Source organism: Symphodus melops (assembly GCF_947650265.1).
Source record: "Symphodus melops genome assembly, chromosome: 7".
NCBI lineage: Eukaryota > Metazoa > Chordata > Actinopteri > Labriformes > Labridae > Symphodus > Symphodus melops.
The window spans coordinates 4,012,227-4,084,315 of NC_136697.1; the positions used below are offsets into that span (position 1 = coordinate 4,012,227).

Genomic DNA, 72,089 nt, shown 5'->3' on the forward strand with positions numbered 1-72,089 from the left:
CAATTTACAGTGACATTAAAATGAGCTTAAATGTCGTAACTCTAAAAACAAATACTGAAGGTTGAAATAAATGACCTCTCCCTGCTTGCACACAGTGTGAATGTAGTTTTGGTTAGTTGGTTGTTTTCATGCGTCACCTTTTCTTTGCAAGCTGTCATCTTGAAAGCTTCGATGTAACTGAAGAAGATTTAGCTGACGGACAACAACTTGAGTCCCAATGTTTCCACGTGAAAGCACAATTTAACATCACCCTCTTTATGAACAGCTTTTGTGGTGTAAGGCCTTCTTTCAATCCAACAGATGAATTTATCATGTAAGACGTTCTTCTTTCAAATCAAACATAACACTGGTGTCTGTTTTCAGGCTGTGCGTGGATGGACCTGAAGCTTCACTGACTCTGAGCCTGGCTGATTTATTTTAGTGCATGAGCATTTTCCAAAAGAGCCAATAACCCGAACCAGAGTTTGCACAAACAAGATATACTGATAAGCATTAAGATACAAATGTCTATTTACAGCAATATAAACTGCAAAAGTGAATATGTTTAGTTTTTATAAACAGATAGTAGCTCATCTCAACTGATTATAAATCTGTAAAAAAAAAAAAAAAAAAAAATCACAAGAATCCAGTAAGGCAGATTACAGAATCAGTTCACTGTTATATTTTTGAAAATATAATTGTGGATTATACGTTAAATGATGATTAATAGCCTTGTAGTACATTTCATTACAAAGTCACAAGATGTATTGTTTGACAATCAAATGTCTTGATCGTGTTAGAGAAATCGTAAAAATGCTTATTTTCTGTCGTTAGAACTGTTCAAACCCAAAACGCTCGCAAAAAGAACTTCTGCTGTCACATTTATCTCATGTGTCAAAGTTAATAGCTAACTGTCTGACTTCTATCTGGACGCATCTTTGTGCTGAGCTCAGCAAACTGATATCAGATATCAATCTTCTCCATCTGCTCCTTGCCAGATATTACATAAAGATTAATGAACCAAAACGGCCGACTGTCCCTTCAACATATAGAGCAAATCATTCAGCTTATAAGAGTGAAGGTGTGCAGGAGCTAGAGATGCAGATCTGACCAATCGACTGTGAGGCAACAGCGGTGATTCACAGAAAGTCATGAAATAATGAGCAGAAACACAGCTGCTGGTTCCCTGACTGACCTGCAATAGAAATGAACAGTGTCAGCCGTATTTCTGAAGTCGTGGATACAAACCACTGGCTCGTAGTTCAGGTGGGAAACATGGAAGTCGTTTGACAAAGAGATAGAAAAAGATTAAAAAAAAGTCTTTCACTCATCTCAAATATCTAAGTCGATGTCTATCCATCAACTCGATGTTCAGAATCAATTCAGTCACTGAACTTGAAGCTTTATAAAGTCCTTTACCTGAACATGGTGATTACAACATACAGCATGTCCACTAATGGTGGGACATGTGAGGGGATTCAGTCTAATTCTCATGGGGCTCTAACACATATCTTTAACCTGATGTTATCTAAGCTTCACATTATCTTCATTCTGGTGGATGTGGTGCGATCATCTTCTTTCACTCAGGATTCATTATATTGTGTTAGGTTCGTTTTCTTTCTGACAAATTACAGAATCACAGAGAATAGCTTTTTTTTTTTTTTTTTTTTTCATTTTAAAGTAAAAAATATTTCCCTAAAAATCTGAATCTTTTTTTTTTACCTTATTCTGATTTTCTTTTAGGAGGGTAAATCCGCCTGTCTCATTTATTAAAACCTGTTAAAGTGTGTTTAAATGAAGGTATGGATGTATTGAATGTCTTTCAAATGAGCCTGAATATGTTTGGATGAAGATGGTCGAGCAGTTCATGAGGAAGTGTTGAAGAAGGGAGGAAACGTTCAGATTCAACATTCAAAAGACTTCAGCTGATTGAAGGTCATTAATTGTCGTGGGTGAACTTTGCAACACTTTGTGTGTGTGTGTGTGTGTGTGTGTGTGTGTGCTGTACAGAAACATTGAGCAGAGAAAAATAACAGTGTCAGAAATGTAAACAAAGTCAGCAGGACTCCGTGAACGTGTGCCGTGGCGTTGACCCCCAATGAAGCTTGACCACATCGATCTAAGGCCACAGGCTTGGGCACAGAAACCTTTATGAAATCTAAGCGTTTCCAGGTGACCAATCAGAGTTCTTTCTGGTAAGATCTTACTTACACGGGTTCCAGGTAAAAAAAGAGAATCTGCACAAAACACATCAATGCATTTAAAGAAGCACAGACTGGCAATTCAAAACCATCAGTTATAGTCATCCAAATATTTATCAGCTCGTTTAACTAAAATACTGTCTATAATACATGTAAAATGGTTAAAATATCATATTCAAAGTCCTCTACGCTAACCTCTACATTACAAAAACATCAACACATTAACAGCATTATACAATGCCCATAGCAGCAGCATCTTCATCTCCAACATCCGCACTGAAATGTTCACAAAAGCAACAGATCTGACCAGGAGAAAGGATGTTCATCTGTACACAGCTGGAAATACAAACTTTGGCAATTCAATCCAAAAACTGTGATCAATCAGTTTTTTGTGCTTGTTATAATCAAATAAGAGAATCTTTGTGTTGCAAGGCATATTTCTCTGCAGACGCAGGCTTGTGGGAGTCCTGGCACTGACACATGATATCTATGTGACTAGCCCACAGCCACATAACTCCCTTCTGATGGCACTTGGGCACTAAGTTAAAGAATGTAAACACCGGGCGAATAAAATGATACGTGTGGTTGTCACTATATCATATATCTAAAGCATTCACATTTTGATTATACTTTCTGAACATTCATTGAATATACTGGCACAGGAACGAGTCCTAAAACCAGGAAGTGAGTTAACGTTTTAGCTCCATGGGTCCTAAACTATAAAAGTCAAAGTGGATTTTGAATGTGTTTGTGTTTAGACGCCTGAAATAATGTCTGTGGTGAACACAAGCTGAAGAGATGTTGATGTTTTGTTAAACTACGTCACCTAAGACCCCACTTATGAATTTTAAAGTTTTTGCGTGAACTTAAAGCAGTGGTTGCTAACACCTGGCTAAATGAGACTACAGTGGTTGTCATGGAGACCTTAAACATCATGCCGGGAACTCTCTCACTAATCCTCCTTACATACTCTAGTCATGTTTTTCAGAGCTCTTGTAAATATTAGGTTAATAAACAACTTATTAAGCTAACGTTTAGCTAGCTTGTTGAAACCGCTGATTAGATCGATGAAGCACAACGGTCGTGACGTCAAAATCAATCGACCGCGGTGTAGTTAGCTTGTAGCATAACGTTAGCTTTTTACTTCTCTGGGCTGCATTAACTCTTCAAACTTCATATAAATGATGTTCATCTGTAAAGATTATCCCGCTGAACTAAACAGCTACACATCAGAAATGTGTGTTTGACACAGAGATTATTTTCTACAATGATCTAAAATCCAATGAATAAAAATCCCATAAGGAGAATTCCCGTTTAAACCCATGGAGAAGATACTTCTGGATTGGCCTACAAAAATATGTCATCACTTTTTCAGTCTATAGACATTTCTAAATATGTTTTTCTCTTTGATTTCAACCACACTCGCACAATACAAATTAAAATGGGACAGAGAGCCCCAAAATAAAGTTCTGCTATCGTGACGACTATCCTCCAACATTTAGATTCATCGCTTTGTTTTTAACTGTAACAAAGCAGAAGTGAGTGAATGTTAAAAGACATCACATGAAAATCTTAACACAAAGTTGAACTTTTTGTCATTTTTAGCATTAATTATTCAGAGAATTTGAAAAATATATATCTGGAGTGATCATGTATGGTATATATTTCTTTGAATAATTCTTGGTCAGCTCACAGGTGAGAGCAGCCAGACGGTGGGTCAGTTTAAAGGTTTTCATTGTTCCCTCAGCTTCTAGGAATGAAGAGTAGACAAACATGAAACACAAACACTTTGTTGTTTCTTAAATATATATATATAAAAAACCCTTCCATAAAGCACATACTAGATATTTGATATATTTACATTGTTTGTAAATCTCATCGTGGTTCAAACTTGAACGGTGCCACGGCCTTCTTTAAACATTAAAACACACGAAGTGTTCTTTTTGATTGACAATGATAACTCTATGTAATGTTTATTTTATACAAGAACTTTATGCTTAAAATAATTAAAATAAGATTTTTAATATTAGTCTGAAAAGAAACATTATTCTTGACTTTTACTTAACTTTAATAAAGCAATGATTATGATTCTTCTTCTTATATTTAATGTTTTAAGCCTTTCTCAAAATCACAAATTGACTCTGTTTGTTGTAAACTTACTGCAGCATTGTTTCATTTAAAAATATCAACTCTTATTTTCCAGACTTTAATTTTCTGGAAGTCATTATATGTCTGCGACAGCTCACCTCAAGTGAAATGGTTTATTTCATTTATTTAAGAATAAACTTAAACGCTTCTCTTCCTGTTTCTTCTTCGTCTTGGTTTGTTCGGATGATTCTCACGCTGCATGTGTCAGTTCAGCTACTACACAGTAAGCATGATTCATATACTGCACAGTATCAAAAGCAAACATGTTAAATCATTGAATGCAGTTATATTCCCCTTTAGATTGTTCTTTTCTGATACAAACACGACCACTATGAACGAATAGACACTATTATTGTCAATAAAAAATCTTGTAGCCCAGAGACACTAGACTGTGGCCACCAACAAACATATGTACAAACACAGCACTATTATAGGCTTTAAATGCACATTTCCATCTAATGGCAAGTGGTTTAGTTATAAAGTTTATATATATGGATATCGATTTCTTTACATGTGCTTGACAACAGAATGAAAGCATGTTATATACGCTTGTTTGAATGTCGGCATAAAAGCGTTTGCTCATTTACAGCTGAGCCAGCAGACGGGGGGAAGACGGGGCAGACTCGTCAGGCTGACAGGGAGCAGGGAGAAAGAACAAGGAGGCGTGAGCGCCGCGAGATCCAATTGCACTCAACATAGTACATGAAAAGAAGGACTGGTTTTGTCAGCAGTCTGACATAAAAACAAGGACAACAAAAAAAGCACTGAATCAAACTCCCCCCTAACACCTCTTTGTCCTCTCTTTAAGGTCAGCTGGAGACCGGGGGTAGTGCTGATTTTGCTTGTATGGCTTATGATTCAAAGTGAAGAGTGAACCTATTGCTTGCAGGTTTATAATCCTTCAGAGAGACAGACCATCTAAACCAGCTGGGATGCTTTTTGGGGACAGATTGGCCAGGTGAGAGCTTTCAGACTTCCCTTCTTTGCTAACCTTGTGTGGTGGCAAATTTAACCACAACTGGTCAAGTAGCACTTCTCTTCTTCAGGTGTAAATAGTTGATCTTTACCCCTGTGGAGGTTATTCTTTATAAGCCAACCCTAAATTAGGAGGGGGAGTGTGAGCTAGGATGGGGCGGGGTAATGTGGGCGGAGGGGTTGGACTGGGACGGCCGTACATGGATTGAAACTGCCTGTTGTGGTGGTTGGGGTGGTTGAAATGGATCGGGTTCTCTTGAAAATTTCGAAGGTTTTCCTGGAAACGGTTGCAGCTCACATTGTCGATGCGGCTACAGTCGTCGGAGAGGCGGTGGTTGTTGTGGAGGTCGGGAGGGGGACCACGATCTGGGACCTGGATGATGTGGGAGCCGCTCTGCCTCCTCAGTGTGGACTCACGACTGGATGAGGCGACCGACTGGGAATCGGAGCCTCCGTCGCTGCTGGGAGCTGCTCCCTCCACCGGGGTGACCCGGATGGTAGTGATGGCCTGAGGGTGAGGGTGGAAGGGCGGAGCATAGGTCTCAGTCTGGGTGAACGTCATGCTGGAGTTAGACGTGGGGTTGAAGTTTAATTGAGCGTTATTAAAGTTTGGATTATTGGGAGTGTTGGGGTTTAAATTGGGGTGCTGGAAGTTGTTGGGGTTATTTGGATGTAAGGGGTGTAGAGGGTGTACCACATGTGAATAGTTTGTGTAAAGGACTCCTCCACCATCTCCCATGTCACCTCCCCCTCCTGCCCCTCCGTCTCCTCCATATCCACTCTCCATTTCAGGCCCTGTTACACTCCTCCGCCCGTCCACTGACCCTCCATCCCTCAGTGAATCACAGCTGTCTGTGTTTCTGTTCAGGTCATTCAGGTTGAAAGCTGACTGATGAATTGAAGCTCGTTGTTCTGGTGGTTTCCAGCGCCAGGAACCACTCCCATCTCTGCTTGGAGGTCTCACCACTGGTTTGTTAGACCTGGACTCTGGGTGGGCATCAACCCGGACTATACTGCCACTTCTTTCCAAACCTCCTCCTCCTTCAAAAAAAAAAAAAAACAAGACGAATGAATATCTGAATAATTACTCTACACAACGACCGAGAAACATTCATCACATTTAATGCTTCCTACGTGTTTGTCTGACTGCTCACAGTGCTTTCACATCACAGGTAACACCTTCCTGTTCACACACTCACTGCGGAGGCTGTATGTAATGTGTCCATCAGTATAAACTAATCAGTTCATAAACGTTCACCCGTCGATGACGCAGCAGCGGGAGCAGTTTGCATCAAGAGCTGGGGACTGAACCCCCAACCTTCCTCTCGAGAAACGACTGACTCTACCTGCAGCTGTCTTGATACAAAGATTTTCATTGTTTCTGTAACAAAACTGTCTCTTCCAAAAGTCAGAACGGAGAGAGGTAAAACATTATATAACATCCCATTACATGGTAGAAGAAGAGATGATCTCGCCAGAGTTACATATTCCATCTGTGCGGGGGCGGTTGAAGTGAACACCGCCCATGCGCCAGTCTAAAATGCCATGGTGCACAGGAAGTCACTGATTTACATTGATTGGACTGTTTTCCGCCTCGACTGGGAGAGATGGTCTCTTCTCTCAGAGAGCCAATGTTACAATGTAAGCGTACTTTCTCTATCGTATCAATACTACCTCTCCACAGAGTTACATGTTCTGTATGCACGGGACTGCTGATGTATAAGAAGCCTGGTTTCTGCTCCATTGGAGGTCTCACCACTGGAGTTTATTTTTGGCCACTCTGTACTATTTAGTCAGAGACGTTTCCTTCTGTTTTCCCAGTTTTTAGATACATCTACACCTGAAAACAACAAAACTCTCAGGACCAACAATTCAACCTACAGAACAACTTCAGACTCTTTCTCTCAGCTCCAACCAGCCAGTCAGCCGTCTGTCAGCCCTGAAATTAATCTCCTTCAAAACGTGTCTGCTTCTGGCTTCCTGTACAACAACAAGCCTCAACACTCGCAATGCAAATCTGTGCAGTTTAAAAAAATCAAACCCACAGATGGCAAATCTGTTCAATGTGAACTTTAGGCTAATTCTATTTTACATTTCATCATGAATTAAACTATTGACCTCATGTATACTTTACTAAAGTAGCAGCTTAGGAGAACAAGTCATGGCTCTGTTAGCTGTACAGACCTCCTCCTCCGACTGCTCCAGTGGTGGAGGCTGGTGGAGAGGGGTCCTGGTCTGTCAGGGCTCGGTACCGAATGGATCCGGTGCAGCTGACAGTGCTGCCACCATCCTCTGATCGAGGAGAGTGAAGGAGGCCCTGCTGTTTGGATAAGGCTATAACCTGAAAAGGGAAGATGACATGGTGAAATGTGAAAAAGGTCGCTGCTGTAGGAGATCAACTTCTTTTTCTCCAACCTGCTCTTCTTAAAAATGTTGCTTCTTCAGCTAGCTTGTAGCTGTCCAAAGACACACAGCATGCATTTAAATGTTGAAATGTCACTGTGGCTTCAAAAATGGCTGATGACGATATACACAGTACATCTGGGAAATAGGCCCTTCTTGTTACGTCTGCAAAGTAATAACATGGAGAAGCATCCCTTCATCTGTTTCTGGTCAGTTTCATTAAAACACAGAGGCTTCACGCTGGCTAACAACAGGAACAGGCTGGTTTACTTTCAGTTAACGTGTCTTTAGTTAAATTACTACATTGTGATACAGATTGGTAAAAAGCTTTGTCAGGTCCGTCCTCGAGGAGAGAAGAAATCCCCTTTAAAATGCTTGTGAGTCAAACTGAGGTAGGATCAGTTGTTTATGATGCATTCAAAGAAGTTGTGTAATCTTCAGATTTAATGGCCTTTTGCAGCAGAATCATACAATGTCTGCACGTGGTATACACGGAAACACGACTACTCTCTGATCTATCTCAAGGTGTCTTTGGCATACAGGTATCAGCTGCTTCTTCAATCTGAAATGAATCATCAGTTAACAGCCCACTGTCGTCTGCCGCTGCAAACATAGACAAACAAACAGAGTGACGTGTTCTGTTACTGTATGTAACTCAGGTTCGATGAGTATGTGCAACGAACCAAAATGTTATAAAGAAATGTAACAAATGTAATAACTTGTCGATAATGTAACAAAATGCTGAGTCCAAAATGTCAAAACTTTTTGCCCAAAATGTTACAAAGTGTTACCCAAAGTTTTTACATTTTGGGTCAGTTGTACTCATAAATTATGGGGTGGGAAAGACATTTTTCTCCTAATAATGAAACAACTTGTTACATCTGGAGCATTTTGTTACAGTATTGACCAGTTTTTACAGTTTGGGTTTTGTTACTTTATAACACTTCAGGTCATTGCTTCATTTCAGGTCGTTGTTACATTTCGGGACTTTAACATGTTAAAGAGCATATTGCAGGTTAAAAAAAAATGTTAATTAATATTTTATATAGTCTGTTAATGGCTGTAAAATAAGTAGGTTATTTTTTTAATATGTTCTACAACACATAAGTGCTCTAATTTAGAGGAGAAAGTGGCTGTTTTAGCATAGCCGTTTAGAACGTGCTTTTTTTTCAACAACGCGTCATATGACGTAACATGAGGGAGTCCCGTTCTCTGACTCTGCTTTGATCGGCTTTATGCGTCCGTGTATGAATGAATGAATGAAGCCTTTATTGCCCCTGGGGGAACTTGTCTTGCACCGAGAGCATCAAACACTTTACAAACAAACATTTAGAAGGCAGCACAAAAGAATTAAAGCACAAAAAAACAGGCTAAAACATGATTAAAGAGGAGTAATGATACGTGGTAGTGAGTGAGAACAGACAGGATGCCTCCCTGCTATAGTTTGTAACTTGAGCGGCGCACATTCAGGTGCACAGTGTAAGTGGCTTGATTATTCATAGTGTGTTTTGGTGAATTATTCTCACAACCTCAGAAACGATCGAACAGACACGTTGAATATTTCGGTATCAGACACAAAAACGTTTCCTTATTAATGATTTAAATCTCTGGCTGTTTAACATAAAATATTATATACGCAGACAGAAAGCGTTTAATGATTTGATCTGCTGGAATCCTCTGTATATTCTCTAGTGTGAGCGTAATAGACACCGGACAGTCTGTTTTAATATATGTAGTCATACGATTTATTATAAATCCAACTCTGTTACAAGAGAGCGCGTGTGTGTGTGTGTGTGTGTGTGTGTGTGTGTGTGTGCGCAGTGGGGAAAGACGGAACGCGCAGTTTGGAAACGAAACGAAACACAACCTTTACTTCTGTCGGTCCTTTATCCCATTAAAACTTTAAACTTTTTGTAGTAGCCTAATATATGTGCACGCATTAAACTGTGGAGTGTGTGTGTGTGTGTGTGTGTGTGTGTGTGTGTGTTTGTGTGTGCGCAGTGGGAAAAGACGGAACGCGCGGTTTGGAAACAAACAGAAACACAAGCTTTACGTCGGTCCTCTATCCAATTAAAACTTTAAACTTTTTGTAGTAGCCTAATATATGTGCACGCATTAAACTGTGGAGTGTGTGCGCTGTTGTGCATGTTTGTGTGGATTACGTGCGCCGTGATCCTGCACCATACACTGTATTTTCTATAACAACGTGAGCACTGGGCTGCATGAGGAATAAACAATTAAGACATGGTGCTGCATTTGCACAGGCCGTGTAATCGGGTTCTATGTCTGTCTGTCTGTCTCTCTCTCTCGCTCTCTCTCTCGCGCGCGCACAGCGCGGCACCGTAATACGTTGTACAGATTTGCCGTTTTTACAAGCAGCTCCCATACAATGTAAAGGTGAATGATCGTCACTTGCACCTTCTACAAATAGTTTTTTAATTGATTGAATGTGATTACAAACTTTACATATGCTGATGTGAACACAGCACTCGCCCATATATGGCGAGCTGACACCTGTCACTCAGCAGGACGCCTGCTCCGGGTCTCTCCTCACACCACAGCTTCACTTCTCTCCTGAGGCCGTTATTCCTTTAATCCTGCCTGTTTCTGCTCTCTATCACATTTAACAGGTTCAGAATAATAAGCCAGTGGACCATTATATGTAAAGGAATACATGTCTTCTTCCTCTTTATTGACGGGAGTGACACTCGGATCCATGATTTTCTATGTTAAACAGATGGGGATCCAGCGGGACTCCCTTATGTTACGTCACAGCCGAATGCGGAAGTAAAAAGCAAAGACGTGCGAAAACGTACTAAAACGTCTCCAGGAGACCCTGTGGGTTATTAATTTCAGAATTTCTTTAAAAACAGTATTGTTAACGTATTTTCCTATGATTAGTTAAGTTTTGTCTTTAACCTGCAATATGCTCTTTAATTACGATTAATTAATTACAAGAAAATAACGCGTATTTTTTTTTTTAACTGCATTTAATCACAGTTTGCCTCATAAACAGCGCGGAACTGTTTGTTATTGCTATGCGCCAGCTTATTGCTAGCTTCGTGCTAGCTTATCGCTAGTTCCGCCACAAGAACAAATAAGAAGTGTTTGCAGCCTCAACTCGACCAAATGATTGTCTTCAGGACCAACATTAGTAAGTCAACATCTGATAAACTTACAAGTTCACTCACTAAATTGATCGCTCTGGACTGTAGATCACTATCAGTGGTAGAAGATAAGGGGTTAGAAAATGTGCTACAGGTAGCAACGTGTGATCCAACTTTCCAGCTGCTGTGCAGAAAAACTATTTTAAACAAGATCCAACAGCTTTATGAAACTGAGAAGCAAATAACACTGGTTCCATTGTTTTCATCCATCCACTGAAATCCATTTAGACGGAGAAGTGTTGCTGTTTAGGGCAAATATTGTGATGCACTTAAAATGTGATTAACTTCAATTAATTAATTAGAAAGCCCTGAGTTCATTAGTTAACATGTTTTAATCAAGTCCCAGCCCTCGTGAATATAAATAAAGGGCTTTCAAATCAAGATGGTATGATTCTGGTATATTGCTAAAGATTAAACACAGACCTATTTTATAGGCTAACATAGTTAAAGAAAAAGGACTTTTTTATTCAAGTCTGATGCATTATGCAGAGAACAGATGATGTGTGACAAGAAGTGTGATGTTCAACAATGATTCCTTCTTGCTAACAGGAAGCAGTCATGCATGCATCCATCAAAAAAACAAGGATGGTTAACCTGCATGAGCCGGGGCTGTCCTCCTGCACTGAGCGGTCTACACGGGAGGGTGGTTCTCTCAGCCACTCTCAGCCACTTCTCCCTGACTGACCCGCCCCCATCCATAATGCTGTCCTCTGATTCGCTCTCCTGATCCCTGCAGTTGGGGTTTTCTTCCTCAGGAATATGAACCAGCTGTGAGGATCCAGGCCGGGATTGGATTGACACTCTTGTCCCTCCAGCCATACTCGTGCTACCGTTATGAGCCAGGTGATTATGATTGGCGGTGCTTGCAGCTAGTTTCATGTACTGAGCAGGGATGTGGGCTCCAGCACGCATCTCTGTTTCCTGACCAGTGACCATAGGCAAATGTGTCCCGGCTCGGAGCTCTGCCTCCAGGCCCATGGCAGATGGTTCAGAGGAGCAGCGCAGCTCCATGTTCCTCTGAGGGGATGACGAGGACGCTGGTCTTATACCATCCATCACCTGGAGAGATAGCTTCCTGTTGTCATTTTTATTCTTCCACTGGCTGAGCAGCTGTTTGGATCGCGTTGAATCCATCGAGGCGTGGATTGAGGCATGGCGTCGAGGAATGCGACCCTCCTCCAGTGAGGATCCTCCGTGGGAACTGTAATGGGACCAAAAGAAATGATGTGATGAAGAAGAAAGTTGGTGATTGTGATGATTGCTTCTACATTTTATGAGGTGAGTCCGAGCACACATTTTGTTACTAAGCTAGGTAACCAGTTTGGATAATGATAAATGATTCAAGACCTCAGAGGTTTTACCTAACAAAAGACTCATTTACAAGTTAAACTCCTGCACTAAAAACACCACGGATATCAAAGTCATGGGTATGGATTGTGGCTCAATGAGAGAGTCACCTTCTCTACCAGAAGGTTATGGGTTTGATGCTGAGCTCGTACAGATGTGTCCTTCGTGGAGATGACCGAGAACGGTCAAGTCATCGCCGATCCTTGACTGCTAACCTCTCAGTCAAAGACAAGCATCACTCCAGCTATATGAAGGTGCTCAATTTATAAGTTTTACATAGATTCCTTTCTTTTCTCCAAATAAAAGCTGCTCTGTAAATAAACTTTACTTACTTACTTACTAAAACTATTTACCGTGGCAGAGTGCTGCTGCTGAAGGTCATCATGTTATCATGGTTGCCAAGCGGACTGGAGGGAATTAACACCTCGATTTCAGCGCTGGCTCTCTTCATGTTGGACATGGAGGGTTCTCGGTACGAGGCGCTGCGTGTCAGAATGGGTCCAGGGCGGTTAGGGGACAGGGTGTGTGAAGAGGTCCTGGTGATGATGGGCTCTGGTTGACTGGGAACCAACGTTATGTGACCTGAGTGGAGAGTAGGAAGAAGAAATGAGATAAATAAAAAATGTGTTCATTCAGAAGTAACTTTTGCAGCTTTGCTAACGTACTCATGATGCATTAAGCCGAGTGTTTGTGTCATGGTGTTCTTGTAATATTAACAGACAGAGTAACGTCTGTTACCTGCATTTTGAGATAACACTTGTTATGAATTGACGCTACACAAATAAAGATTGGTTGATGTCATGGTGGTGCAGGTGTTGCTGTTGACTGTTTTAACTTTGCGTGAGTTTTGTGGTCCTCTGTGTCTTTTACTTATTTTACTAGTTTACTACATCTTTTATTGATTTTATTGTTTTATTTATGGAATCACCTTGGAAAGTTTTGTTTAATTGTTTTTATTATTATATGTACAGCACTTTGGAGACATTTCTTTGTTGTTTAAATGTGCTATATAAATAAAGTTAGATTAGATTGACGTCTTAGAATAAGTCCCAACTTGCCCGCCGGCTCCACAGACTGTAAATACTGCGGTCGACACAGACCTTTAGTATTTAACCTCCTGATGGAGTCATTCACACCACGTGGAGGCCGTCCGTTGTCTTTAATATTCAGTCAGTAATGGCAGCCTGAACATACTCATGTGTGCTCAGGTTTGAGCACATGTAGTTGTCTTAGTGATCCTGTGTTTGACTTCATAATATCGTAGTCCAGCTTTTGGGTGCCACCCACAGTCCTAAATCCACTATTTGTATTTGTTTCAAAAGGCTGTTGGTAGTTCTCTTTGCATTTTAGTTTTGTCCTATTCAAATATTTTAGAAATTGTTTTAGAAAAGTTTTGACTATTCAGATGAATCCGTCATCTTTCACAGAGAAAAGAAAAAAAGGTGCTTCACAGACCGTTTATACTTACCGAGACAACATCAAAACAGGAGCATAAATCATCATCAACACTAAACTATAGGACTGAACACCATAATACACAACATAATACATCAAATTATTACTGCTCTCCCTGATCATCATCAGCCCTAACACATATCCTTCTGTTAAACCAGCTGACTCTAAGATCTGATCCTCTCAGCATGAAGGCACCCAGAACAATTTGCAAACCTGTGGTTAAGTTGTGTTTTTATGTGAACTCATAGATAGATAGATAGATAGATAGATAGATAGATAGATACTTTATTGATCCCGAGGGAAATTCAGAGAAAAGGGTTTTACCTTGGTGGCTGTTGCTGATAGCTGACTGGCTGACATTAACCAAGGAGGAGAGGGGGGGCTCTCTCAGGCTGGGGGGGGGTGGAGCTCGACTTCTGGATCGATCCTTACTTGGCTGGAAATTTCCCACTGCATACACACCCTGCAATGACCCACACAAACACACACACACACTACGTGAGACAAAGAGCAACATGCAGTAAAGACACAGAAAAAAGTTTCTTCTGATCCTACGGGTGGAAATATTTCAGCTCCTCTGAATAAAACAGACATTAGTAGCAGCATGTGGATGACATGAGAACATTTGTTTTCTCACACACGTCTTCTTCTGATGTTGCTCTTCTTACCTTGTCTGAACATTTAAATAACTTTAAAAAAGAAAAAAGAAATTTAGATAGATAGATAGATAGATAGATAGATAGATAGATAGATAGATAGATAGATAGATAGATAGATAGATAGATAGATAGATAGATAGATAGATAGATAGATAGATAGACAGACAGACAGACAGATAGATAGATAGATAGATAGATAGATAGATAGATAGATAGATAGATAGATACTTTATTGATCCCGAGGGAAATTCATTTTCAATTCTATTTGTCTGGATATGCAAGAAAACAAAAGATTCTGTGTTTTGGATTCTCAATCCATAATAAAAACTAATGAGGAAATGTTTGAATGTGTTGTTTGCACATGTGCGTCCCTAGCTGCAAAACTAATCTGCATACGGAGGAAGAATTACACTTATCATATAGTTACTCTTCTTTGCATAAAAAAATACAACGTTAGGGACTCCTCTGCCCAGTAAGTGTGTTTAATTATCAGTTTGATGAAAACATTTTATAGAGCATTGTTAAACTGTCCCTACTCCTCCACATAGTGTTTGTAAAACATGTCAAATCAAATAAAAAGAGAAAATCAAAAAACAGTGAAAGTCAAAGAAAACTTCACACTGTACCGCTCGTGGGCCTTCACAGCTTTGCATAGTCGCTACTTCACTTTGACTTCACACATCGTTAACAACATTATAAATCATAAGAAAACACATTTGTGGTTCATTACTTTAAAAATGAAATTAAAATGCATGTCTTCCTTATCAACACACCCTCTCTGGAAGAGGGTAGCTGTGGGCGTGTCATCCACCTGTTGGAGGGGTTACGTCCTTTTAAAGTGTATTTTGAATAATATGTGTGGCTTTGAAAAACCACGAGTCCCAGTGACTAGTGAGCATGTTAGACTCTGCATATAGTCATTTAATAATAATAATAACACTTCTTATTTATGGGCGCTCGAGTAAGAACAACACAATCAGCAACATAAAAACCCAAAGAGCAGCAGTAAGGAGGGCGTGGTCAGACTGAATCAAGGTGAGGAGAGAGTTTCAGAGACTCTTCTAGAACTCTCTCAGGATAAAGATGTTTCATAATGTTAGCTCTGAATGAGGCTTCATCAGATCGATGCTTCAGAGCACAACCTCACACGTCTCAGGCCTGTGATTCTTCCTGCAGGAGTGGCAAAGAAACAAAAGTGTAGGCAGCTGAAGAGTAGCTGCTGTGTTGGTGGGATGTGTTAGTGATTTGTTTGAACAAGACCGACGGCTCACAGCTCAAAGAAAATGTTTGAGCTGTGAGCCGTCCAAAATGTCTTTTTTTCTTTGGTTCAGAAATTTCTGAGAAATTATATTTTAACTTTTGTTTTTGACAAAATATGTGAATCCACAGGTTTGAAAAAAATTTATTTATTTCTGCTTGAGTAGGGTTGTGTAGCTACAGCATGAAACAGATATGTTTCAAAAATTATTTTAATATACTATACGTTTATAAAAAGGTCTTAATCAAAGAAGATCAGCTTCAACGAACGAGCCGTAACTGTGAAGCTATGTGTGTGTGTGTGTGTGTTCGGTGTGCGTGCGTGTGTGTGTGTGTGTGTTCGTTGTGTGTGTGTGTGTGTTCGGTGTGTGTGTGTGTGTGTTCGGTGTGTGTGTGTGTGTTCGGTGTGTGTGTGTGTGTTCGGTGTGTGTTCGGTGTGTGTGTGTGTGTGTGTGTGTGTGTGTGTTCGGTGTGTGTGTGTGTGTGTGTGTGTGTGTGTGTGTGTGTGTGTGTGTTCGGTGTGTGTGTGTGTGTGTGTGTTCGGTGTGTGTGTGTGTGTGTGTGTGTGTGTGTGTGTGTTCGGTGTGTGTGTGTGTGTGTGTGTGTGTGTGTGTGTTCGGTGTGTGTGTGTGTGTGTGTGTGTGTGTGTGTGTGTGTGTGTTCGGTGTGTGTGTGTGTGTGTGTGTGTGTGTGTGTGTGTGTGTTCGGTGTGTGTGTGTGTGTGTGTGTGTGTGTGGGTTTCTGCTCACTCGTGTATCTGTGTCAGTGCTCCTCCTGTCTTCATAAGTCTATTCTTGTGTGTGGGCTGGAGGATGACTGTGTGTAGGAGTTATCGCTGCTCTCTTCAGTTCCTCCACAGCGGTCAAGCGTCTCCGTTCAGAACATAAAGCTGAACTCAAAATTACAAAGAACCAAATCCACTGCAATGGAAGTTTAGAGCGTATAACATATTTGTGTTTCTACAACAGGACCTGTAGTAATGTTAATAAATAAACGGTTCATCCTGCTGATCGGAGGTTTTTATGACTCATGGTGCTGTATTGACTTTGTTACCAGGTAAATGGCGATTGCAGCTCCAAGCAGCCATCCACAGTAGACGTCCACGGGATGGTTTCTGAACTGGATGATCCTGGTCAACCCGGCCAGAATGGCCAGCATGATGAAAGAGAACACCAGGACGGGCTTCAGGAGCTTAGCTGAGTCTGTGAGCAACGTGTTGAAGTACATCTGAAACAACAACATGAGCCATCTTTTCATCCAAACACTGAAAGTCCCACATCTGTGGAACGACCTCCAGATTAGCAAACACAATTCAACTGACACAATATGCTTAGCTATGATTATAAACCAGTATTAAAGTATTGAGAAGAGAGACCAAGAAACTCACTGAGATGTAGACAGCAGCAAAGGCAGCCAGAGTTGCATGTTGGGAAGGGAAAGACTTCCTGCAAAGAAAGTAGTGGAGAGTCTGAGCGTTCTTCCTGCTAATTATCATCGTAAGACAGCGAAGGGCATCGCTGAATATTCATCCAGGGAGGTGACTTCTGACGTCTGGAGCCAGGTCACCAGCTGCTCGTAGAGCTGAGGAACTCGTTGAGTTTCGATGAGGATTTTGGCTTCGCACGGTGATGAAAGACGTCGTGCTTGTTTGGCCCACAGGTTTCATCATGTGTCGTAAATGTTTAAAGATCTTTGTTGATATATTTTTGCCACAGGAGTTAATCACCACTACCTCAAAAAAAACTTTATTTAGTATAATTAATATTATCATCATTCACATTTTGTTTTACTGATTTACTTTCATGTTTTGCTTGCTTGTGTTCAGACTGTAAAAGTATTAGGAGTGTTAACGTTTGATGAAATGAGTAATTGAGATGTATGAGATTTTGGACAAATTGAGCAGCTCTGTGGACGACTCAGAGCTGAAAGTTACGTCCATCTTGAATCCTTATGCGTGTGTTGTAACTGAGTGTGACCTTTAACTCCTTAGAAGAAACAGGCGAGGTTTAGAAAGTCAGACTAGTAATAATAATAATAATAATAGATTGGACTTATGTCATCTCAAAGAGGCTTTGACAAGGGGGGGGGGAGACTTAGTGGTTGTAGGTGATTTTAAAGGAGGTGAGTGTCGGGGAGTCTCAAATGTTTTCAGGGTGGGAGCAGAAACGGAGAGGGTCCTGTCCCCCCCCCCCTCCCGAGGACTGGTAGTTTGCAGGGTCCTGATTTAAGAACAGCCTGATATTTAAGACAGCAGAGCAGAGTGGAAGCAAGGCCTTTAAAAACACTGTGGGAAACCTGATTTTTACTGACTCTCCAAACTCCCCTTTGGAGACTCATTCACCTTCCAACAGATGAGCAGGCAGCTAAAACCAAGCAGGACTTCAGATTGATTTAGAATCAAGACTGCCTTGAAGAGTTGAATTGTATTGATGGTCAGGGGATTCAGTTTTACTACTGACACATACACTTCGATGTATTTTGTCTTATCCATGTATTGTCGATGGCTTGACAGGAGAAGTGAGACGTGTGTCACAGCCTCACACGTGTAAGCTCAAGAGTAGAAGTCAGACGTCGCTGAGGCATGAACACTTGAGACTTGTTGTATTCAGCCCCAGCTGAACGAAGCAGCCAGGATAAGTAAACTTTGAGAGTAGTTGTTATGACTTCCTTCTTCAAACGTGACATTCTCTTATTTCACCAGATTTTGTTTTCTGTGTTCGTACTTGTCGAGGGAGGAAATGTGTAACCTCAATAGAAGAGACATAGGCATGCCTGTGTATGAGTGTGTGTGTGTGTGTGTGTGTGTGTGTGAGTGTGTAGCTGTGTGGGCTAAAACCGAACATTAAAAATGACTCCATAAACACCTACACAGATCTGACACTGAGTAGTTCACTCACTTCCTCTCCCACTCTTGCTGAGTAAATCAAATTCCTACCTCCCAGCATTGATGAGCCCGGCGTCCTGTCCAGAGCAGATATCCTCCAGAATAAAAGCTTCATCACATGTGGACATGTTAATGTGAGTCAAGTTCGGTTTACACACATCCAACCAGTAAGGGGTGTGCTGACCAGTTGACAGCTGGAGAATATCGGTTATCAGTGCAGTCACACACAGGCCGAAGATATGGACACCTGTGAAAGTACAATACAGAAGGAAAGCATGGTTCAGTAGAGCACGGCTCTTTGTGCAAAATGTTTTATTTATCTAACTAGAGTCTGCAACATTACCATTCAACCCTTCTTTAAACATCTGTCGTGTTACAGCTGCTGTCTGATGTTAATAATTGTAGTTTCTGCAGTTCACTCTGCTAACTCAAACCACGCGTGAAAAGAGCTGCGAGTATTAAAGACGAGAGAAGAGTGTCCTCCCACCTATGAAGCGTACAGCCCTGCGGATGTAGGAGTTGAAATTACAGCCCGCAGCGTTGATGTTGGCCTCAGTCTGTGCAGCTGACGACCTCCTGGATAGATAGCAGTACAGAATGGCCTCTCCTATCAGAATCTACACACAGAGCGAGACAGAATGTGACTCTGTGTTAGTCAAACCTCCTGGAGCAGGGCTGAGAAAAGCTCTCGCTCGATGATACATTCTGTCTAATGCACACACACACACACACTCTCAGCCAACACAGTGTTGGATTCACAATAGATCTTGTACATAACTATGAGTGCCACTCAAAGTAGAGCCGACAGATATAAATAGACTGTCATTGTCCATTATGCATCCTTTAGAGAATGTAGCCGATGATTGCAGCTGATAAAATAAGCAAACAGAAGTTAAAGGGGAGACATCCTTTAAAAAATCCACTTTGACAGATTTTATTTGAGTAACCTGAGAGTCTACAGACCCACAACATGTGAAATAACCTCATCCTGTCCTTTGTAGAAGTCTTACCACACAGAGAAAAATGCTCTGTTTCAAATGTGCTCTCCTTGTGATGTCACAGTGGGATTCAGGAGAAAACAACATCCCCTCCCCTCCCCTGGTATCTCCACCCATAAGCCCTGTTTCCACCAAGCGGTCCGGTTCGGTACGGCGTGCATTTTGCGGCGTTTCCATAGACTAATCCCGGGAAAGATTCCTAAATAACCGATTCGGACCATCCCACTTTTTAGGACCCTTCTGTAGGGGTGCCAAGAAAAGAATGGCAAGAATGGTGAGTGATGTGACCCCCCCCCCCCCCAACCTATCCTATCCTATTCTTCTTTCTGCATCTTGTCCCATTTTTCAAGCCCAGCACAGTTTAGCAGATGGCTGTTCCGTCATGAGCCCGGGTCTGCTGAAGATTTCTGCCTGTTAAAAGGAAGTTTTTTCTTGCCACGCTATGACGGATTAAGCTGGGCTCTTGTAATATAGCCAACAGTAAGGTCCTTTACCTGCTTTTTGTAAACGTAACAATGAGCATGGTCTTGTTACCTGCTCTTTTGTTAATGTTAACAGACAAACAGTAAGGTCCTTTACCTGCTTTTTGTAAAGTGTCTCGAGATAATGCCTGTTATGAATTGACGCTATATAAATAAAGATTGATTGATTGATTGACAATGTAACCAGTGAAATGCAGTTGGACGCGCTCTAAATAACTTTACAGCACACTTTCAGAGTAGGGCCCATGTAGAGAAAATGTGCTGTCAGAAGAGTCCGTTCACTCTGATCCACTGGTACTTGACTTCCAGCCGACACCTCTGACAGCGGCCTGCAGGTTAGAATATTAAGAGTCCCAGTGTGTATGAAGTCATACTGATGCATCTGCAAAAAAAATCAGACTTGTTTAAATGTTGTACTTTTCATTTCAAACACTGGTCATCTGAACTCTGCAGAGTGTTGATTGGTTCAATTTAATCTAAAAGAAGACGTAAGATTGATGAACAGACCTCAAGAGCAGGCAGGCTGCAGCGAGGAAAACTTTTGATCACATCTCAGTGAATGTGCTGAAATAGTTCAAGCTCTCTGAGACTCATCGTAGAAAATGAAAGATTTTCAAATCAAAGGTAAACACAAATATGTGAGTTAAACGTAAGGTCGTTTACTTACAGTAACAGTGGGAGCGGCAAAGGCCAAGCTGAAGAGCAGAGGCAAGGGGCAGACTTCCTGTCTGGGCAGGATGTAGGGCAGAGACAGGCTGCGGTCATTACAACTGTACCCAGAATGCACTGGCTGGAAAATGTCCGTCAACTCCAGGAAATAAAGACTGACAACAGAGGAGGCCAGGATAGGGAGCTTTAATGAGAAGGAAAAAAGACAACACAGAAGAATGAATACTTCAAGAAACGTGAATGCTTTATGAAGAGGCAGGCTCCTATTTGTGTTATTATGCATCATTTCTAATATGTCTCTTGTCAAAAATTAATAAAAAACACTCATCTAATGGTACACTAAAGGCCAGTTATTGGAACGAGACTTTAAAACAATGACTTTACAGTAATTGTTGAGCTTCAGATCTTTCAGATTCTGTTCAAGCAGGCCCTTCCTCTCTCAGAGGAAGAGTGTCAGAAAAATGCTCATATTCAACATCAACCAGTTCATTCAATACGTTTATTGGTTTTATGTGTCAAATGTTTAAAAATAATGCATGTTTGGGTGTGGAGCACAGCTACAGTCAGTTATTACTTTATTCATTGCAGACGTCTACTGAGGGTTGAAATCCCCCACAGGATCTCTCTCTCTTTCTTTCGTTTTTCGTTTTTTTTGCAGAAGTATAAACACATCCTCAACACAAGCCTAAAAAGTTCAAATTTGGATGTTGGTCACATGATCTTACAAGCATGCGTGCCATTGGACAGTTGCACTTTTTTTTCTTTAAAGCTGGCTGCTGGATGATCGAGCTGGCATGTCTTGTGTGGATCAGGCTTCAGCTCAGTTCATGTTGGGCATCTGGATTAGAGGCCAGCGCTGTATTACAATGCTGTGTGGGTGCATGTCCGAGTGTGTGGGTGTGTGTGTGTGTGTGTGTGTGTGTGTGTGTGTGTGTGTATCTGCTGCTGTTTGTCCTACACTGTTACACAATATGAAATCAAAGACTGGGACACCAATCTTGCGACATCAACTGGCACAGGAACAAGTCCGAACACCAGGAAGTGAGTTAGCATTTTAGCTCCATGGGTTCCTAACTCTAAAAGTCAAAGTGGATTTTGAATGTGTTTGTGTTTAGACGCCTGAAATAAGGTCTGTAGTTAACACAAGCTGAAGAGATGTTGATGTTTTGCTAGACGAGATAAACTACGTTAGCTAAGACCCCACTTGTGAATTTTAAAGTTTTTACACATGCGACGGTTGCCAACAAGTAGCTAACTGAGACTAAAGTGGTTGTCATGGAGACATTAAACGTCATCACGCCGGGAACTCTCTCCCTAATCCTCCTTACAGCCTCTAGTCATGTTTTTCAGAGCTCTTGTAAATATCAGTTTAATAAACAACTTATTAAGCTAATGTTTGGCTAGCTTGTTGAAACCGCTGATTAGATCGATGAAGCATAACGGTCGTAACATCAAAATCAACCGACCGCGGTGGAGTTAGCTTGTAGCATAACGTTAGCTTTTTACTTCTCTGGGCTGCATTAACTCTTCAAACTTCATATAAATGATGTTCATCTGTAAAGATTATCCTTTACCATGTACCATGATTAAGCTTGTGGAATGTACAGTGCACAGGAGGACCAGACTTTATGACTCTTAGGCTTGCTTCTCCTGTTCGATAATATCTTTTGTCTGCAATGTGTTCTTCTCCTTGGATTTGTCAAATGTTGTGACTTCCTGGACGTCAGGTTTGTCAGACATGACTGCAGAGACTCAGAGTTTGATTCAGAGAAGTTACAGGTTGCACGTCTTGCTGAGACAGGGGCAGAGTGTTTGACACAGATTATTTTCTGCAATCATCCAAAATCCAAAAATCCCACAGGAGAATTCTCTAACCCATGGAGAAGATACTTCGGGTTTGGCCTATAAAGATACGTCATCACTTTTCCAGTCTATTGCAGAGTCAATATTAAATTATAAAGACAAAATTATGGCAGAGAGCTGTACAAGCCTAAGTCTATTAACAATTCAACAAAATTTACACATTTTAAATAGTGAGATTGATAAATTGTATTTAAATTGACAAAATATCAATAATTTCAAACCAAAAGTCATATTTCAAACCCACAGCTGCTGCCTTTTCCAAGAAAGAAGGTTTTTTAAATCCCCTTTGGTGCATCATAGAGATGCACAAGTCCCATAAGCCTCTGCGACAGACTGACAGCAGAAGACAGAGATGACACCCAGATTCTGCGATTTGGATTCAGTCCAAACTTGCCGAGTGTTGGCTGTGAACTCCGTCCCACTGCACAATGACTGACACACAAACGTGTCTAGAACATAAAAAAATACAGAAAAAGGGCAGACACAAACAGCCATACGGTTTTTGAGGCGGGGATCATGATGCCTTTCGTGTTTGAAATAAGTTAGTTGGTATAGGTTTAAAAACTATAGGTGTTTCCTCTTTTCAAATGTCATGGAATCTAAAGATTGCATTTCTTCAAACACTCCCTGACATTAAAATCCTCCTCACACATCGAGGGAAAAATAGGAGAACCAACAAAATGAAATCTGAAGGTTCAAGAAGTCGTCTCTGTCATCGAGCTGAAAAATCACTTTGACGGTATTTGAACCATCGAAGAGTCAGCAGATAGATCCCAAACTGCAAAGAGACTACTGCTAATGTTATTCAAATATCTGTTTTAAACTTACAGACGCTAAATGAAAGGAAATGAGTCAATGTGAAGTTTGAAGTATTCTGAATCACTAGGATAATAACCGATAGAAACAACCAATTACTCTAAACTCTTAAAGAACAGATCTGTTTGATTGCAGAGCAGCCAGAGCCTTCAATGCAAGTTTGGGTAGAAAAGAAAATGTTCACGTATGACTGATAGAGCAGATGATGAAATGGAACAAGGGGACGAACTGAATCAGAGTTATAAAGGATATTAGTACAAATATCCTCCTTAACTTCAGTTTACTCAAAAAAGGTTCACAAGGTCGGTCTGTGACTGAGCTGCAATGTTAAAGGGATCCCCATAAACTGACATCTGCTTCAAGCTTAACCTCCTCACATAAACGGGCTCATTCTCAGAGTCCCGAGTCCTGGTCCTGGTCTGTCATCAAAACCTAATTTCCACTGACCTGATAACTGTCCCAACTTTGATTGAATTTCTGTTTAAAAGTTTTGAATGTCTTTACTTCAGGAATTGGACGTCATTTTTTTTTTTTCATCCAGACAGAAATATTTGTCTCTTAACCTAACCAGTGATTGCATAGTGTGGTATGAACATTGATTTTTTTCAATTCAGAAATGAAACTAAAAACATGCTGAGTCCCCCCTGATCCTTCGTCAGAGAGGGTTTCATACAGTATGATCTGACTCAGTGTTTGTCTGAAGCAACTCAGGAGTAAAAGGACAATTAACACCTGAATGAATGAAACCTCTAGAGACTGGGAAAGTGCTGACGTATCTTTATAGGCCAACCCGGAAATATCTTCTCCATGGGTTCAAACGAGAATTCTCTTATGGGATTATTTCTTGGATTTTGGATGATTGCAGAAAATAATCTGATGTGTAGCTGTTTAGTTCAGCTGGATAATCTTTACAGATGAACATCATTTATATGAAGTTTGAAGAGTTAATGCAGCCCAGAGAAGTAAAAAGCTAACGTTATGCTACAAGCTAACTACACCGCGGTCGGTTGATTTTGACGTCGATCGATCGATTTAATCAGCGGTTTCAACAAGCTAGCTAAACGTTAGCTTAATAAGTTGTTTATGAACCTAATATTTACAAGAGCTCTGAAAAACATGACTAGAGGCTGTAAGGAGGATTAGGGAGAGAGTTCTCGATGTGATGACGTTTAATGACGTCTCCATGACAACCACTGTCGTCTCATTTAGCTACTTGTTAGCAACCGCTGTTTTAAGTACGTGGGGGTCACAAATGGGGGTCTTAGCTAACGTAGTTTATCTCGTCTAACAAAACATCAACATCTCTTCAGCTTGTGTTAACCACAGATCTTATTTCAGGCTTCTAAACACAAACACATTCAAAATCCACTTTGACTTTTAGAGTTTAGAACCCATGGAGCTAAAATGCTAACTCACTTCCTGGTTTACAACTCGTTCCTGTGTCAGTGTATTGCCTGTAGGGGAATTTGTCTTGCACAGAGAGCATTAAACACTTTACAAACATTTACAAGACAGCAGAAAAGAATAAAACACCCTAAAGCATAATAGACTGAATGAAGGATTTCAGCAGCAAATTAAATAAAATGCAGAGTGCCAAGTACATATGTATAATCAGTATGATGTATAATCAGAGCTTGTTAAGCAGCTGGATGCTGCGGGGTACAAACAATGTACCGCCTCTGTTAGTCCTCATCCTGGGCAGTCTGTACCTGCACCCTAAAGTCAGGCACTTGACTCTCTTCTTAATCAGTGTCATGATCAACAGAACGAAAGACGACAGTGTCATAGTACTATTCATTATCCTAAAAAGAAGGACAAAACAACAGGGATGTTCATTCTTTATTACATCATGATGGCGTGCATATCTAAAGAAGAATACACGGTGATGATCATTTCAAAGACGTATCAGAAAAAAGCCTCAGTGGTTTCTGTGCACACACGCCGTAAAGCACACTACAGTAGGGATGTTTTTCTCCTCTTAATGTCTCTAGCCCTGAACACAAGGATATAAAAATACACCCCATTCAGAGGGCCATGTTGCCTAGCAGCCAGTTAGTGGGTAGGATGGTGTGACAGTGTGCGAGATAGAAAATGTAAGAGACATAGCTGCACAGCCAGAGAGAGGAAGAACAAAATGTAGATAATAGCTGGTTTTTCAAACTCTTTTTGATATGATGATGATGATGATGATGATGATGATGTTTAACAATGCATCTCTCTAAATGTTACATTCAATAATAACTGAAAATGAGCAAACTGGATTAACTTGATTTCTAAAATTGCACCAGTGCCATCTTTCATTTACTCAATCAGTGTGTATACAGTGTGTTATCGTTGTCGCACAGAAAGCTCATGGTTGAAAGAGAAAAAGAGATGTGAACAAAGTGGATGAAGACAGACAAAATGGCGAGGGGCAAGAGATGAGGCAGGCCAGAGAAAACGTCTCAAACTAAGCACGTTCTTTTGAAATGTAAGCTGCACAGAGAACAGGCTGCACAGTGAGTGTCTTATTAAAGTGAAGGAGTGCACCATAACAATAAGACCTCAGGGCCTCAGCATCTTCCCAGGAATGCATCTAGTGAATACAGCACAGCTGACTTTAGTCATGACTAAAGGAAAGTGTATGATTGCTTAATGAAGTGAAAGCTTCTAAAAAGCTGTCCACAAACCTCTGGATAGGTTTGAAGCCAACCCGGGGGGAGTTCAGATCCTCTCCCACTTCAAACATATTATTTAAATCCAATGTCGATGAAATATGAACAACACATGAAAGAGACACGATGATAGACTTCTGTGTACCTAGTCAGATAATGATAATAAAATAATAAATAATAACAATAAAAACCATTTGAGACATGATCTGTTTCACACATGAATGTCATATGATGTTTGTGTTTGTGATTGACATTAGCCTGCTTCAGCTAGTTCTTATTTAACTGGTACAATAAGCTACACAATGGAAGTGACATTGTGACGTTATACGTCGGTTAAATGTGTGTAGGTTATTATGAAGTGTTACCGTTTAACTTTTAATTTGATAAACATTTGTTTTTGATATCTTCTAATTTAGCTCTAATACATTTATCATGTCTACGTCACAAAAGCCATCACTACTATCTGAAGACAATAGATGATCACAGGCCTGTAGTCATTCAATCAACCAACCAATCAATCAATCAACCAATCAATCAATCAATCATTCAATCAACTCACCAACCAATCAACCAACCAACCAATCAATCAATCAATCAATCAATCAGTCAATTAATCAATCAACCAACCAATTAATCAATAATTCAATCAACCAACTAATAAATCAAGCAATCAACCAACCAATCAATCAATCAATCAACCAACCAGCTAATCAATAATTCAATCAATCAACCAATAAATCAAGCAATCAACCAACCAATCAATCAAACAACCAGCTAATCAATAATTCAATCAATCAACCAATAAACCAATTACTTGATAAATCAACCAACTAACCAATCAATCAATCAGTCGATCAATTGATAAATCAATCAACCTACCCCTCAATTAACCAGCCAATCAATACACCAGTCAATCAATTAATAAATCAACCAATCAATCAGTCTGTATTTGTAAAGCACCAAGTCATAACAAATGTTAACTGAAGACCCTTCACAGAAGAGAAACGACCTCACTCTTTGTTTGTTACTATGACAACATCAGTCCATCATGAGCACAACAGCTTGCCTTTAAGAGGCAGAAAACCAGACTCATGATGAACTGTGTGAGAAGAAGGATCCGGAAAACAAGAGGGTCCACTGTAGAAGGCTGCTCATTAAAAATGCAACAGTCAGGTTGAATCATACAGGTATGTGGGGGCTCACAATGAAACTCTCCAATCTCCAACAGCACTTGTACTGAATCTCCTGTGGAGTGTAACTAAACATCATGTTACTCTTTTACAGAGCTGATACCATGGCCTGGTGTGGCCCCTTGGCAGTGCAGATCAGGACACTGATGTCCCTCCAGTGCGGACTCCCATGAAGTCCACCCATCCCTGCAGATGCTTTATGAGCCGCCTGTTATCACACAGGCGGACCCAGCTTACATTTCTACCACAGGAGTCCCAGAACGATGTTCTGCTGATGACACTTACACTCCTCAATAAACACTAACAGAACCTTCATGTGCTACAGTATGTTGCAGACACACAGCGCTATGAGGGGAACCTGTTCACCATCACCTAAACACTCATCTGTGTGCTTGTGTAAATGTTGTGTGTGGTACAGATTGCCTGCAGTGGCTGATTTGTTTTAGTTCTGAATTGTTCTGTATTACTTGTAAATTGCAGCTGGAAAGAGTCCAGGGAAAATGTCCCCAAGGGGACAATAAAAGAATATCTGATTGAGTTGTTTGGTCATAAACCTGAGCCACACAGCAGGCTGTGGATTCTGGCGAGTCCCGGCTCTGGAAAGTGTTTCATACTGGGGTCGACTGGAATGCCCACGAAGAGGGCTTCTTTTTGATCAAACTTAATACTGTCTGCCAAATGAGACGTGATGTAAATGAAACACATGACTCTGTTTTTGTTTAGCCAGTGCAGTCTACTCTGCATATATTGTGTCTCTACCTCTAACACAAACTTCTGTAGGACGTTTCCTTAACATACGACATTTAGCAGCTGCTCATTGATGGGTTAGAAACTGCGTAGCGAGCCAGATTAAGGCAGCTCGGTAGCTTTCTAAGGATACATTCCTCCACAGGTAAGAGCACATCTAAAGAAGAAGAAAAACAAGAGGATGATAACAAGCAGTGAAAGTGGTGTTTAACTTGCAGGAGAAAGCAGTAAAACCAGTGAGTATTAAAGAAGTGACATGACTGTAAACACCAGTCACACTATGTTTTAGACATCTGGATTTGACTTCTCTTTCATGGGAAGCTAAACAAAGAGGCATTCACAAAGACGGCTACGTGTCCCGTTCATTTCAACAAGTTGAAATCAAAAAAAGCACAAACACGTGCCAGTTAACACAGTCACTCTTTAAATACTAACTACAGCCTGTCTTGTATGTGGGCTAAAGAACCGTGCTAACTGTGTTACGTGGTCGTCGTGGTCATTTTGTGCACGATTGTCTCACACTTATTATAAGTGCCAGAGAACACAACAACATGGTATGGATGGCCCTCAGGTTTTTAGTTTCTCTAAACGATGGACAGCCGTCACATTTGACCGTCATTGGACAGAAGTATTTGGAGTGAATGTATTGATCTAAGATCATGTGCCACAACAGAGACAATCGACTTCCACCAAGCTGCTCTGGTGAAGCTGAACAAAGATTCAAACGGCACCACTTCAGCCGATCTCTCCCAAACTAAGAAGCTTGGTGACGCAGCTGCTGGTTTCCCTTTGTACTCCTGACAACCGTGTGACGTTTTCACATGAAGCACGTTACACAGAGATACCATACTCCACCTGTTAGATACAAACTGAACCATTTCATGGTCATCCACCTCAATATTGACTGATGACATAGAAATCATAAGTCAATGCATACTCTATTCATTCATTGATGTTATTGATTCAGTCAGCACATCGAATTCACAACTTTTGTCCGTGTCTTTCCTGAATGAAGCTGCTTCAGAGTTCACGATTCTGAAGTGAGATTGATCATTAATAAAATGTTATATGCATTACAATTTATTGTCCTCCTTTAACCTGAGGGCTGCCCTTAAAACACGAGGAGTTTATATGAAGTCAAATTCATATCGTAGTAGATTAATGCGCTACATCAATGATAGCATCATTAATTCACAGGTAGAGTTCTGATAAATACTTAGCTGACTAAAGTCCACACACGTTACTCAAAGTGTAGTGCAAGTTAATCCTGCATCAATGAGATGTCTGCTTAGGTATTTTTACATTATTACGATTAGCTGATAAAAAACATTTTCACTTATAAAAGCCACGATTTAGCTGACAGCAGAATGATAGTAAGTCAATCCTGAAATAAAGCAGCCTCTACCACATGAGGATATCATGTGAATTTGTTTTAATAAAAACATGATTTTTGGATCGAATCATGACCCCAAGAATCGAATTAGAAACGGATTTGTGCAGAAACCAATCAGATCAAATCGAACGTGAGTGGATCTAAGATACAGGAAGGTTCCCATCATGTCATATTAGAGCCTCCGATATGATGGGACGCAGACAGCTGCAGCCAGGAGCCAATCAGAGGCTGCGTTACATATTTTCCACCTATCAGATGCTCTGTTACAAACTGGAGTCATGGCTGCACTCAAACAGTATTTTTACAGCTGGATAGTCAAAAACACGTTTTTTTATGCTAAGTTCCTTGAGTAAGAATTTAGCAGAACTTTTGAGTCGCTTGAAATGGAAACATAGAGATGTAATGTTAACTTTCAAGACAGCCGAACATCGGTTCTCATAAGTGACGATTGTGATTCAACTTTCTTAACAGAACAGTATGTCATCTGCCTTTTCATGCTCAATGTTCCCAGCTTGAACATGAAACATACAAAGATTGCAGCAGGCCAAACCTTTTCTGTTCACAGCGTTTTTAAATGCACTCCAGATAATATGGAGAGAACTTCAGGAGGACTGCTCTGGAGACTCTATAGCGGAGAACAACATCCTGACTAACAGAAAACTAAACGCAGCCGTTTAACTGCGTGCACGGAGACAGAATAGACGCGTCACTCCTCCCCCCCATTGGCTCGAGGTGAATTCTCCGGAGAACATCCTGCAGCGTTCTCACATCAGCCCACCCGGACTTGGAAGTGTGAAAGCCCTACATGATGCAGCACCAGCGTTTCCCCACATAGATGAATCTCCACAGTGGCTTTGTAGAGCATTCGAGCAGGTAACAATCTGCTGTAAATAAATGAGGGGAGTCAGAGTCTCTCTAAATATATATGTTCAGAAGCTGCTCACAACACATACATGAGCCGATATATCATGTACAGTACCTGTATGAGTCCTCAGTCTATAGACACACAGATAATAATAAGGAGGAGGAGATAAAGCATGACTCAAATGTAATGCTGAACAGTTTCAGACTCAACCACAAAGGATGACGGGACAGGTTCAGCTTCATATGTACTGTATATTACAAAAGTGTTGAAAGAAATATAAGTAGTACAATCATTATGTCATTATAATAGTTTGTCAACAACAACTATCTGAACCTTCTTACTAAATGTATTTACACTGATGATAAAGACTCATGTGATCATGTGGTTTATCAGTGAAGACGTCTAAAAAGATAGACATCTCCTCTACATGAGTATTCTGTCTCGAACCTGTTCCCACTGTGTGAACTCGATCAAACCCTTTCTTCATACCTGTACAGCCTTTCAATGAGAAGCATCAGAGGTACATCAAGTGTCGTGTCTTGGTATGCGTTTGAAGTGAAGCTGGTTTTCATAACTAACTTGCTCAGACTGCAGACTGTGGGAGTTTCCATGACATGCTCCTCAACAATAGATGCTGTTTGCTTTTATATTTGATCTGTCAGCTCTGTGCTGTCCATACCAAGAACGGAGTGATTCATCAGCTCTGATCAGAGAACATTTGACACTGTCACTCAACCCAGCAGTGAGTCAGTTAGTTTAGTCTGTGGCTGATATCCAGCAAACCCTCCTGCACTTCACACATCCATTCACCATTTCAACTCTGGGCACTTCATGGACTGGTTACACATCCTGTTTACACACATCTTTATTTATTGTGCATTATGTGTTGTCTGTCTTTGTGCATTGAATGTAATTGTGTGGTATATGTGAGCACACCCAGACAAATTCACATCAACTCAACTGTTGAAATGGACAATAATAAACTCCATCAAACAGGCCGAACACTGACAACCCCTTTCATTTCATTTACTCATGCATGGTGCAGACGGACGGACGGAGGGACGGACAGGCAGAGGGACGGACAGACGGAGGGACATACTGTGACTGCTGGACGATGCATCAAGTGTATGCATAAGACCGTTACGTCATTAAACAGCTGTAATTAGTTATGTTGTTGTTGTCTGCTCTTTTGTTGACATTGTGATTCTGCCAAACTACACTTTGATAAAAAGTATTCACCTTAGAGCTTCCTGAAGCGGACTGTGTTGCTTCGTTAGCTATTTTAAGCTTCTTATTTGAGACACAGTCTTTGGTCCATACACTTAAAGTTGTCTTCACTGTCCTCCTCCTACTTCACAGCTCTAGTTTCAGGTCTGTCATCACATTCATGTTTAACTTGCTGCTGTAGTGCTATATTACCTAAAGTGTTCTTTATTAAAGATTCTTTATCTTCAGCCCCCAAAATGGCTCTTGGCTCGTTATTTTAGTATCATTGGGCTTCAATGATATGCTTTAGAAACCAATGGGTGAAGTCACTGAGGCTACGTCCATGTTTTATACAGTCTGTGAGACCGATGGTTTCCCTTGGTAGGGTCCTGACTAATCACAGCTTGGCAGCAGATGACTATAGTCTCAGGTGATTGATAAAATAATGTGTGTGTCTGTGTGTCTGTGTGTGTGTGTGTGTGGGGGGGGGGGATTCATATTTATATAGGGGGTTCACTAACCCAGGAAAGATTGTAAATGGCAGCAGCAGCACAGAAGATTCAACTTAAGAACACTTAAAGTGTTTCATTAAAATAAAAATAAATATTCTGAAGAAACTGGAAACCCACCACCATCACAAGATAGATAGATAGATAGATAGATAGATAGATAGATAGATAGATAGATAGACAGATAGACAGATAGACAGATAGATAGATAGATAGATAGATAGATAGATCATACCTCTACAAAATAAAAGCACGGGAGCAAAGTTACGCTGTCCTTGGTCTCATTCCCGCCTTTCAGACGCTCCTTGGCACGAGACATCACGAGCTGCCGGTGGTCTCTCCCGTTACCGGGAGACAGTGAGTAGTACTTGATTCCCGTCGTAATTTTGGCGAAATTGTGGCCGAGTCCCGTCCCCCCACCCCCCCAAGTCGTTAACGACGGAGCTGAAAAGCCCGAGGAGGAGAGCTGGAACTGGAGATGCCTTCTAATGTGAGTGGTCCGCGGATGATGCCCCTAAAATGCGGTTTTGGGGGCTGAAAAAATGGTACCCCCGTGGAGGACTGGCACTGTCCCCACCAGCTCTGTTTGTACCCTGTACTGACATCAAACATGAAGCAGAAAAATCCTTCTTAAAATATACACTGTGCACAGAGAAGAGGAATACTCCAGTCAGAGGGTGTCTCAGCAATCCTCATCCTCTGCACTCTCCTCCCTCAGCTCTCTCTCTCTCTCTCTCTCTCTCTCTCCCTCAGCTCTCTCTCTCTCTCTCTCTCTCTCTCTCTCTCTCTCTCTCTCTCTCTCTCTCTCTCTCTCTCTCTCTCTCTCTCTCTCTCTCTCTCTCTCCCTCAGCTCTCTCTCTCTGCAGCAGCAGGTACCCCCTGTGAAGTCAACACAAAATCAAACAATACTTCCTGCAATGATCTTCAAAATAAAACGTTTGACACCCTCATATCCTCTTCTATAATTTACACAGGGTAGGCCTATGATTAACCACACTGATTCTAAGATAATGATTTTGAGGTGATGACATTGTCTTATTATTGCTACCTTTGCAACACATTGTCGTCAGAGTTAATCTTACTGGATCGCAGGCTGGCAGTATTTTTGGTGTTGCAATGCAGGCCTATTTCTATTCCCTTACTAGATTAATCAGTATTTTTTTTGTTGATAACTTTATTTGCACTCTTTGATGGCAGAGAGTTGAGTGTGATTGATTTTCAGTTGATCTCTAAAATATCTATCATAGTCGTTGTATTTCAGTGATTATAATATCTTGTAGCTCTATTGGGCTGAGACAAATATTCACGTCTGCTTAGAAGGATGTTTTCAGGGTTGTCTTTGGGTATCGCAGGTGTTGCACACAAATAATAGATTCCTGCAAGTCCCTAAATTCTCTGGTCATAACAAGTTGTATCAGTGGCAGCATGATAAACAGGTGAGAGACTAAGAACAGTGAAGGGACAAAAAATAGTCCCATGTACCGTCGTAACTCGTCGTCTCCATTGTTGTTGTTTGTCTCTTTCTTTCTGCATCTTTTTCCCTCTCTACTCCAACACAGTTTTGGCAGATGACTGTTCAAGATGACGCATCAACATATCCCATTAGCTGATGGTTTTTAGTTGTGCGTGATATTTGGGGTACCACAGCACCCTCAGCATCCCTTTTTTTTGGTGAGCCCAGTAAAGCCCTGTGAACTGAAAGATGATGTCTTGTTGCTTTGCTCATATTTTCCTGGACATATTAGTGTTCCTAGTCAAGAAAAACAATCCTGCTTCTTTTAACCGTCATTATGTCTTTGAGGTTGTTTTCATTTTCCAGTCAAATATGTGATTTTGCAGTTCTGAGGTGGGATAATCTCATGTCCAAAAAAGCGACAGTTAAACAGACTTGATGGATGCAGACCAGTGTGTTGGTATTGTGGACACAGGATGACAACGGACTGTTTTCACAACAGGATATGTGCCAAAGAGTCTGAATATATCTGACTGTGTTCAGTCACATATCAGAAATCCTGTGTTTTGTTGTGACAGCAGCTTTGGGTCTGGACTTCACCTTCATCCTCTTCTCAATGTAAAGCCTGAGGGGGGAAAACCCAAAGCAATTGATGGGTGTGTCATCTGTGTGCTCAAAACCTATTTTCCACACTGGGCTCATGAGATATGTGTGAATGCCCCCTTCTAGCAAAAACAAAGACATACGGTTTGTTATATGGGCCACGCAGCCCTCAGGACACACAGAAATTACACTCTGCACATGTTATCGCCTTCGGCCACGAGCTGCAATATGTTGTCACACAGACGACAAAGTGGATGGTGAAAATTGTGGATTATCATGAAAAAAAATCCCACTGCGATTAAATTGCTAAATAGATTCATTAATTAGTGAGTAAATATGATTAATGTAGCACCTTAAGAACTGATGTTAGAAAGACAACAATAAAACACTCAAAGGTAAATCTGAGAAAAAGGACATTAAATATCTTTTATAAAAGCTGATAAAGACAAATTACACAAAGGCAGGTGTAAATAAATGGGCCCCCAGCTGCTTGTAAACATGTCCCCTGAGTTAAATATGAGAAACCAGCAGCAAACCCTGATCAGACGGGCCAAGAGTCCTGCTGCTGCTGTACAACATGAGCAGCCAGTGTTTGACCTTACAGCGCAGCAAACACAATCAAAAAGGCTTCGGATGGAATCTGCAGGCCGAGCAGAGACATGAGGATCATTTCAGAAGCAGCATGTTTTAAAGATATGTCGCTAAGACAGGTAAAGAGAGAGTCGCACTCATCTAAGAGGAAACACACGAGCGATCATCTCCAGATCAGCTCTTGACACAATCGTTTATTGGTTTTTTATAAATATAAAGTCTGACATTTCAGCTTTGGACCCCCACAATAACTGTGCTAGAGACCGGGGAACCCCACTGTCTCTATTTCAGCAGAGTAATGTAAGAAATGCTGTATAATAATATAAACAGTAGGACTGTGTGGACATTCACAATTTCCTTAACAGACACTCAGTTTATATAGGTGTCAAATGTCATTCATAGGGAGCAGCAGACACCTGCATTGTTTCACTTATGTGAAGCATAAATTACTTTGCCACTGTTAACCATTTTTGAACCATTAGTTAAAATTCAACTAATATGTGAATGGGGTATTTTTCCACCGTAATGGGTGAGATAGGAAATTTTAGATCATTCAACTTTTGTATTTGGTGATGGAAAACATCTTGTGACCCCCTCTCAGTGTCTCATAACCCCCCAGGGGGTCCCAGTGCCCACTTTAAGAACAGTAGAGTGTGAAGAAAACTCAGACCTGGACCCCTAATACATTAAGCAATGTGGTGCAGTATATTTCTTAACTAGTATTCAAGATATTAAAATCAACATATAGAGCTATTGTAAATTTACATGTAAAAGTGGGCGTGGCCATTTGAAAACAAATGTTTGCAATGGATTCAGAATCCTAAAGAACCTCTAGTCTGACCCCTCACAAGCTACCAAAAGCAAAGGTTAACATTTTCAAGTTTTCACCAATAAGTATATCGTACCAGTAAGGTACTATTCCAGGTACCCCGACTTTGAGCCACTCTCACGGATTTTCCTATGGGAGTTGGATTTAAATGTTTCTTTATGTGTTATAAGACACCTTTATGAACACGTTTGTGAAGAAATCTATTGGTATAGAATTTATTCCCAGATTGGCCAAATATCTGATAAAATACCCTTACTATACTGATTTAGTAATCAATAAAAAAAGATTAGAAAGAACAGAAGAAGCAGTAGCTTTAGGGACGAGAATTATAAGAATATTGTCCAAAATAATATGCAGTCGTTGCCATGGTGATAAATTGTGAGTTGTGAGTAAAGGCTGAAAGAATGAAATGGTGTTTGGATGCTGCCAGGAGTTGAGGAAGTTGATGTCTCTCTGGAACAATCTTACAACTCTAACATGTAGAATCGACAGGAGAAGAGAAATGAACATATTTATCCTGCTGTCAGCTACTGTCACCGTCCAGTAGATGGCGCTAATGCAGTGACTTTGGATGCAAACCACAATGAAAGCCAACCGAGGAAGAAGAAGAAGTAGATTTAGTAGAAGAAGAAAACACCTCGGAGTAGTCGAACCTGCAGCAAACAAACCTTCAAACCTCGGACCGAGCATTGAATAGCCCTGAGTGCGTTTGGACATCTGATTGGCTGTCAGCTGTGACGGAAGAGAAACCCGGTGCAGACACGTGACAGGAGCCAGCTGAGAGTTGGTCATGGAGAAAACATTCAGTCAGTGGAAGAAACAGTGTCTGAACAAACTGGATCACAGCAAGAAGTGCAGCGTGGATGAAGAGATTGAAGATGTGGTGATTGTGCTGAACAGCTGTGAGGAGTTCTTCACGAGCAGCTCGTGCTCAGGGAGAATCATCCTCATCGATGCTGTAAGACACTTTTTATTTCCTACATCTCAACATCAACCTTTTCTTTTTCAAACAACACCTTCAATTCTTCACACTGGATACGTTGATATAAATAACTTCAACTAAATTATTTAGTCTGCATGCACGGTTTTCTGACATGAATTATGTTCTTAAATGTTCGTAAATGTTTCCGTGTAACATATTTTTATTTTGAACCATTCTGAAAGATAAACATGTGTCTCATATGGTCTGTGTGCCTTTCAAAGTCAACACATTCATCTGGGGATTCTTCATAAACACTGTAATACCCTGTTTATATACTCTGATCAAACTATTCATTGTTTTTAAAATAGGAACATTAGGTCAGATTTTAATCCTCAGTTTTCATTTCTACTAACTTCTTCCCCTTTTTTTAAATGTATACTTGTTATCAGGAAAACAAGAGTAACACGTCTATATTGTGTTTGGACTGCATTCATGTCCTTGTTTAATTTCTAGTCCTTGTAAACAGGAAGTCATAAAGTATAAGGGGTTTTAACCTTCCAACAGGGAGCTGGTTAAACGTGTCTTTACTGGTGTCATGATTCCACTTCATTAGGAATATACTGTCCATGATTGGATTATATTATATATTATTATTATATTAGAACAGGGCTCTCCAACCTTCCTTCATCTGAGAGCTACTTTAATAATTACAAGTGGCCTAGAGCGACTTGTATTGCATCGATAGCATTTATATGATAGCACACATCAGCTGTGAAATGGCAATAAGCCAATGCTGCTGAATAATCTCAATTCACATCAAGCTTCAAGAAAAAAACCTGAATATTTGACACTTGTTCTTGTGCCACATCGTCTGCTATGTTACCAAAGATTCACATCAAGCTTCAAGTAAAAAACCTGAATATTTGACACAGTTTGTTCTTGTGCCACATCGTCTGCTATGTTACCAAAGATTCACATCAAGGCCCAGGAGAACATGACTACTTTACTTTGTTTTAATGGGCCAAATAACACAATTAACACATTAGGTCAACGTATAGGAGAGCAACTAAAAGGCTCTCCATGTTTGAATTATAGACACAGAACAACACACTGTATGTGAAGGTACGAATCTTAAAGGCTGATTAAAAAGCAACAAGGCAGCATAATGACGGAGGGAGGAAGGCTCCTGTTTTCAACCAAACGTCGGTACGTGTCGGAGTATCTGATCGCTTCGGCCTTCAAAATGCTGGGAGTATTTCATTTGGCATGAAAAACATAGAAAGATGTGAAGTGATTAAAAGATTTTGAGTGTTTCTGTTTGGTCTTCCCAGATGAGTGAGGCAGCAGGGGGACATTTGTGAGAATAAACCCAGGTGACACATGTTGTGCTCTCTTTCTCTGCAGGTGTCAGGGAGCACCGACGTCCACAAGCAGAACTGTGTGTGGTTGTTTGTCTCACACCACAAATGCACATCTGAGGACCTGGTAAGAGTTGATGCCACTTCTGTTCGTGTTCCACTCGTGTCCTTTAACGGTCCACATTGGAATCAAAACGGGGACATTTGTCTTTCAGATGAGTGGCCTGGCGAGGTCCAGTGCAGATGCGGTGTTGAAGTTTGAGCCCTTTGTCCTCCATGTTCATTGTCGGCAGCTCCAGGATGCACAGCTGCTGGTGAGCATGAACCTTTCCGTGTCTCTGAGTAATGTTGGACACGTTATGTGTTGACATCTCTTTTCATCAAAGGGACACACAGCATGTCTCACTACAGCCACAGGCCTTCACTTGGTTGTCCTGGCTCCAGTGTCCTTAATGCACAGAATACATGAGGCCTATTTTCTATTGAAGACGAGCTGGAGAGCATTAATCTGAACCTTTGTGTTGATCTCTGCTCGAGGTGAAGGTTTGAATCTTTCAACACCACGTGACCTCATGCTGATTCTTGAGTCGTGATTTCATCCAAAATCAAAACTCCACTCAACCAAATCTGCTTATTTGTTTCACAAAGAAATAACAGGTTGAAGTGATTCCAAACCAAAGGTACCTCAACAGAGGTGGACATGGTCAGAGTTTGACCAGCTAACGGACTGTTTAAAAGCTGGACACAAATAACACTTAAAGACTCAGAGAGAGGCTTTGAAGCCGTGTGAGGGGATTGATGTTTCACTAACAACATGGAGGATAAAAAAATCAGATGAACAAGCTCTGGACTGAGATATCACCTGTGAGCTGTCACTGTATGGCCAACAGTAAAAACAGCAGGGATGCACAGGGTCCTGTAGGTTGAGGGGAAACTTCTCCCTGACTCTGAAATGAACATCTTTATTTTGGGCTTTGAGGCCTTGAATGATAGTTAAGTGATTTTTAAAATGATTGAACAATCTGTTATTAAAAATCTCAATAGATGGATCAGTAATGAAAGAAAAGGTTAGTTAACCTCTCTGCATTAAATGGTCTCTTTTAAATACAAGGACTTTACTTTAGCATTACTTGAACTTTGCTCTGATTTTATAAGGAGCCATTTGAGCCAAAGCAGCAGATTTTCACTTCAGATGAACTGTAAACAGATTGAATCTGGACCTGTACATGGCTGTCAGCATGTGTAATCAAATATACCAACTGATTTATTATAGGGAAGAGTTGAAGTAAAGCAGCTATTTATCTTCCTGTTTGATTGTGGAAAACATTTCTTACATTCTGAAGCACAAGCAGGAGACGTTTCAAGAAGAGTGGGGTGGATTTATCCGTTCTACTAAAACCAAAGATCTGTCTGTTGAACCAACGTGGAGTAGAATAAGTGCACCCGCTGCTAAACTCGCTTCCCCTCTTCTGAAGTCACTGGATGGTACGCCAAGGAAACTCGTGTGGACTCATGATCTCGTGTCTTTACTGGGTTTCAATCATTGTGTTTCATTGAATGTCTCCGTCCTACAAGGACCTGCGTGTTCACACACTGTCTCATTTCTGTCACTTTGTTGGCCTTTTGTTTTCTACCTTTGAAAAACTCAATAAAGATATTGTTGGAAAAAATAAATATATATATTTATAGCTACTGCTGAATAATGTCAATAAGTTGTCATGTGTCTTTTCCAGCACTCAGTGGCCATTAATTCAGGCTTCAGAAACTCTGGTCTTACTGTCAGCAAGACGGGAAAAATCCTCACGGTATGCTTTGATACTTGCATTGATTGATTTCCAATGATTATGGCAAAACTACTTAGACTCCCATGACTTCACATTGATTTGATGAAATGGTCAGTAAAACAGTGGATGCAGTAAGTTGCTTGTTTGCACTGTTTTACAGCTGTGAATGTGTCCTTGCTGTGCTCCACCCCTCTAGGCAGTCCGTAGCACCCATGGCCTGGAGGTTCCTCTCAGCAAGAAAGGGAAGCTCCTGGTCGACCAGGACTACATCCAGTTCATAACAAACATTGCAAATAACAAGATGGAGGAGAATCTCAGGCGGATACAAAGGTCAGTTTGCTAACTGGCCTCGTCTCTGTTATTAGCTGCTCGCTGTAAAACAAAAAGACCTTTCTCAACTATTCTTTTATGTCTCGTCATCTCAAGGTTTCATCAGAATCTGCAGTCGGCCCTGTCCAGAGATCAAATCAAAAAACTACAAATTCCTAACACTGATGTCTCAGAGGAACTACAAGATGACCCTCACACAGCGGAGGCAGAGGAGGGGCAAGAAAAACAAAAGGACCACAAGGACAAAACAACTGTTTATAAACGGAGGCGGAAGAGGGAACAGCACTGTCAGACTGATTGTTGCCATGGCGATGGGGCGAGCAGTGAACCAGATTTGGAGGACTGTCTTGATCTGTTCACATAAAGCAGCAGCTGTACAAACACTCTTCCTCCATCCTTGGCAGGAGGAAAGTGTTATTCTTTTTAAGACTCTTTTATTGTTTAAGAAAACGGAGGCCTGAGTCACGTATAGAAAGACGAGCTGCTCTGCGGGTTGAAGTCAGTAGGTTTGATTCAAATCAAAAAACGGTCTATGTTGTTCTTCTTCTCAAGGTGACAGGGGTACTGGCCCATTGGACGAAGTTGAATGGAAGCTGTTCAAATGGAAATGTCATAAATGTGCAACATGAACTTTCAAATATCATTAAATGCTACGAGGAAGCAAAGCTGGAGCATGAATCTGTCATGAACTTTATCATTCTTGAAGCAGAAGCTGAAAAGAAGTGGTTTTACTTTAAAATGAAACTGTACAATGACTTTTCACAAACGGTCCAGAACTGACTTCCTGTTGCTGGTCACCCTGACAGCCAATCCGTGTCAGCCCTGAAAGCTGTTGATGTCTTCAGTATAATTGAATGAGAGGAAAGTGGAGCTGCTGGTTGTGTTTTGAATGTGTCACCTCTTCTCTTCTTGTTCTGTCTCAGCAGACTGCAGAGAACTTCTCTCAGCTTCACTCACAGCGTTTATTTATCAGCACACAGTAAACACAAGTTCACCAGACCGTACAGCTAGAGACTGCATCAATGAGCACACTTTACTAAACAACAATATTAAACACAAGTGACAACACAGCAACACTCACAACACTACTTATGTGGCTTTATATACATTTTGATTTGGTTAAAGTTACTTTCATAGCTTATTATTTACAACATGTCACAGAGCTGTTTCAGTAGACACACTGACTATCCCAGATATTACCACCAACGCCACATGGGGGCGCTGTTTGAAAATAAATGAAAGGAGCCTTGCATAGATAAAACTCAAATAGAGTAAACACAGCAGTACATTTAGACAAACTTTAATAATCTACGATCACCCTGTTACACATGCAAAAGTCACGTGTCTCTTCAACGAAAAAGCATTTTATTGAGGAACAAATGAGAAAATAAAAGGAGATGATTGCAGTATGCACTCTTATTTTGAAAAGGCTAAATGCACAAACCACCAGCAATCTAAATCCTACAGCAGCAGCTCTTTTTTACTTACAGATGTAAGTCTGTTTAAAATAAACTATCCTGCACACTGCATGTAAGGATGAACATGTTACAAATACCGGAAGCCAGCTGAGTTCCTGTTAATGGAGGAGGGAGGGGCAACACAGGATGGACACTAAAAGTGAAAGTATTCAGTCAGTTTGACTCCATTTTAAATTGACAGAAAGCAAACAGAGCTAAAGAGTGAAGCAGGGTGAGTGTTTATATATTTTCTCTTCTATAGTCTCAGTTTCCTCCTGTGAACTGAACAGAGTTTATAATGATGTCACAACTTACATTAATATGAGCTGAGTGTGTGTTTTGTTTGTGTGTGTCGTTGGGTCAAACTGGGGCCTGTAGCCTACTACGCAGCAGGATTTGAGTTTAAAGAGTCAGATCAACACATTGAGTTCAGAGCAGAAACAAGTTATTAGAGTCAGTTCGAAGGTGAACTAACGATGGAAGAAATAGAAGCTGCAGTTTTTACTCACAGATTTTCCTTTTTTTGTCCTTCCTGCATTTGTTCCTGCAGCTGAAGTTTGTCTGAACTTATTTATATTGTTACAGTTTTTTTAAATGGCTAACAAGAGCTTACCCATACTTCAGATACTTTTTCTAAACTCTTAACACAGACTCACACCTACAAAACACAACTGGCCAAATGGATATTTTTCTTCTCAAAAGCACATTTTCTTAAATATATACTAACTCTTCATTTCAAAATAGAACACACTAACTAACTCACAACTTACATTAATATGAGCTGCGTGTGTGTGTGTGTGTTTCTCCTGTTTCCTGTGTTTTGATCTCTCAGTGAGTGTTTCTGTTTTTCCTCTCAGACTTCAGATGAGAACATGGATGTGTGTTTAGAGGAAGAGGAGGACGGAGCAGAGTCTCTTGTACCCAGCTGTCTGTCTATGAAGAGTGATCAGTCCAAACAACGTCTCATAGACTTCAGAAATGAACCTTCACACATAAAGTAAGACTCCTGAAAAACCTTCTCATCATCCACAGCTGTAGATCTTTTTGTAAATTAGTGTTTCTAAAATGTATTAAATGGTTGAACATGAACTTGTTTTAGGTGAAACTGCTGTTGCTGTTGTTGAACTGTCAAAAAGTGGAAATGATTTATATTTTCTCAGATATCAGATCAATATCAATATGTATCACTTCTGCACATAAATGATTTATTTAAAAAGAAAACATGTTGCTTTAAACCCTGTTTTGTCAACAACCATACAGCTTCTTTTACAGCTTAGTCATCAGAGAGTTGATCAAACATTCATAGAAATATAAAATGTGTTGTTTTTTTTTTACAGAGATCAGAGGAGCAGACAGAGAGCAGAGTCTCCTGTACCCAGCTGTCTGTCTATGACGAGTGATTGGTCCAAACAAAGTCTCATAGACTTCAGAAATGAACCTTCATACATAAAGTAAGACTCCTGAAAAACCTTCTCATCATCCACAGCTGTAGATCTTTTTGTATTTGGGTAGTTGGCGTGACATGGCCTTTTCATTGTCTCATAGGATAAAAAAGTAATACAATTAGTGTTTCTAAAATGTATGAAATGGTTGAACATGACCTTGTTTTAGGTGAAACTGCTGTTATTAGAGCTGCTGTGTTTTTATCTTTTTTACATTTTAGGCCAAATCTCAAAATGTTCCTCTGGTGTGACATCATGCTTCAATATTTACAACTAATATCATTCAAATAAAAAGGCCATACAACTATTGATAAATCCCCTTGGCATAATTATACAAGAGTGTATTTTAGTAATTGGTTCTATATCGTATCGAGACTATCTCTCCACTACATATTTCATATGTATGGGGCTGACCCACGGGGTCAGGTGACGTTGTGGACAATTAACTTTCAGACAATCCACCTGTGAGGTGGCTAATGACAGTATAAGAGCACCTGTGCACCACACTGTCACTGATCATTTTGATTCCACGAGAGCAGGTTGGCGTTTGTGCGAATTACAAAGGAACAGGAAGAAACTTTATGTGTTAGGAGGAGACAGTCTTTGCCACATACCAAGTGTAAGAGAGAGTTCGCTCTCGGGGTTGCTGTTTACTCCACATATTTTTTGTCCGCTGTTTCAGCATTTTCTCACAGTTCGTTCCTGGCGTATTGCTCTGACAAGGGGCTCACGCGCCATAGGAATAAACTGTCTGTCCAAGCCGCGGTGAGGGGGTGGCGTGTCAGCGTGACAGTGCTAGCCAGTTAGCACTTCCTCATCCACAACCGCGGCGCCAACATCTTGCGAGAATTTGCGAGATTTCCGCCCATCTCGCTGCCTCGCGTGATCTCGCGAAATTTCGCGAGATGGCGAGCCGCGGCCATAACTGTGAGGGTTGTGGGGCGCGGATGCCCATTGAGGATGGACATGAGAGGTGTGTGTTGTGTCTTGGAGTTAACCACGCCACAATGGCGAGAGAGAACCCTTCCTCATGCATGAATTGCTTTATTTTTCCAGTACGGTCGTTGGAGGGGCTGAGCAGGCTTCTCCGCCCACTGGGTCCCGACAGGCTAAGCGTCTCAGAGGGGCGGAGCCTGGCTGTGGCTCCAGGAATCCCCTTCCTGTCCCCCCTCTCAGGAGGATATTGCCCGATATAGCTAGCGAGGTGGAAGGGGATGAGGACGAGGAAGAGGTCGAAATAGATGTGCTAGGGCACTTGGTTGACGACCTTCCTCCGTGGCAAGTGGAGGCTGCCCCGGCACCAGAGGAGATGGACAGGAGCAGTGACCTCTCCCGATTTAGAGACCTGATGGGGCGGGCGGCCCAGGCATTAGGGGTGGACACCACCATGTGCCAGGCCCCTGCGCCGTCACGCTTTGATGAGGGTTTGGAGACACAGCCAGTGCCATTTCGAGTACGTCTCCTCCCGGTTGTGGAGGAGTTGATGCAGGCTGGATTTTCCAAACCCACAGAACCGCTGAAATTCTCTACCTCTAGCAGACGGCTGTCTGCGATGCAGGGTCAAGAGAAGGTTGGCTGTGCAGCTCTGCCGCCATTGGACCAGACCATGGCAGCCCTCATGTTCCCGTCAGGCTCTGTGCTAGGGAAACCTAGCTGCCCGACAAAGGGATGCAGAATTTTGGATCCCTCCTTGGCTAAAATGCACAGGGCTATGGCAGTACAGGCGCAGCTGGCGAATACAGGGTCCATCTTGGCGCCGTATCATAGGCGGCTGTCAAATGAGCTGGGGGCCGGATATGATTGCTGCATTGTATCCGAGCTGCAGCTGGTTTCACCAGTCATGGCGCAGTTGATAAAAGAGCAGGTGGCAGCTGCTGGAAAAGGCATAGCGTCTCTCTGGGTGACGAGACGCCAACTTTGGTTATCACAGTCTGCTTTGCAGCCTGAAGACCAAAGCTGCCTGTTGAAACTGGCTGTGGATCCCTCAGCCATGTATGGACCAGGTGCTACGACTCTGTTACAACAGGCCCGAGAAGCGCGCCGCTGTGCCCACGAGGTTTCTGGTGCGCTGGTAAAGCATCGCAGATGGGGAACTGGACAGTCCAGCAAGCCCCCTGCCCCGATACAGGGGCCCAGATGGGACTCGGAAGATCTGAGGACTACCCTTAACGCTCGCCGTGGCAGGGGACGAGGTAAAGGCAAGCAGAGTGCAGGGACCCAGGTCAAGGGACGACCTCAGCCCCCGCCTCGCTCCTGACGCCAGTCCGGGTCTGGCCCGCCGCTGCCTGACTGGTGTACGTCTCACAGCTTGGAGGGCTTTGGGGACAAACCCCTGGGTACTTTCTACGATGACCCAAGGACCTCGTATTCAGTTTGCCCGCCGTCCTCCGGTCTCACGGAGTCCAACTGTCTTTACAGTAATGAGTCCGAAATACAAAACGGTGCTCCAGGTCAAGATTGCTGCTCTGTTGAGGAAAGCAGCCATCAGGGTAGTTCCACCAGGCAACAAGCAGGCGGAGTTTTATTCCCGGTACTTTCTCATCCCCAAAAAGGACGGGACTCTCCGTCCCATTTTAGATCTGAGGGGACTCAACAAATATCTCAGACATTTACCCTGCAAGATGTTGACTGTCCCAAGGGTTGGCCCTCCGTTGGTGGGAGAACGAGACAAATATTGGCAAGGGGACCTTACTGGGCCCAGTGACGCATCGCCAGCTTTTGGAAACGGATGCTTCTCTGACAGGTTGGGGGGCAGTGCTCAGGGGGAATGGTGTCAGCAGTCGCTGGCACGGTCCCAGCACAGCCCAGCACATCAACATTTTGGAGCTGAAGGCGATCCACCTCGCCCTTCACCACTTTCTTCCGCTGCTTCGAGATCAGCACGTGCTTGTAAGAACAGACAGTGTGACTGCAGCAGCATACGTCAACAAACAGGGCGGCCTGGGTTCCCAGTACCTGTGCAAACTGGCACATCGGTTGTGGCTTTGGGCTTACCCCAGGGTACGGTCCCTGAGGGCGGTGGTTGCAGAGATCTGGCACCACTTTGGACGAGCGGCAGTCGATCTGTTTGCATCACGGGAATCCACCCACTGTCCCCTGTTCTTTTCGCTGGGGAAAGACAGCCCTCCCCTGGGAGGCCCTGGCTCATCCATATGTTATATGCTTTCCCCCCTTTCATGCTCCTTCCACCTCTCCTGCAGAGAGTGCGAATGGAGGAGATGAGGCTGGTCCTAGTGGCCCCCTATTGGGCTCACATGACTTGGTTTGCGGACATCCCTCCACTGCTGGATGGGATGCCGTGGGAACTTCCAGTGCGACAGGATTTACTGTCGCAGGAAAAAGGGACTCTGCTTCATCCCTTTCCCCAGGGACTGAGGCTCTGGGCATGGCCCCTGAAAGGACCGAGCTGTTAGCCATGGGGCTGTCACAGTCGGTTGTCCAGACTCTGCAGGGTGCTCGTGCACCGTCCACAAGGGCACTCTATGGTCACAGATGGAGGGTCTTTATGGCATGGTGCAAGGAACAGCAGGTGGATCCTCTGACATGCTCGGCACCAGAGATTCTGCAGTTTTTGCAAGAGCTCCTAGAGGTGGGGAAGTCCCCCTCCACCCTACGGGGTATGGTGGCGGCTATCAAGGCAGTTCGGGTAGGCCGGTACCAGTTGTCAGAAGAAGTGGGCAACCTTGTGTCCCAATTTCTGAAGGGGGCCAGACGACGTATAGGTCGCCATGGTAGACCTGCTCTCCGACCTTGGGATTTGGAGCTGGTTCTCAAGGCTCTGGAACGGACTCCGTTCGAGCCCCTGGATGCGGTAGACTTGAAGTGACTATCCCTTAAGACGGCCCTATTGATGGCGCTGGCCACCGCCAGGCGGATTGGAGAACTTCAGGCTTTGTCCGTTCATGCGGACCTCTGCAGGTTCCTACCAGAGGGTGCGGGGGTGGTCCTGCAACCGAACCCGGTATTTCTCCCCAAGGTCCTTTTGGAATCTTGGACGAGTCAGAGTGTTGAACTCCGGTCTCTCTACTCCATGCAAGGAGAAAACAAGGAGCGAAGACGCTCACTGGTATGTCCAGTAAGGGCACTTCAGACATATGTGTTCAGGACTCAGACAAACCGGATGACAGACCAGTTATTTGTCTGTTCTACACCGGAGCTTCGCGGTAAACCGATGTCGAAAGCCCACCTCTCCCACTGGATTGTAGAGGCTATTCAGCAGGCATATGTGGGCATAGGGGTCCCTTGTCCCTCGGGGGTGCGGGCGCACTCTACCAGGGGCATGGCAGCTTCCTGGGCATTGTGGCGGGGTGCATCTCTGAGTGAGATCTGCACGGCCGCTACTTGGTCTGGCCCATCTACATTTGCTAGGTTCTACCAAATTAATGTGGCTGCAAGCATGTCATTCGGTGAACGGGTGCTTGGGGTATGCCAGCAACTATTGATAAATCCCCTTGGCATAATTATACAAGAGTGTATTTTAGTAATTGGTTATCAAGTTTTGTTTTCTTTATATTTTTTGACTGTAGGAATTTTGTCACAGAAAACAATGTGTGACAACACTTCCTGATTTTAAATCAACAGCTGAATGGATTTAAAGGAGCCAATTCAAAGGCATGTATGTGAAGTTGTGTGTGGAGCTCATGATGTGCTCATTGTTTAGATCTACCTACAAATCACTGAAATATCTCACTCCTTTCCTCACCCTATAAACTGTGTCCAGTTTTTCTGTCCTCTGGTGTGACAGCCCTAAATCAACATTTAAAGTAAAAAAGTTCATGAACTACAGAATCATGGAGAATTATAGAAATGTGTCCTGCTAACTGGGTTTGACGGGTTAGCTAAGAACAACACGCTCACAAAGTGACACTCAAGGTCAAAGAGTCGTCTGGGGTCAAACCTTTTTTTGTCACACAAGAGGACAAAGTTTCAATAAAACATGATTTTAAATAGTAAATGCAGATTTCTTTAAAATGTTTTAATCTCTTTTCACTCTTTTAGTGAGTTTTGAACAACATGCTAACATCTGTACGAGTATTTCCTGCTGTTTTTATAAATAACTGGAGCGTGTTAAATCATGGTAAAAGTCTATTTAAAATATTATTTTTCACAGTTTGTTTGAATCAGAAACAAATAATGATTATAAATAATTTAGAGAGAGAGGAAACTAAAGCATTGACTATGACAGGGATTAACATACAACAAAGTGAGTGATATATCAGCCTCTAAAAGTCAGAAAGTAAACAGAAAAATAAATAAAATAATGAATGATAAATAGATAATATGATGTTTGTTACTGGATGTTAAATGTTGTATTTTAATGGATCATTGTCCTCTACATCCAACATGTTGATTTTCTATTTTATTTTGTAATGTTAGAAATGTTTGAACTGTTTTCAAGAGCTCATCTTTCTGTATTTCTTCCTGAGTTATAAAACTTCATGAAAAATAACAATTAAATCAATTAATAATGAGAAAACTTAAATGTTGTCCTGCAGTGTGACACAATAAAATATCTAAATATTCTCTTTAACATGAAAACAGCCCAAAAAGCTGAAGAGTTGTATTAAGGGACATTTTAAATTATAGCTACATGAAAACGGGTCTCATTTCAATCTGTTTTGAATGAATAACAGCAAAATGTGACATAAATTATTGAACAAATTCAATCAGGTCCATCAGATCACATGGGGCCACCATGGAACCCACAGACAAAATTAACCGTGACCCAGTTGGTCCGCCCAGATGGGACCCATTCACCAGCCCATATCTGACCCACATGGGTGTGTTGACAGGGATGTGGCTCTTAAAAGGAACACAGTCAAAAATGTGGCTCTTTGTCTCTGACTGGTTGGAAACCCCTGGTATAAAGACCCTCCTGCCAGGGAGCATGTTGTGTTCAAGTGCAGGTTGTGTCAAAGTCCAGGACTGACTTTAAGTCACAATCTGACCCAGGAGAGACAGAAACCATGAAGAGAAGGACAACAAATGAAACTGTAACATCACTAAGGACACACTCACACTGGGTAAACTGTAATGTGTCAAAGCATGTTTGACCCCCAAAGTCCAGTTTGTTTGTTTTTCTGTCCGCCTGCCTTGATCACATAAAGTTATGCATATGTTGTTTTATGACGCTTACGAGAGGTAAACATGATCAGGCCTGGTTAGTCCTGGATCAGTGTGAGAGCAGGCCAGCGGGAGGATGAAGTCAGTCGTTGGGGAAACATGTTCTAGTGTGAGTTCACCCTGATACTGCTGATCCACCACAATGTGATTCACAATGTTTCACCACGTCTAACCTGAATTCAGAGGTGGACTAACCCGAGCTCAGCTGTCTGAAGTGACAGTGAAACAGTCGATGACAAGGATCAGACTCTTTGATTCTCTGACTGTGAAGAAGCTTCACATGGTGTTCAGTCTGACTGAATCAAATGAATCCAAACAGAAGAAAGAAGGTGTTACCTGCTCTCTGTGATCATCTGACTGTTTAGATTGTGTTTGATATATCTTCATATTTTCTATCAGTCAACCATCAGTTTAGTTCTAAAGACATGTCTTCACAGGGAGAAGAAGAGGATTCATGTTAGAGAGGAGCAGATGTCCTGTTCTGTGTGTCAGGACGTCCTGAAGGATCCTGTCTCTACCATCTGTGGACACTGGTTCTGCAGACAGTGCATCACCTCATACTGGGACCAGTCTGGTTCAGCAGGAGACTCGTCCTGTCCTCAGTGTGGAAAAAGATCCAGACCAGGAACTGGACCGCAGACAGTCAGTCAGAGCAGCATTGAACAAAGTAAGACACTTTCTGTGATCTCCTAAAACACGACTTTTATTGGTCAATTTAAAAAGTCTAGAAGTTAAAACTCTTTTTTCTTCTTTTACAAAAACATCTGAAAACAATAATCAGATTGTATCATTCTCTCTTTCAGTAGATAGAGGTCAGCAGGATGTTTTAGATCAACATAAGGTCAGTCTGAGGACGAGATGTGAACGTGTGACTGAAGGAAGTGATGAAACAGGAAGTAGAACCTTCCTCAACAGGATCTTCACTGAGCTCCACATCACAGAGGGGCAGAGTGAAGAGGTGAACACCCAACATGAGGTGAGACAGATTGAGACAGACTCTAAAAAGAAGACCCTCCGTGAAACTCCAATCAAGTGCCAGGACATCTTTAAAGCCTTACCCGACCAACAGGAACCAAAGACAGGAGCTCAACCCGACCAACAGAAACCAAAGACAGGAGCTCAACCCGACCAACAGGAACCAAAGACAGGAGCTCAACCCGACCAACAGGAACCCATCAGAGTGGTTCTGACAAACGGCGTGGCTGGTGTTGGAAAAACCTTCTCAGTGCAGAAGTTCACTCTGGACTGGGCCGAGGGCTCAGAGAACCAAGACATCAGTCTGCTGATCCTGCTTTCATTCAGGGAGCTGAACTTGATCAGAGATCAGCGCTACAGTCTTCTTGAGCTGCTCCGTGTTTTCCATCCAACATTACAGAAGGTGGCACCAGAGACGCTCGCTGTCTGTAAACTGTTGTTCATCTTTGACGGCCTGGATGAAAGCAGACTGTCATTGGACTTCACAAACAGGGAGGTTGTGTCTGATGTCACACAGAAGTCATCGTTAAACACACTGTTCACAAACCTCATCAAGGGGAATCTGCTCCCCTCAGCTCTCATCTGGATCACTTCTCGACCTGCAGCAGCCAATCAGATCCCTCCTTCATGTGTTGACAGGGTAACAGAAGTACGAGGCTTCACTGATGCCCAGAAGGAGGAGTACTTCAGGAGGAGGTTCAGTGATGAAGATCTGTCCAGCAGAATCATCTCACACATCCAGACATCCAGGAGCCTCCACATCATGTGTCTGATCCCGGTCTTCTGCTGGATCACTGCCACAGTTCTGGAGCACATGATGAGCACAGAGCAGAGAGGAGAGCTGCCCAAGACCCTGACTGACATGTACTCACACTTCCTGCTGGTTCAGACAAAGAGGATGAAGAACAAGTATGATGAGGGACATCAGATGAGTCCACATGAGCTGACGGAGGCTGACAGGGAAGTTCTTCTGAAGCTGGGGAGGCTGGCGTTTGAACATCTGGAGGACGGAAACATCATGTTCTACCAAGAAGACCTGGAGCGGTGTGGTCTGGATGTCACAGAGGCCTCGGTGTACTCAGGAGTTTGTACTGAGATCTTCAAATCAGAGAGTGTGATCTTCCAGAAAACAGTCTACTGCTTTGTTCATCTGAGCGTTCAGGAGTTTCTGGCTGCAGTCTACATGTTCCACTGTTTCACCAACAGGAACACAACAGTACTGGAGGCTTTTCTGGGAGGGAAACACAGAGTTTCAACCCTGGAAATGTTCCTAAACAAATCAATAATAAAAACCCTGGAAACTCAAAATGGTCACCTGGACCTGTTTGTTCGCTTCCTTCATGGACTGTCTCTGACATCAAACCAGAGACTCTTAGGAGGCCTGCTGGGTCAGACATACAACAGTTCAAAAATGATCCAGAGAGTCATCAACAACCTGAAGGAGAAACAGACCAATCTATCTCCGGACAGAAGCATCAACATCTTCCACTGTCTGACAGAGATGAAGGACCTCTCAGTCCATCAGGAGATCCAAAAGTTCCTGAAGTCAGAGAACAGATCAGAGAAGGAACTCTCTGAGATCCACTGCTCTGCTCTGGCCTACATGCTGCAGATGTCCGAGGAGGTTCTGGATGAGTTGGACCTGAAGAAGTACAAGACATCAGAGCAGGGAAGACTGAGACTGATTCCAGCTGTGAGGAACTGCAGGAAGGCAAAGTATGTCCAGATGTGATGAGCATTATAAATCAGTGTCATGTACTAATTTACTTATTTTAATATAAACTAAACATAATCCTCTATGTTGACCAAAAAGTGTTCCTCTGTCAGGAGAAAGAGTCAGTCATAGTTTTTTAGCTTTTTGTCCTGAGTTCATAAATGTCTTTGATAGTGTTTTGTGAACACATTCAGGACAGAATTCCCAAAGACGTGACTGAGATGTCTGATAGTGTTAATCACCGGGGCGTCGGCAGGTCATTTTTACCGGGCTTGAGCCCCAAATGTTTTGAGGATAGCCCCGAAAATATTTTTTTTACAAAAGTCTTAGTTACATAACAGTCAGTCAACATTGTAAAAGGTCTCTGTTAGGCCTGTGTGTCCGCGTGTGTGTCCTTTGTCTTTTAGCAGAATTCTTCACCTAAATCAGATATAAACTATATATATAATATAAACTGAAACTCACTAGATTGACCATAAAGTGTGTAGGCACTGTGAAGTTGTTCCTCCTAAAAATAGGCAGATGCTCTACTATTAGTGTAATAATCCATCTGAAATGTAAACTGGTTTTTAAGAGAAATTTATTTGAAAAACAGGATAAACTACTGTGTAGCCCAAAGATCATTGAAAACGCTTCATATCAAGAAGATATCACAGCGTTTCTTTTATAGAAGATTAACTTTACAACCTGTAATAAGTTCAGTAGTCTACTTTAAGCCTTCATGTTTCAGTTTTCATTACATTTATAAATGCATGTTTTATGCTAATTCAGATGTTAAGGCTTTAATCTTAGTCATGTTTTTACAGATTGATGACAAGTCAGTAAATATAATTACAGCATCTTGCTGAAATACAAACAACACAAAAATGAATCTTTGTTTATCTGAGAGATTAAAAAAAAGTCTAGCATTTTCTACTTTTTGAAAAAAACACATCACTGCCCCCATTTTAGTTTAATACAGTATTTGTTCCTATTAAAGGAAACATTGTGCTCTATAGGACAGGCTGGTTGTATAGGACAAGCTGGGGCCTGTACTAAGAAGTGAGTTTAACATATTCAGGGTCTCTTCAGGTGATCTGACTTCATGAACCCTCACATTAGAGATCGTGCTTCAACTTAAATGCTCTGGCACTTTTCCAGGATGAAAGATATCAGTAAACAATAATCCTTAACTTAGTTTAATGCTAAATCATGCTGGACTCATGAAGTGTCCTCCCCTCTCTCGATCAGCTCCTGGAGCTCCACCATCTAAAGATCTGATTGGTCAGTGGGTGGAGATTTTTACAGGTTGATCTGTTATCTCAATTATAACCTGCTCCCGAGCTGGTTATGGTTGATCGTGTAGCATCAGTTACCTTGGTGATATACCCAAGTGAACGACCATCGTATGACTGAAAACACAGAGTTAACCCTGAAGTGACCTCGCTGACCTCAAATCCTGCTTCGTAGTACCGGCCCAAGAAAAGAAAAGAACAACACAAGATACTTAGATTGCAAATAAGGTGCCAATGTTTATAAAAAAATTATTAAAATAGAGCATAGTTGTTGTTTTGTTTTTTTTTATTCGAGGGACATTTATCCATGTCTGGGCTAAACTCCCAATCTCCTCAAACTCTAGAAACGCCCCTGGTTAATCAGGTGCTGTGAGCGCCCCCTTCCAGCCTCTGCAGGCATTACAAATCAATCATGAGCATCATATCTCAACATCTCAGCAGGTAGATCACAGAACAACTGTCCTTACAGGAGATCATTTACCTCACTACATTTTAATCTTTGCTGATTTGTTTGATGATTCAGCAGCAGTCTCTGTATTTTCATGTTTATAGAAGTGATCCAGACAGCACGAGAATGAGATCGTCCTCCTCCAGAGTTACTGTTTCATGAGTTTCAAATTGTTTTCTACTCCAGAGAGAGTCCTGTGAATAGATCACACTTCAGATCACAGACTGTAGATGAAGGATATTTAAGGGGAAAGGAGGCTACATCAGTTCCAGGGAATAAGTCCAACTCAGTGGTGTGTCAGGAAGGACCAAAGAGCACAGATCTTTCCATTCAGTCCTTTATTCTCCAGTTTATAACTAGTTTTCTGCCAGAGGACAAAGAGTATCACATCATCAATCTTGATGTTATAATCCAAGTCACAAATCAGATGTAACAAAGGCTAATTTGTTATCATTAAAGCTTAATACAGAATTAAAGATATGACTTAAGCACAACCAAAGTAAATCAGTAAATGTATTTATTCACTGCTACTCTTTGTTTAAACAAAGGAAACTTCCATCTTAAGCACAAAGTCCAAACTATCAATCAATCAATCAATCTTTATTTATATAGCGTCAATTCATAACAGGCGTTATCTCAAGACACTTTACAAAAGCAGGTAAAGGACCTTACTGTTTGTCTGTTAACATTAACAAAAGGGCAGGTAACAAGACCATGCTCATTGTTATGTTTACATAAAGCAGGTAAAGGACCTTACTTATGGCTATGTTACAAGAGCCCAGCTTCATCCGTCATGGCGTGGCAAGAAAAAACTTCCTTTTAACAGGCAGAAATCTTCAGCAGACCCGGGCCCATGACGGAACAGCCATCTGCTAAACTGTCAGGACTGATGAGGCATTCACATGCAGTCAGCTCCATTGTTCCCAAAGAGCTCTCAGCAGGTGAGCTGGCTGCCTTCATCAGCTCTGAAGCTCCGCCCATCCAGGAAACTTATCCTGCGTTTCATTTACCTCAGAACTGGGAAGTCAGAGCTGGGAATGACGTCACGTGTTCCAGTTGCAAGGCAGAAAAGAAACATGGACGCCTCCAGGAGTACCTTTGATTTGTTAGCTAACACCAAACGATAACAACACACTACGTGATAGTTTGAGAACAAAAATCAAATGACAACATGTCCACAGACAGAACTGTCACGATACTATCAGAGTGTTTAATTTAACCACACAAACAGAGGAGCAAGCGGGTAATAAACATGATAGTTACAGCTTCAATGTACGGTTGATGCACGTAGCAGCCATGTTGGATACTAACTTGGACTACTCCAAGATCCTTCGACTTGTAAATACTGAAAGATTTTTAGGCTGTTTGTATAATCAAGACCGAATGAGATCAAGTCAAAGAGCCACCCAGCTGAAAATTTCTCTGCTCCACTCGACCTCGGCCAGCAAGAAGAAGAAGAAGAAGTGATGATGGCAAAACAAGAGTTTTAATACAGACAGTTTCATGAAAGATAGTTTCAGGGGAGTGTCTTCTGCTATCTGGGTGTTATACAGTGGACTGATACAGAGAGGTACAGAGTGCTGACTATTTTGCAAAAACAGGAGAAGCAGTGACCTTGAGCAACTAGAATAAAGAGCAGCTGGTGAGAAATATATTCACAATATGACTTCAGGGGGCGTTCCAGTTGACACTGCCGACAAGGAACTCTGACTTTCCCACTTCCCAGTTCAACTGGAATGCATCAATAAAGCCAGGTAGAGGAGAGTGAGAGAAGGAGGGGGTTTCCACAATAGGCTTGATGTAATACTAAATAAAACTTATTTGTTTTCCATTGAATGATTAAAGGATTAAAAAATGTGCATGTGTGAAAACGAGTGATGAGACTGTTTGTGTCAGTGACAGATTCCACTGATGTGTAAAGTTAAGACCAAACAGGACAAACTGTTTAATCATCAAATGTGAGACATGAATATCAAACGCTTCTTTTATAAGTCATTTTTCTCTCTTTTATGTGTCACTACAGACTTTCTGACTGTGAACTCTCAGAGACTCACTGTGACGTCGTGGCCTCAGCTCTGAAGTCCAACCCCTCCCATCTCAGAGAGCTGGACCTGAGTCAGAACTACAACCTGCAGGAGTCAGGAGTGAAGCTGCTGTGTGAGGGACTGAAGAGTCCAAACTGCAGACTGGAGGCTCTGAGGTCAGATCACTGACTGTAATATATCATATATATGTATATGATATATTACATATACATACATATATACACAGACAAACAAAACCAAGAACAGGTTGTTTTATGTGAGTGAAGTCGATCAGCTCGGCGATCAAAATTTCAAAACAAGGGTTTTGTTTTTGTATTTTAGTGATAAAATGTTCAATGACCTGTCCCTCATGTTTATTCATTTATGTGATGATGAAGCTCCCTCAGCTGAAGGCTGTTTGAACCTGAATACAGAGAGATGAAGCCTCAAGGATTGGATTGATAGGAGAGTAATATATGAATGTGGTGTCATGGTGAGCCAAACCTTGTATTACACTATTACTCCATCCAAAATCACTTCACAAGAGTAGTTACAGAATCACATGCTTTGACAAACAGCAAGGTTTGAGGCACAATCTAAAGGAGCGACACCTAAGAAAATAGCTTCAATAAAGGAAACGACCAAGGTGCAAGAAAGTGATTCAGAAGACTTCTCTGACTCTGATAGTGAGCCAGAGTTATCTGATTCATCGATCCCTGATGGTCAGAACATCAGTGGCTATGGACATAAGTACATTTGCTGTTTTCTTAAACTAACAAAAGGAAAAAGGGATGTTAATGTGTGTGATTTTTTTTCTGAATCGAGCTTTGTTTGTAGATGCTTCAAAGTGGTTATGAGACAGAAGGCTGATGGTCTTAAAGACACAGAGAGGTAAAGACTGCGGTGGTTGTGACGGTGTCTGAATTTAACACCTTTGAAAAGAACGTGCTAATCCAAGAGCCCCAGTGTTACACACTGCAGGCTGCAGTTAGGAGGAGACATAGGCTCAATAAAAGACGTGTTAACATGTTTAAATGACAGAAAAATAAATGGTATGCATTTATTTTGTATCTTGCTTCAATAATAGTTTAAAAGAAACGCCATGATTAAACTGTGAACATTCACAGCGTTTGCATTCTAAAGAATTTCAACATTGACATTATGTCGTCCTATTTCCCTCTTCTCGCCAACATTACATTTTAAACTGGGCATTTTATTTTCTCGTGATGCGTGTCTTTGGCGTGCTCCAGAGCACGCTCATCTCTTCACTCTACAGCCCCCTCCCCTGCTGCTGCGCTGTGGGACGCTGTCTGTCTGTCTGTCTGTCTGTCTGTCTGTCTGTCTGTCTGTCTCTCTCTCTCTCTCTCTCTGTCTCTTTCTCTCTCTCTCGTGTGTAAATGAAGACTATGATATAAAAATGTCAGCAATTATACTTAAGGGAAGGGATGTATTCATCACCATGGATACACAGTAATGTGAATTTCAAAACATCAATGTAAGTAATATAAGGATTTGTTTTAGCTAAAAGGACTCACTCCAAAAAGGTATTAGAATCATGTTGGATCATTTTAAGGATTCAGCATCATGTTGTTTGATGTCAAACGGGAGGTGAGCGTAGTTTTTCTCTCATTAGTTCTTAAAAGAGCCACATGCGGCTCTAGAGCCACAGGTTGAGTATCACTGATTCAAAACAAGTTTAGATTGAGTTTTAAAAAGATTCTATATCCTGTCAAAGTTCTCCAGATTTAGGAATCATCTTCATGCAGAGATTTCTGATAATGTGGAGAAAAGTTTCAAACTCTTCATGAAGATTAAAAACAAGGTGCACATGAAGCCTCTCTGGTTTCCTCTGGTTCTGTTAAGAAGTGAAATCATGAAGACTTGAGATTCAATAATGTGTGATTTAATAAATGTAGTAACATCACAGAGCTGACTGAGATCAGCAGCCTGTTCTTTATCTGTGCACATGAACAGCTGGATGAATGTTGAGCTGACATTTGGAGGATTTAGATTTAGTGAATACACAATCAGAAATGATCCTCTAATCATTTAGAGAAAACTTGATTCATCAGGACAAAGTGATGTTGAGATACTCATCACAACCTGAACACATGTGAGTGGATTAGACAATATATTAATTCTTCTTTTATTCTTTATTCAGATTGAGTCTCTGCAGTTTGTCAGAGATCAGCTGTTCTTCTCTGGCCTCAGCTCTGATGTCCAACCCCTCCCATCTCAGAGAGCTGGAGCTGAGTAACAACAACCTGCAGGATTCAGGAGTGACGCTGCTGTGTGATTATCTGCAGAGTCCAAACTGCAGACTGGAGACTCTGAGGTCAGATCACTGACTGTGTCCTTCATTTGAATCATTTCAATCCACATCTTCCATTGATGCACATTTCAGGATTTATATATTTTCAGTCTTTGTCTGAATTTAAATCTCTGGATATTTAATGATTTAGGAGGATTTTTATTTTTTTCAATTTGCTGAATAATTTACAGATTTGATGTAAACATGTTTTATGACTGTTGGGGTTTGATGTAGTTAGTTTGGTTATTAAATTTAAACTAATAATCATGATTAATTAATGATTAACATAAATGAGTAATATTATGAATTAGTAATGACGAGGCTCCACCCTGAAATCAGAGAAAAATAACCATATAACACAAAATCAGACTTAAATTTAATTTAGTTACAAATATTGTAATTTAATAAATGTGTTTATTTAAATGATTGGAAGGAGTGAATCCATAGATTAGCCCAAACAAACTTTTATAAAGCAAACGTGTGTGCGTGGTTGTGTACAGTTCCAGTCACCAGGATTTTCCCCTCCAGGACGATAACCAGTCAGCTGTCAGCTGGTTTCCAGTTACTTCCCAGGCAAAGAGAGAGCGCCCCCTATTTGCATACATTACACTGTAAACACGCCCATGTATCTAATTGTAGGCTGTCACCAGTAGATGGCGCTCACCTCACAAGAACACATCAGCCTTATTGTATTATGGAGCTTAACTCAGACATTTATTAGTGAATCCTGAATCACATCAGCTGCTGCACAAAATCACATTTAGTATATTCTATATGACATTAAACATATTCATTACTTCTCTACTCTACTTTAATGTGCAAACCTTTTACACATGTACTTATTTGATGAGTATTGTTTACATGTCCTTAAAATAACTTGTTAAAATAATTCTTATTTTGGGTGAAAACACGTCACTTTCACTGACGTGCGGATCAACAAATCCACTCACAGTTAGCACAGGTAGACTAATCTCAACCGTTTAGGTGAAGCTCTCATAAATGTACATCATGACACAGCGGTATCCTCAATTTATTTTATGATGTAGCGCACTTGGCGTGACTCCAGTCTGCGTCATGACACGTGGTCAGCGGTGCAGTGACCGTGGTCGGGGGGCAAAAGCTGCTCAGTTATTTTATAAGTGTCCTTATGAAGTTGTATTTATCATTGAGGAGCTATTACAATGCACTCATTATGTTTGAACAAAAAGATGCACTGAAACGCTCATGATGTGATTCATCCACACTGGATGTGTGCTTTTCACTGTGCTTGATGCAGCCGTACAAACTTCTGTTTGTGGGTTTGCTTTCAAGGCGCAGGTCTGTCTTTGTGCAATTCTGCATCTGCAGACACTCAGACACACTGAGGATTTCTAAATTAAATACAGGATACTGAATGTATGATGTATTTAAATGTAAAACATAATTCTAATGAAAATCAAGTTACATTTGTACCTAATGAAAGAATGAAGCAGTGTTCTTGTACTGCTTGTTTACGTGTCTGGTGTTTTTACTCTGAAGCAAACAGACAGACAGAAACGTGTAGTTCTGATAATGTTTGACAAAGTGGAGGCAGGGAGAGCTTGGGCTGATGGTCCTTTCTGTTTGAACAAAATTCAATTCAATTAAAAAAAACTTTATTTGTACCCGGGGGGGAATTCAAGCCAAAGACACAAAGTAAGGCTAATGATTGGATTCCTGTTATCAATCGAGTGCTGATTTGTGTATGTAACTGGGGGCTGGGCATCAGGAAACATGGAAAACTGCAGTTTAATTGGAAACATGAATCTACAGTATGGCTTTCTTCCTGCTCCTCTGTTTCCCATCTTAGAAAAATCACACCCACCAAAACATCCTTCTAATCAAATCCAAAATTCTTTTTTACCTCACTAAAATAAGAAGCTTGTTTGACTCAAGTGTTTACTCATGTCATGCACTATAATATTTATAATTTGATTCCTTCCACAGTGGAAGAGTGTCTTTTTGAAAATGAAATCCACAGCCACAAGAAATCACTTTATTCAAACTTTCAAAACTTACTTACACAAGAAATGTTCATGTTGGTTTGATTCAAGCGCAGGGTGGAACCAAAGACCAGCTTTAATGTACACACTGTGTTTTGGATCATTGGGATGGTTTATCCAAGAAAGTATGGAAAGTAATCCAACAAAGGTAGTGGATCGATCACTGCTATACCAGAAAAACAGGAAGCGATGTCACCAGGATAGGAGGATGAATAATCCGCTCAGTCAGAGGTCTTTGTCTCAGCCCGTCCTGCGTGTCTGTGAGGAGACGTGGAGGGAATCTTCGGTCTATCTTTCAGACACTTTCACAGGCGTTTCAGACGCTTTTCTTTCATCAAACACTTTTAAACCAAACAGACTATGAACATAACAACAGCTGCAACAACGTTTTCCTGACACGCTTCACTTTTGGTTATTTTCCCCCGCGGCGCTCTGATTCTCCTCCTTTCTGCAGCGCATTAACAACATCGGCCATATTCATCAGAACACGGGTTGATTGCACACACATACACGTGTTAGCTTTATAAATGTTTGCTCAGCTTTAGATGAACTTGTAATAGCTGTTGATTGAGTGTCATTGACTGTGTTAAATAAACTCTGTTCTAATTTAAAGAGCAGTTGTCTGGTATTACTGGTGTAATAACAACTGGGTGTGAGGGCTAGTGTACGGATTCACACCTTCCACTTATTTAAATACAGATGTTTATTAATTGATCATGTTGGTTTTTAACTAATTAAATTTGCTTCATTGACATTTACATCTTTTATTCTTTATTCAGATTGAATTGGTGCAGGTTGTCAGAGATCAGCTGTTCTTCTCTGGCCTCAGCTCTGAAGTCCAACCCCTCCCATCTCAGAGAGCTGGACCTGAGCTACAACGACCTGCAGGATTTAGACATGAAGCTGCTGTTTGATTATCTGCAGAGTCCAAACTGCAGACTGGAGACTCTGAGGTCAGATCACTGACTGTGTCATTCATTTGAATCATTTCAATCCACATCATCCATTGATGCACATTTCAGGATTTATATATTTTCAGTATTTGTCTGAATTTCAATCTCTGGATATTTAATGATTTAGGAGAGTTTTATTTTTTTTCAATTTGTTGAATAATTTACAGATTTGATGTGAACATGTTTTTATGACTGTTGGAGTTTGATGTAGTTAGTTTGGTTATTACATTTATACTAATAATCATGATTAATTAATGATTAATATAACTGAGTAATATTATGAATTAGTAATAACGAGGCTCCACCCTGAAATCAGAGAACAACCAAATAACACAAAATCAGACTTAAATTTAATTTAGTTACCAAAATTTTAATTTAATAAATGTGTTTATTTAAATGAATTGGAAGGAGTGAATCCATACATTAGCCCTAAAAAACTTTTATAAAGCAAACAGAGCGGCACACGTGTGTGCGTGGTTGTGTACAGTTCCAGTCACCAGGATTTTCCCCTCCAGGTCGATAACCAGTCAGCTGTCAGCTGGTTTCCAGTTACTTCCCAGGCAAAGAGAGAGCGCCCCCTCTTTGCATACATTACACTGTGAACACGCCCATGTGTCTAATTGTAGGCTGTCACCAGTAGATGGCGCTCACCTCACAAGAACACATCAGCCTTATTGTATTATGGAGCTGAACTCAGGTCATTGTAACTCAGACATTTATTAGTGAATCCTGAATCACATCAGCTGCTGCACAAAATCACATTTAGTATATTCTATATGACATTAAAAATATTCATTACTTATCTACTCTACTTTAATGTGCAAACCTTTTACACATGTACTTATTTGATGAGTATTGTTTACATGTCCTTAAAATAAGTTGTTAAAATGATTCTTGTTTTGGGTGAAAACACGTCACTTTCACTGACGTGTGGATCAACAAATCCACTCACAGTCAGCACAGGTAGACTAATCTCAACCGTTTAGGTGAAGCTCTCATAAATGTACATCATGACACAGCGTTATCCTCAGTTTATTTTATGATGTAGCGCACTTGGCGTGACTCCAGTCTGCGTCATGACATGTGGTCAGCGGTGCAGTGACCGTGGTCGGGGGGCAAAAGCTGCTCAGTTATTTTATAAGTGTCCTTATGAAGTTGTATTTATCATTGAGGAGCTATGACAATGCTTTCATTATGTTTGAACAAAAAGATGCACTGAAACGCTCATGATGTGATTCATCCACACTGGATGTGTGCTTTTCACTGTGCTTGATGCAGCTGTACAAACTTCTGTTTGTGGGTTTGCTTTCAAGGCGCAGGTCTGTCTTTGTGCAATTCTGCATCTGCAGACACTCAGACACACTGAGGGTTTCTAAATTAAATACAGGATACTGAATGTATGATGTATTTAAATGTAAAACATAATTCTAATGAAAATCAAGTTTCATTTGTACCTAATGAAAGAATGAAGCAGTGTTCTTGTACTGCTTGTTTACGTGTCTTGTGTTTTTACTCTGAAGCAAACAGACAGACAGAAACGTGTAGTTCTGATAATGTTTGACAAAGTGGAGGCAGGGAGAGCTTGGGCTGATGGTCCTTTCTGTTTGAACAAAATTCAATTCAATTAAAAAAAACTTTATTTGTACCCGGGGGGCAATTCAAGCAAAAGACACAATGCAAGGCTAATGATTGGATTCCTGTTATTGATCGAGTGCTGATTTCTGTATGTAACTGGGGGCTGGGCATCAGGAAACATGGAAAACTGCAGTTTAATTGTAAACATGAATCTACAGTATGGCTTTCTTCCTGCTCCTCTGTTTCCCATCTTAGAAAAATCACACCCACCAAAACATCCTTCTAATCGAATCCAAAATTCATTTTTACCTCACTAAAATAAGAAGCTTGTTTGACTCAAGTGTTTACTCATGTCATGCACTATAATATTTATAATTTGATTCCTTCCACAGTGGAAGAGTGTCTTTTTGAAAAAGACAGTCAGAGGTCTTTGTCTCAGCCCGTCCTGCGTGTCTGTCGCGGGTGAGGAGACGTGGAGGGAATCTTCGGTCTATCTTTCAGACACTTTCACAGGCGTTTCAGCCGCTTTTCTTTCATCAAACACTTTTAAACTAAACAGACTATGAACATAACAACAGCTGCAACAACGTTTTCCTGACACGCTTCACTTTTGGTTATTTTCCCCCGCGGCGCTCTGATTCTCCTCCTTTCTGCAGCGCATTAATAACCTCGGCCATATTCATCAGAACACGGGTTGATTGCACACACATACACGTGTTAGCTTTATAAATGTTTGCTAAGCTTTAGATTAACTTGTAATAGCTTTTGATTGAGTGTCATTGACTGTGTTAAATAAACTCTGTTCTCATTTAAAGAGCAGTTGTCTGGTATTACTGGTGTAATAACAACTGGGTGTGAGGGCTAGTGTACGGATTCACACCTTCCACTTATTTAAATATAGATGTTTATTAATTGATAATGTTGGTTTTTAACTAATTAAATTTGCTTCACTGTCATCAACATTTACATCTTTTATTCTTTATTCAGATTGAGTCTCTGCAGTTTGTCAGCGATCAGCTGTTCTTCTCTGGCCTCAGCTCTGAAGTCCAACCCCTCCCATCTCAGAGAGCTGGACCTGAGTAACAACAACCTGCAGGATTCAGGAGTGAAGCTGCTGTGTGATTATCTGCAGAGTCCAAACTGCAGACTGGAGACTCTGAGGTCAGATCACTGACTGTGTCATTCATTTGAATCATTTCAATCCACATCCTCCATTGATGCACATTTCAGGATTTATATATTTTTAATATTTGTCTGAATTTCAATCTCTGGATATTTAATGATTCTGGAGACATTTAATTTTTCAAGTTGGTGAACAATTAGAGATTTGTAAAAATGTTTTTATGACTCCGTTCAGTAAAATTGAACAAGGTGCACATGAAGCCTCTCTGGTTTCCTCTGGTTCTGTTAAGAAGTGAAATCATGAAAACTTGAGATTCAATAATGTCTGATTTGATAAATGTAGTAACATCACAGAACTGACTGAGATCAGCAGCCTGTTCTTTATCTGTGCACATGAACAGCTGGATGAATGTTGAGCTGACATTTGGAGGATTTAGATTTAGTGAATACACAATCAGAAATGATCCTCTAATCATTTAGAGAAAACTTGATTCATCAGGAGAAAGTGATGTTGAGATACTCATCACAACCTGAACACATGTGACTGGATTATACATTATTGTTATTCTTCTTTTATTCTTTATTCAGATTGTGGGACTGCAGTTTGTCAGAGATCAGCTGTTCTTCTCTGGCCTCAGCTCTGAAGTCCAACCCCTCCCATCTCAGAGAGCTGGACCTGACCTACAACAACCTGCAGGATTCAGGAGTGAAGCTGCTGTGTGATCTTCAGAAGAATCCAAACTGCAGACTGGAGACTCTGAGGTCAGTCTCTCAGTGTTCTTTAGTACATCCTCCACATATTTGTTTAATTTATTTTTGAGAAGAAGCAATTTGACAAATGTTCAATACAAAACATGAATCTGATGTGCTGCATAAAGAGTTGTTTTGTTTTCACTGCTGCAGAGCAAACAGGGAGGGGAAGACGAGTCTGTGTGGGAACATAACCTGCAACATGATACAATAAACACATTAGAGCAGTTCTCTGATCTCTCTGCTTTGGCAGATCATCAACACCTTCAAATCCTTCACCATCTAAGATAATTATATCCCACACCACTAGTTCAGGGGACAGATTGTTGAAACACATCAGGTCATACATATATTCAGATTCTTGTTTGTTGTTGGAGAAATCCTTTTCTAGAGTCTACACTATGAAGAGAGTTCAACATACTCAGGGTTTGTTTTCTGTGATCTGGCTTCACTAACCCTGACAGAAGAGATGGTGCTGAACATGAAGCTGCTTATCATCCTGAGAAGTAAACCCAGAGTTTCAGAGAGCATGTTTACATAAAAGGGGCGGAGTTATCTTCATTTAACCTATCACAATCATCACTGAGTCTGCTGTCAGTAGATTGTCATATCTGTGTAGTGTGGAGCCACCCTCGTGGCAGCACATTACAACAGCTCCTGCTCATCACTGAGTTTTTCCTTGTTTTGTACTTTTTTCCTTTCTTATTCTTTTTCATGGATTTGATAACAGAATCATCTGCCACAAGATGGACACATGGATGGTTGAGTTTGCTCTGGTTTTTCTGTTGTTAACTACATCTGTGACCGTGGAGGTCTTGTGCAGCAGTAACTATTGTTTACACTCATGATCAGCTGTTAGCAATCTGTAGCGCAGCTAAGCTAACCTGCAATAAATCAGATTTTCCCCGCGGGCTGAGGAGAAGGAGACAGGTATGCCGTTCCAGGGTAAAGTGCTGCAACAAGAGGAGATGTTTTAAACTCGTCCTACCATCAGCCACATCCCCACTGCTCCAAGCTGTCCTTTACAACAGTTGGGGCTCTGGAAGACATCCTGAGTGGTACCCGTGCCAAAGATCTCCCGCCCCAAGAACTTCAACCGCTACAGGTCAGTGGCTCTGAGATCACTGATGAAGACCCTGGAGAGGTTGGTCCTTCACCATATGCTTCCCCTGGTGAGGTCATCAATGGACCAGCTGCAGTTTGCCTATCAGCCAGGCATCGGGGTGGATGATGCTGTCATCTACCTCATGCAGCGATCTCTGTCTCACCTGCAGAGGGCTGGGAGCACTGTGAGGATCATGTTCTATGATTTCTCCAGTGCTTTCAACACCATACAGCCCACAGCTTCTGAGGGACAAGCTGCAACAAAGGAGTCGACCTGCACATCACATCGTGGCTCCTGGATTACCTGACCAACCAGCCACAGTTTTTGTTTCTGACCTGGTTATCTGTAGTACAGGGGCCCCACAGGGGACCGTCTTGGCTTCCTTCCTCTTCACCCTGTACACTGCAGACTTCTCCCACAACACGATCAACTGTCACCTGCAGAAGTTCTCTGATGACTCTGCCATCATCAGCCTCATCATCAATGGGCACGAGGGGGAGTACAGAGAACTCATCCTGGACTTTGTAGACTGGTGACAGCGGATCTGCCTCCAGATCAACGTGGGTAAAACCAAAGAGCTGGTGGTGGACTTTTGCAGACACAGACCCACCTCCCCTACACCGGTGAACATCCAGGGAAAGGACATTGAGATAGTGGACTCTGATAAGTACCTGGGTGTTCACCTGAACAATAAGCTGGACTGGACTGATAACACACACGCTCTCTATAAGAAAGGCCAGAACAGACTTCACCTGCTGGGGAGACTCAGGTCCTTCAGAGTGCAGGGAGCTCTCCTGAGGACCTATATTACAATAAATAATAAACAACTGCTGTCCCCCCTCCCTTACATATATAATGACCCCAAACAAGATTTAGACGGCCCCCTGTAAGATTTACTCCCTTTTGATGAACCAATAATCTTTATTTTGGTAACTTGTGAGGTATTTTGTGATATCGGATGGAAGGATAGATACTGGATTCATTCCCAGGGTAAATTCAGGAGTATCCTGTAGCTCACACAGAGAAGTTCAAACATTGATTAAACAGTGAAGAAGAAGATGTTCATTTTAAAAACAGGACTCCAAACAGATTCAGGAATCAAAAACTGCAGAGACAAAATGAACAGACCATTGAAACAGTAAAAGTCTCTTCAGTCCTAAATAGTTGTTATTGCACCAATCCCCAGGTGAGAGTGTTCAGGAGGAAGAGGAGGAAAGGCAGGCAGTGAGCTGCTACCGTTGGCCTGTGTGTTTTGAAGCCTAATGTGGGGACAAAGGATCTCCTGAACCTCTCAGTCCTGCAGGCCAGTGAAATGAAGCGTCCACTGCAGCTTCTTCTCTGGCCTGCCATGATGTCGAGGAGAGGATGGCTAACATTGTCCAATATAATCTGTCCTCTCCTCCACACGTCTCTACACCTCCGTCCTCAGTGAGTCCAGACGCCTAAAACAGAGCCAGCCTTTTTTATCAACTTGTCAAGCTGCTTATCAGGAACTTTGATTTGGTCCCGGATGCAGGGATTACAAAGACCTGATCTTCATGTAGAGAGATGTGTTGAAACTTCAGTCCTTGGATGAACATTGTTAGCAGAAATTCAGACACAGTCACTCCCTCACAGTAACACGACTGCACCACAGTGATTGATCAACAAGCCTAACTCTCTCCTCTCAGTGATTTATTAATCAGTGTAGAACATGATTTCTATCATCTCTCTTCTTCTCTCATTAGATGGAGATGATCTCTGTCATAACGTGAGCGATCAGGACGCTGGTGGTGCAGAGAGGAGCAGCTGATGATCCACAGAGGACGAACCTCCACCATCTTGTGCGTGGAGACGCTCTGCAAGCTGAGGAGAGCTTCACCCATCAGGGACTGACAGAGGAATCACATCAAAGTTCATTTCAGTGATATTTCTAATGAGTTTGTTCTCCACACATTACAGGAGTGGAAGGTCAAACATGAAACAGCTGGTAGAAATGTCAAGAGATCAAAAGCTACCAAGAAATGCTGCAGTGATTCTCCTCATGTGATAATTATTTTGATTCTATTTCTTACTAAAAGTAGAAACCCGAACTTGATCATCTGTAACATGTATAAAAATCATCTTCTCTTTATATCCTCTTTAAACATACAGTATGTAAAATATGCAGCTAGAGGGCTCTCAATCAAAACAATACTCTGTGTTGAATCAGTACGAACAGGCAGAAATGTCCTTTCACACTAATTATAAACACACTGCGTGTTGGTTCAAGGATTTGTGTTTGACTCTGATGGTTAAAAAAACGTTGTTTATATGTTTCTCTTCTGGTCGACATCCTGCATCAACTCCATCACATGTTAAGATCAATGGTCGCTCGATGAGTCAGGTTTCTGAGGTCACATATCCAGGTCTGCTGCTGGATTCTTGTCTGACAGTCCACTTATAGTCTGAGGAATAATCCTGGTTTCACTATTGAGGATCAAATTCACAACATTACAACCACAGGGATTAAAGTTCTCCGTCACTACGATGGATTTCTGTCAATTTCACAATTATAATATTTTTATTGAAAATCAATCAGACAAAAAAAGTCGAGCAGAATGAGGATTAGTGACCTTCACGTGCAAACTGTTGTTTTCAATGTGCTGCATTTATCTGGATGGTGTAACATAAGTTTCACGTTTGAGTGTCATTTTAAATGTACAGTCAGAACTTTTATGTGCTATGTGAAGTCTGCTCGGTGTATAGGAGGCTTTTATTGTGGTAGCTAACATCAGCGTGCACCGCCCGTCATGTCCGGACTTGTTTTTAGGCTTCAGTGTGCAACTTTATTTACCCGACCAAAGTGAAATACTGGAGAATGATAATCAGTAACATGACAGAGTTTACAGTCAGTCCAGTTTGATGACCTGCAGGCCGAGCAAACAGTCTCTGAGAGCTCCGCTACCAGACACGCCGTAAGAGTTAAAACATATATTATATAAATGGATTTATATTAATAAGGCTGATTAAATATTTTATTTTAAATGTTTGTGCTTATCTACCACATTCTTATTTGAATTAAAATTAAAAAAGGAAACAGTGAAATTCCAGAAATATAGAAATCAGTTTGATATATATATAGTTGTATAGTATAGTAGTATACACATATAGTCATATTTTCTTTATTACTGTATTTTAGTTGTTAGTGTTTTCACTCATAAAGGAATGTAAAGGAGCTTCTTTAAATAAAAGTCTGTGAAACAGTTTGAGAGCCAGACCATCTTTAACAGCATGGAGGAAACTACACCATACATACATGTATAAAATCACATGAGCTTGTTCATTTCTTTTCTCGTCTTCTGACTCCTCAAAGCTCTTTAACACCGACACACAGATGGTAGAGGCTGCAGAGTAAAGAGTCCATCAGTATGAACTCATCCATTCATACACATTCAGACTCCGCCCACAAAGCAGTGGTTGCAAATCGTGGTCCTTGATGACATGGTCAGGTTTTGATCACTGCTGCATGGAAACACGGTTGGAGCCTTTTTGTTTCAACATGCTTAAAGAAAATGTAAAAAATGGCGGAGACATGTTATAACTGACAGGGGGAGTTGCACCGCCTGTGAGGCCTGCAAACAAACAAACACGTCTTTGTTCCACTAACATGTTAAGTGTAGACAAATCATCCCGCTCGGATAAAGTGTTCAGCTCCAACAACGAGATTAGAAAACATTGTTTTAAAATTGTGTCGGAAATACAAAAAGATGTGTACAAAAGTTAGTAAAGCCTTTTCTGAATCCAGATGTAGCTGAACACAAACCTGACCTCCCTCCTGCTGTAATGATAAACTTCACATTCTCCACACTTACAATTTATGGAGAAGAAAAAGTGGAGACAATCTGGAGTCAGACAGAAGTGAGTTTAGTAGAGATTAGCTTTAAAGCTCTGCCTCAGGCTAGCTCATGGCGGCTACATTTGCTAATATTAACATATCAGACCTGAATGTCTGACAGTCATGTTGCATTGTGTTTAAGAGGATCTCAGGTTTATACAAGAAGGACCGTAAGGAATAACAGAGGCAAAAGATTTATTGATCCTGTTTTTAATATTGATCATGCAATGCTTAATCTGTTCACTGTAATAATATCAGACAGCTTGATTCAGACACACCCAGGTACTCAGCAACAAGTGTCAAAGCAGCCCGACGTACAAGGTTCCCATTTTACACAGACTGAAGACATCTGTTCACAGTTCATGACCGTGAATCAGTGTCACTCTTTAGTGAGCATGTCGACCATGTAACATCAGGCTCTCCAACCATGTAACCATGGTGATGTTAGAAACAACATGTGGATAGGGATGTAACGACACAACTTATTCATTCAGTGATCCACAACACAACAAGTTCATCTCATTTTGAGAAAGAAGTAAAATTATAAATGAATGATCGTTTTAACTCCCTGTCAATGACAAACTAAATCTCAAGATGTATTTATTTAATAAACCGATTGTTGATTGAGGCTGTAAAGTGACTGAAACACACACAATGCTCATTTGTCATAATAAAAAGTAACACTGATATCTTAAAAACAAAAAAGGATTTTAAAACAAATCCCAGGTCAAATAAATATGAAAACTCAGCAGTAAAAAGGATCCTGGTCTTCAGTGTTCCTGACAGCTCAGGGTCACCTCGTTTTCATGAACGTCTTTGAAAAGTTGGCTGATAACAGCTGTTAATAACTACTAACACACTGACGCTCACTGATCAGTCTGCTGATCCCAGACTGAGGAGCGATCGGCTTCTTTCATGGCTTCAGTCTCAACATCAGACACAAGAGGACCAGGTGAACCTGCATCTGTGTCAGAGAACATGGGCTGCACAAACGGGCTGCCTGCTCGCCATTAACCAGACTTTCAAAGAGATGAATGAAACCCTGAAACGCCGTGCATCACATGAAGAACGTGTTGATGTTGTGTATTTCTCATCTTAGCCTTACAAACAGAAACATGTTAAAGTGACATAAAGAAGGTCCGGACTCTGTTTTACAGCCCCAGATTTCATTCTTTGTTATCATGTCACATTTAGTCTCAGTGTGTCTGCTGTGTATAATTACACATGTGGCACATCAGCCTATTATTGATGAGTTAAATCTCCAGACATACTGATTAGTTATACAAATATTTTGTATTTCAGAGGCTCAACGTTTCCTCTGGATGTTTTTCTGTCCTTTTAAAGTCACTGTTTTTACTTTCTCTGTTTGAATTTGTCTCAGTGTTTTCTGCAGTGATATTCCTGTGTGCATGGGAAAGTTTAACATGTGATCACTGAAAGCAGCCTCTCTAATCTTTAAAGTAAATCCATTTAAAAAAAACATGAATTAATGAAATACAACAACTAAAGACAATAACTGACAGCTCAACATGAGTCTATTTAAAGAGCCTACAGAGATGGTTTGAGGTGGAGCGTAATGTCAGACACATTTTAGATACCATATCTGATCGAACTATAAATGTGTGAAGCCTCTATCAGTCTGTCTGAACAGGAACAGCAGTATGAATGATTCCTGACTCAGACAGAGTCGCTGCACCGTCAGTCCACACGGGGTTGAAAAATGTGACTCCATGTTTTTAACACCAAACTTTAAAGAAGCAAAAACTATTTCTCATAGTGTTGAAAAGAAATCAGTCAGCAGTTGACTTTCTGAAATGACCCACTGTGAAGTCAACATGAGAGGAGTGTAGGGAGAGGAAGACGTGTCTGTCTAACATCACGTTATCACTGAGACGACTCCTGAATTATGAGTGCGTGGAGCTGCAGGATTTCACAAGTTCACATTTAGCACGTGCAGAGTGTCTGTCCTCGTGAGCTTCATCTATTTCAGCCTTTGGCCGATATCTTACTAACGGGACTCCTTCAATGAAAAGGGATTCTAGCAGGAACATGAGAAAGGGGACATGCAGATTGAGAATATAAAATGGACGTCAGACGACAGGAGGTCTTTGAACGTTAAACAAAGCAGGTCACACGTTTGTCTACGAGTACTGATAGAAGGGTTGTTCATCAGGTCTGAATCCGTAGGCAGTAGCTGGTCGTCCCGGCGACGAAGTGGTCTGGTCGAAGACGTCGTTGCCATCTCTAAGAGTGAAAGATCAGAGGAACACAGGTAGTTGTGTTTTGAGTGATGTGTTTGTGAAACAGGCTGGGACATGGATCAGAGCTGGAGCAGGAGAGCAGACTGGCTCAGTTCAAGTGTGACCATCTTTCTTTAGATACACTGAACATGTGACAGTGATGACACGTGACATGTTTAGAGTATCAGTACGGGACCGCTGCACATTAGATGACATGTTCTCTTGTGATTGGTGTGCAAAGGGGGGACCTGCCTATAAAGCAGCGTCTGTGGATCATTACATGCTCTCTAAAGTGTTCTGGTCGGGCTTCTGGTGTTCAGTAAAGACTGAACAGTTTGCTCTGAGGAGGCTTTTTGTGTGGTGTATGTAAAAGACACAAACTAACTGGCAGTGCTGCCCCTCCATATACAGAAAACATCCCATAATAATACATTCTGCTGAGGATCCCAGCAACATGTCAGACTTACACTGTGAGGTGTGAGTCTCCGTTTTGAGACTGCAGGTCCCCGAAGAACTCCGGGCTGACCGAACCATCGCCTGGAGTGATTCCATCTACGGGCGCAAAGAAGGACTGAATCAACTTTATTTATACAGCACTTTTTAGACATTTACAAAGTGCTGAACATGTTTCAAAGCAATGCAGTGAGAGACGCATATTAAACAAAGTCTGCTGACATGACCTATAAGAATACACTGCAGAGATACAGTACACACACACACACACACACACATACACACACACACTGATCAGTAGCTACTGATACTTTTATCTGTTATTATTAAGTCTGCTTGGTTGAGTAATAAAATCCTCTTTATTCATCCCACAGCAGGGACATTTACAGGCTGACATGCGGATGTGTACCTGCACTGTAGAACAGATCAGTCCTGTCGTTGTCGTTGTCATAGAAATACGGTTCAGATTCATCAGCTTGCCGACTCTCGACCATCTCCAGCCACTGGTT

General features: G+C 41.4%; 5 protein-coding genes across 5 annotated transcripts in view; 3 read left to right on the forward strand and 2 right to left on the reverse strand.

The window, feature by feature from the left end:
- Window positions 1–3,726: 3,726 nt before the first annotated feature.
- Window positions 3,727–32,711, reverse strand: LOC306826855 (phospholipid phosphatase-related protein type 4-like). The gene is made up of 11 exons (XM_079348390.1): window positions 32,103–32,711; window positions 20,623–20,808; window positions 18,963–19,092; window positions 18,527–18,722; window positions 16,979–17,036; window positions 16,645–16,818; window positions 14,000–14,138; window positions 12,574–12,802; window positions 11,468–12,074; window positions 7,488–7,644; window positions 3,727–6,344 (listed from the first exon to the last, which is right to left on the reverse strand). Exons 1-11 carry the CDS (start codon window positions 32,184–32,186, stop codon window positions 5,407–5,409), a joined length of 2,898 nt encoding a protein of 965 aa, XP_079204516.1. The 5' UTR covers window positions 32,187–32,711; the 3' UTR covers window positions 3,727–5,406.
- A 2,996-nt stretch (window positions 32,712–35,707) lies between these two features.
- tyw3 (tRNA-yW synthesizing protein 3 homolog) lies at window positions 35,708–40,406 on the forward strand. Its single transcript, XM_079348417.1, has 6 exons — window positions 35,708–36,301; window positions 37,670–37,750; window positions 37,839–37,937; window positions 39,357–39,428; window positions 39,604–39,737; window positions 39,834–40,406. The coding sequence occupies exons 1-6, from the start codon at window positions 36,134–36,136 to the stop codon at window positions 40,099–40,101; spliced, it is 822 nt and encodes a 273-aa protein (XP_079204543.1). The 5' UTR covers window positions 35,708–36,133; the 3' UTR covers window positions 40,102–40,406.
- A 964-nt stretch (window positions 40,407–41,370) lies between these two features.
- The window catches only part of LOC306826876 (NACHT, LRR and PYD domains-containing protein 3-like), a 53,728-nt gene continuing 23,009 nt past the window's right edge, over window positions 41,371–72,089 (forward strand). Inside the window, exon 1 of the mRNA XM_079348421.1 lies at window positions 41,371–41,426. The gene's annotated coding sequence lies outside the window, so the exon portion shown is untranslated. The remainder of the gene's footprint in view (window positions 41,427–72,089) is intronic.
- LOC306827175 (protein NLRC3-like) lies at window positions 46,487–68,049 on the forward strand (the record flags this gene model as incomplete). Its single annotated transcript, XM_079348844.1, has 8 exons — window positions 46,487–46,702; window positions 49,793–51,450; window positions 55,194–55,370; window positions 57,356–57,529; window positions 60,306–60,479; window positions 63,042–63,215; window positions 63,765–63,938; window positions 66,759–68,049. 8 exons carry the CDS (start codon window positions 46,487–46,489, stop codon window positions 66,766–66,768), a joined length of 2,757 nt encoding a protein of 918 aa, XP_079204970.1. The 3' UTR covers window positions 66,769–68,049.
- LOC306827176 (kinesin-associated protein 3-like) overlaps window positions 69,066–72,089 on the reverse strand; it is a gene marked incomplete at its 5' end in the record, with an annotated part of 6,000 nt that continues 2,976 nt past the window's right edge. The window contains 3 exons of the mRNA XM_079348845.1: window positions 69,066–71,131; window positions 71,595–71,679; window positions 71,990–72,089. The exon at window positions 71,990–72,089 is cut by the window's right edge and continues 57 nt beyond it. Of these exons, the coding sequence (XP_079204971.1) occupies window positions 71,029–71,131; window positions 71,595–71,679; window positions 71,990–72,089 (288 nt within the window). The 3' untranslated portion in view covers window positions 69,066–71,028. The remainder of the gene's footprint in view (window positions 71,132–71,594; window positions 71,680–71,989) is intronic.

Excerpts from the sequence above, each read along its gene's own strand:
- tyw3 (XM_079348417.1), top strand. The coding sequence starts at position 36,134 with ATGGAGAAAACATTCAGTCAGTGGAAGAAACAGTGTCTGAACAAACTG. Across the intron at positions 36,302-37,669 it reads GAATCATCCTCATCGATGCT|GTGTCAGGGAGCACCGACGT; the intron begins GTAAGACACTTT and ends CTTTCTCTGCAG. Across the intron at positions 37,938-39,356 it reads TCCAGGATGCACAGCTGCTG|CACTCAGTGGCCATTAATTC; the intron begins GTGAGCATGAAC and ends TGTCTTTTCCAG.
- LOC306826855 (XM_079348390.1), bottom strand. The coding sequence starts at position 32,186 with ATGTCTCGTGCCAAGGAGCGTCTGAAAGGCGGGAATGAGACCAAGGAC. Across the intron at positions 20,809-32,102 it reads CGTGCTTTTATTTTGTAGAG|CTCCCTATCCTGGCCTCCTC; the intron begins GTATGATCTATC and ends TTCTCATTAAAG. Across the intron at positions 19,093-20,622 it reads TTGCCGCTCCCACTGTTACT|ATTCTGATAGGAGAGGCCAT; the intron begins GTAAGTAAACGA and ends CTCTGTGTGTAG.